The 72089-nt window shown below is 39.2% G+C and overlaps 2 protein-coding genes and 1 non-coding gene across 3 annotated transcripts; 2 read left to right on the forward strand and 1 right to left on the reverse strand.

Moving 5' to 3' along the window:
* Positions 1-24861: 24861 nt before the first annotated feature.
* On the reverse strand, positions 24862-24968 carry LOC133787710 (small nucleolar RNA R71). The gene has a single exon (XR_009872713.1). It is a non-coding gene; the product is annotated as a small nucleolar RNA R71 (small nucleolar RNA).
* Positions 24969-25631: 663 nt separating this feature from the next.
* LOC133785147 (uncharacterized) lies at positions 25632-26378 on the forward strand. The gene is made up of 2 exons (XM_062224403.1): positions 25632-25934; positions 26082-26378. The coding sequence occupies exons 1-2, from the start codon at positions 25632-25634 to the stop codon at positions 26376-26378; spliced, it is 600 nt and encodes a 199-aa protein (XP_062080387.1).
* Positions 26379-41649: 15271 nt separating this feature from the next.
* Positions 41650-42324, forward strand: LOC133785148 (uncharacterized). The gene is made up of 2 exons (XM_062224405.1): positions 41650-41857; positions 42020-42324. The coding sequence occupies exons 1-2, from the start codon at positions 41650-41652 to the stop codon at positions 42322-42324; spliced, it is 513 nt and encodes a 170-aa protein (XP_062080389.1).
* The last annotated feature ends 29765 nt before the right edge of the window (positions 42325-72089 follow it).

Below are 72089 nucleotides of genomic sequence, written 5' to 3' on the forward strand. Positions count from 1 at the left end.
TGTCGGTACTCATCAGTTGTTTGTCTGATATCTTTGTGGAATCTATAGTATTTATTGGAGTCCATTTTTGCCTTATGATTCCTCATTGGGTCAGGTTGCCTGAATGGGACCTGATTCTCATTGGCAAGAAATATATTTTCCCAAATCTCATTAAGCTCGGTATACATTGTGTAGACGGAGAAATACTTGTCTCCCTTCTTCTTTTTCCCACCATCAGCCTTGAGGTTATTCCCTTCATTTTTCTTCCTTTTAGAAGGGTTATCCCCAGAGGGTTTTGACGTTGATGGGGCCGCCGAGGTCGAGGCTGAGTTAACGTGTGTCGTGTAGTTACTGGCTGGGAGGTCAGCTTTAATGCTGACCTCGCCTCTTCTACATTGACAAACCTCTGGGCCCTCCGGTTGAACTCTGTTAATGACCTTATGGGTTTTCTTTGCAAATCTTCCCAAATGGGACTCCCTGGTAGTATACCAGCTTTGACAGCCATTAAGTGGCCACCATCATCGACATTACGGGATTGAGCCACTTTTATATTAAACCTCGTAAGGTAACTTTTCAGTGACTCCCCTTGCTGTTGTCAGACATTAGTCAAGGCCGAGGCTTCGGGCCTGACGCCAACTATAGCTTTGAATTGTTTCTTAAACTCCTTTACTAACTGATCTCAAGATGAGATCGAATGTCTTCTAAATTTCTCGAACCAATTTTTGCTAGTCCTGTAAGAGTAGCTGGAAACAACATGCATCAGAGCTCATAGCCAACATTACTGGCTCGCATGATGTTATTGAAGGTGCTTAGATAATTGTATGGGTCTGAGTTCCCATCAAATGGTGCTGCGTGGGGTATCCTAAACCCTTGTTGAAATGGGGTATTTGAGATATGTGGGGACAAAAGGCTCGAGCTCTTCGTTGGACTCTTCAGCCTTATCTCTGTTTCACTCATCTTGCAAGAGCTTGAACGCCTTTTCCAACTGGTCAATTCTCTCCTGGACCTGATCTACCGGGGGTTGAGCTTGAACTTGAGGTGGGTGGTTATTGTTTATGAAAACTCCAGCTCCTTGTCACGGCATAGGGTTATTTTGATTTCCTTACGCCGACTGTTTTCGACCATTCAAATGGTCTCGCGAATCCGGGTTCGTGGGATTAGCTTGCCCCTGGTTATGGTTCAGGTGATCCCGAAGGTCAGAATGATTCCCCTGACTCCCAGTATTTCTAGGCTCAGTATTATTAATACTTACAGACCAGGTGTAATCTGAGCTCCCACTTACGAAGCTTACAATCCTTTTTGGCTGTGAGGCCCAGTGATTACGAGGTGGGTCCCCCGCTGGCCTCCTCGCCCCAGCCGCTTGTGATATTGAAACCTGGCTTCCCGAAGGTTAGGGAGATATGTGTTCTAGGGTAGCCTCCCTCTGATTCCTCTGTCCGGGTCGGGTCTGACGGTTTCCGTCCCGACTGCCACTACGAGACAAACTTTGTGGTGTAGGTCGTGGGGCCTCTCAGACTGGGGATGTGTGTCTTATTGGAGATGGTGGATGTCTTATGGGGGACGGTGGCTCTGAGTTGTTTCGTACTGTCCCAAGATTCAGATTCCAAGCTACTAGAGGAGCTCGGTTATTCCCGGTCCCTGTTGATAGCTCCGCAGTCGGGTTATCAGTAGGTTCAGCCCGAGTGATTCTCTGGGGCCTCGACTGAGCTGTTGAGTCCCTTGTTTAGCTCTCCTAGTAGACGTGCTCCCTTAGGGATGTACTCTAGGTCTCTGAGGTGGTGCCTGGGCCTCAGCAGCCTGTTTGTCCAGCTCTTCGTTGCACCTAGTTGCTTCTGCCAATAGTTTGTGCAGTTTGCAATTCTCCAGTTCCACAATAGGAACATATCTTTCTAGATTATAGTAGAGATCCTCATCAGACCTCGGAGCAGGCGACCCCTGGGAATCGGATGAATCACTTTTTTCTTCAAGGCACGGGTTAGCCATGGGCTGCTTTCCAGGTTGACGTGGGTAGTCTTCCGTGCGAGGAGTTTTCTCCTCTGGTATTTGAGGCAATGGTCGCCCACTAGTGCTGGGGTTGTTCGCGGCGACCCTTGATGATTCAGGAGGTTTTTGATTAAACAGTCTAACGTGTAGCTTAATGCTCTCAATGAAAGTACCAAACAGTTGACGCCATTTTTCGTCAACTTACAATAGAAGAGCACTAAACACAAAATTAGGAAAATCAATAAAACACACGATATTTTACGTGGTTCAGCAGTTAAAATCTGCCTAATCCTCAAGTCAATATTATTGAATGGTGGAATTCTCTCAAAGCTTTTAGAAAGCAATTTTTGCCGAGTATTCCCAGTACCAAAATCTAGCATCCTTACAAATGAATTTCTCCAGTCTATTTATAGACTGTTTTACAAAATATCTTCCCTCTTATTTCGGGAAGTTATAATCTAAATTTCAAATAAATACAAATAAATGCATTAATTACATAATATCCCGTGATAATCGGGATTCATTATCAGATTACAACAAATTCCCAAGAAATTGGGATTTTCAAACAGTAACCGTATTTAAACTAGATTATCGACCTCGCGATTACCGATCTCGAACATTTAACTTACATACTTTCGAGGTCGACCAACATCACAAGCTCATCATTTTTATTAGCCTCATCCTTAGCAAATAACTTTATCGAGATCATCATCTTCGAGCTCACAATGCCTAGGCTCGAACCTTCTTGACTGATACTCAATCAACAATACAAACAAATCATGAATTTATACAAGTGTTGAACCATTGTAGTTGTAGCCTCGAGCTTGATTTGTAACCTCGAAACATCTTCGAGACCGCACGTAGTTCTGAGCTTACCAACTCAATCATCGTCGTCTTAATACCGAGCGAGACTATCAAATCCAATCTGCATAAATGCTGATGACGTGGCACACTTGCTTATTTTGAGCTTACATTTTACGAGCCTGTCTTTCGAGACCATAATTTCTATTCTCGAAATTTGGGTGTAATAACAAGTGGAACCACCCACAAGAAATGAATTTAAACTTTGCATGTTCAATTGGGCCCAAATAAAACCTACTATTTTATGAAAGTTTTATTTGAGTTTCCCACATTTTTCATAACAAAAAGTGGGCCATCATTATACTTATATATAAAGCCTAAATGCAAAAAATAACTTAATAATGATGCATGACATATTAACAATTGGATGGGCCGACCATATCAATCTATATGACATGTTACTCATTTATGACATTTATTTCCAAAATAAAATTTTTTGCCAAAAAAGAAATCATAACTAACCAACAATAATTAGGCAGTCATCAATTTTAAAATAATTAATTAAATACAAGAATTTATCAGAAAAAATTCAATTAATTAATTAATTTTAAACTTGATTGTTAAGTTTAGAAAATGTCCCAAAAAATAAGGAAACTAAAAAATATAATAATTAATTTATTAATAATAAATCATTTTAAATAAGAAAATACCAGTTTGGCCCTTGTGTTTTGTTAAATGACAATTTGGACCTAGTGTGTTACGGAATGGATCAAAATAGTACCTTATACCAAATTTTGGTCAAAAAAATTTCAAATATAGTATTTTATTTTGAGCTCCACGATCACTTTCTTCGCTTCTCTAAACCCATTGCATCACTAACGACCAGAGAATTGATCTTATAATTGAAAATATTTTAACTAAAATCGGGACTAGGGTATTATTTTGATCTATTTTGTAAAACACAGTGTTCGAATTGTCATTTAACGAAACATAGGGGCTGATCGCATATTGAGAAAAAACACAGAGACAAAAATGTTATTTTTCAAAATTTAAAAAAAAAAAGTTTCCAAAAAAATATCAATTTTCAAAATTTATATTTTCCCAGAAATTAATTAATTTTTTTCCCTTAGAGAAACACGGGTGTGCGTGCCAAATCGCCCAAAACACTCATAAACGTAAAATTTTGACTTTTTATGCCAAAAATCATTCCAAACTTGTTTCAAATAACTTTTAGGGGGTTTTATACAATTAATAAAACACACTTAAAAATTAAAAAACACCTAAACAATCATATTTTAGGAAAAACACATAAAACCTAAACAAGCTTCTAGAACACGCAACCATCCAATTTTCTAAACATGTCAAAGTTCATAAACATAATCATGCATTCATAATATCTAGAATTAGGCAACATGGCTCTGAGGCCAATTGTAGGATCTTGGAATTTAAATCTAGATGCAGGCTCCATATTATTTTTCCAAAAACATAATAGAAACATAGAATAACATGACATACATATGAACATCAGATTTGTATATTATAAACAAACACAAAGATGTAGAAACTTACAAATATGCAACAGAATAATGACTCTTTCCTTTAGATTCTCTAACCTTTGATTCTTGGAGGTAGCAAGGAAATGTCAAGAATCTAAACCGCTCGATTGTGCCAAAGTCTTCCAAGCCTATCTCTAAATCAAGTCTAACAAAGAGTGGACAAATTCTCAACACATGAGATAGAACTGGAGGGAGAAGAACAAGAGAATGAGCAGCTAAGAAGGGAATTAGACTGTCTAGGTTTTCACTTACCCAAATAAATTAATTCAGACTAACTTATCACATTCCTTATATAGGCAACTAAACGAGCTTTATTTAAATTTATATTAATTAAAATAATAAACAAAAAATCAAAGCCTTGGGCTCCTACAAATGGACTTGGGCCCAATCTCTTTGTTTTGAATTTAAATCCCAATTTGGCCTAAATTCAAAATCTTTCAATTTATTTTTCTTTCATTTAATTAATCAAATAAATAATTAAATCCTTATTCAAATTAACTAATTATAATTTGAAACTTGATTTAATATTATTTATTTATATTGACACCAATTTATCAATATTAATAAATTTTTCCAAAAGATTATCTTTTATTCCTAAATTCCTTTTACATGTAAATATCACTAAATTAACCTAGTCAATTTGATATTTCTAATTGATAATTAAATCAATTGTTTCAGACTATTAAACTTGAGTTGATAAGAGACGACATGGGGACCATAGATCCATGAATACAAGCTTTAAATTTCCGTGAGTTTATTTATTAAATGAATTATCTCACAATTTATTAATTCCTCATGACTCCACTATAGATTTAGAATTGAACTCTTGAATTCATAGAACGTATTTTTAAAATCACAAATATGTTATCCATTGTTATAACCATTACAATCAGTTAATACTCAATCGATGACTTACGAATGACCTGGGTGCAAATTATTGTTTTACCCCTCATTTGTATTTTATCCTTAACTCCCACTAAGTCCCTTGTAAATGATAAATCCATGAACTTAATCACAGATATGAGCACTCAATCATTTACCCTTTTAGACTAAGCACATTGCAATATAACCTTTAACTTTAACATAGAAATACATCTCATTTAAATCACATAGTCACTAGTATTGCAAAAATATGGCATCAAACCATCTTTTGTGTCATCGGGCTTTACTATGAGGTGATCAGCCTCGAGACCTCCACGGTCCATAGAATACCACTTATCGTCCCCAAGTAGAAAACTCCACTTTCCACAATGACAAACCCTGTAATGGCTGTTTCAAAGTATGGCTATAATGTGACCCACATCTACAAAATTCCTTAGTAAGCATAATACAAAAACATATTGCACTTACTTACTTTAACTTGGCTATTGCAATCAACCCTAAACAGTTGTTTGCTTTAGAGCCAACCCTGGGGCCAATATGCCCTAGCAACGTCACCATAGAGTCACCTCAGGCCCCCACCCTTAGCTATGAATCACTAGTCGTAGAGCTAGCCCAACCCCTTGGTTTACCATCCACCTTAGAGTTGACCAACGTAATAGTACGTTGCTAGTTTAGGCCTAAGCCTTTGGACCAGTGCATAGCATGCTATTGCCGTCCTTGACTAATAAGTAAAGCCCTGATCCAAGATTACAGACCTCAATACAGAAACAGATATGGATAGGCATATCCCAACAGAATACGCACATATGCATGTTAATAACATAACACCATCGAATAATCATTCTCACAATGCTAATCATACCTATTTAATGGGGCCTCGTGCCCTAACCAAAGAATTCATACAACAGTCATAAAGCACTTAAGCATATATCAACCAACATGTGAAGCAAAAGCTTAAATATAAATGTCCTTGGGGCCCAAACCCTAGTCAAGATAATTGATAACAGTCGGGCCAAGCCCTAATCACATATAACACGTATTGGGTGTAGTTTTCTTACCTCAGGTCCGAGTAAGCATAAATAAGAACGACCCTCAAACACAATCCTGATTCCGAGCCCCTAGCGATACCCTAGTCACAACCATAATATAGGATTCCATCAACAACGAACAAATAAAGCCTTTTGGACTGAGTCCTAGCCTCTAGGGCCTCGAGTTCCACTAAACTGGGTAGTGGAATCGATCCCGGGCCCTAAGGGAAAATTTCCCGTTTAAAAAACATTCCCAATGTCAAAACGCCCAGGCGGGCCGTGGCATGGTCCTGAGGGTCGCGGTGTGCCTCTCCTAACAGAGAGCCTCCTTCCCTCTGAAAAGAGGCATGGGTCGCGACTTTCCCTTGAGAGTCACGACGCCCCCCCCAGATAGAGGCCTCCCAAGGCCCTGGCATCAGGCTGAGTCACGGCCCCTCAAGAACAAGGTCGCGACTTGGCCCTTCGAACCCAAATTTTCTACCATTTTCAAAAGCCAACTTTAATCCAAACTAACCCAAATTTACCCATAAACCATAATTCAATTACCACAATAGTTCTAACACCTTCCCAGCAACAAAACCCAACATAAATCACGTCTTAAACCTCATCCACAACACTAGGCCAATTGTCAAGCTTAAAGGTTCAAGAACACTCTAAAACAGCCAAACAAACTCAAAGTTTCAATGTCAAAACCATAGTCTAGAGTTTACCTTAACTAAAGATTAATTCCACAAGCTGCAACAGAGCTAAGTCCCCAAGTTTAGGCTTCAATTCTTGTGTTTTTACCCCAAATTCCTCCTTAGTTCTTCAAAGATTAACTAGAGGATTCTTAGAGAATAAGAGAGTGAGGTGAGAGAGAAAGAGTCGATTTGGGAGAAGTGTTTTGTGTTTCTATCTTTAGTTTCCTAAGCTTAAGTGACTTAAGTCAATCTTGAGGCTCGGGGTACCAAAAACGTCCCTGAGGGAAAAATGGTCAAATTCCCAAATATTCCCTCCTAAACTCACTAACTTCAAATACATCTCCAATTATTCATTTCCATAACCCGATAACCCAATTAAATGTCTAATACCTAGATTACTCCTTGACTCACCCCGAGCCAGGTGTTTTGTCCCATTGTGAGTTTCCTGCTAACTTGCTCCCTAGGATCGCCTTGTGCCGAGCAACCCAAATTAACCCACATAATAATGTGGTCTCTCACATATATCACATATATGCCGTGGCGCGCAGTGCTGGGGCTCGTGAGGCTGCTACTGAGTGCCGTGGCGTGCGAGGAGCTGGAGCTCGCGAGGCTGCTGCTGAGTGCCGTGGCGCGTGAGGCGCTGGGGAGGTGCGCACGCGAGGCGGTCCACACGGGGGTGCTGGGCGCGCCGAGGGGTGGCGCGAGGCTAGGGGTCTCACGAGATACCATACGCATGCGAGGCGCTGGGGAGGTACGCACGCGAGGCCGTTGCAAGAGGACGGTGGCCCGAGCGTCTCGCGGCTCAGACATGTATTTAGGCCTTTATGGGACCTTAGCACGCACCTTGAATCTTTTACAGGCATGGAATATTGAGCATCCACACTTGCCCCCCAGTCTAGGAGAGGACCTTTAGGTGCTCTTGTAGACTATTCTCCTTGATTCTTATAAATAGGCCCTCATGTAAGGCTTATTATTTTTTACCTTACTTCATTGGCTTAGTGGTTTTGAGAATCCTTCCTCTTTCAAGAGGTAAGGGGTTCAATCCCCCACATCCTCATTTTTGCCATAGTTTCCTTCATTTTATTTAGTTTTTTACATATGAGCAAATTTTTTGATATGTCTATTTGGAGGCTAACACATCCTTTTTGTCTATTTTTGCAGATGCGTATTTTTGACCATTTGGTGCTTTTGGTCCTCGACCTCATTTTGACCTTGACAGCGCTCCATTTCACCTACTTGAGGTATATTTTCCTTTTCCCTCACGTTCATTGGGTCCAAATTAGCATTACTCGGGATGGGGTACCTTGGCCTGAGCTTGCAGTGAGTTTTCCCATTTGCATGCCCCTCTTTTTTATACCCCGTAGTGAATCATCTAGGGCATTTGCATCTAGAGGTTTTAAGCCCATTCCTTTGTGTTTTGTAGCCATCCCCTCATTTACACGCGAACCCCTTTTTGCTTTCGGGACGAGGCCTCATGGCTAGTGATAGTCCGTTCGACACACCTCCGGGGGTTGAGTTTATTGACCTGTCCTCAGACTCAGAGTCCCCTAAGGAAAACCCTTACCAGAACTATGACTCCTTAAGGCAGGCCCATATCTGCCATCTTGAGCACATGGCTGAACTTAGGCGTAAAATTTGGGTGGTGGAGAGCGAAATTGACTCGGTGTCGAGAGGAGACGGAGCACCTTTCCCCCCAGACCTTAGTGACCATGTAGCGAGCCTTAGGGTGACCCTTTTAGAGTTGCAGAGGGAGTTGGAGTTTATGGAGGGACACCTTTCGCCTGAGCCCTCCAGCCCATCCTTGCTTGATGACTGTCATGGGGCTGCTTCCGCTTCTCCTCAGCCCTTAGTCTCGGTATTTCCTAGCCTAGCGCTTCCGCAGTCGCTCCCCCAATGGAAGACTCTTGGTAGGAAGAAAAAATGGAGGGTCAAGTGTTCTGTCTCTTTCTTACCTTTTTCTTTTGGTTTTGCAGATATGCTGAGGGCACGACGACAGGTAGCCTCCAATGAACCGGACGATGTTCCTTTATTGGCATCCGAATTGGTGTCGCATGTGTCCAAGAACAGACTGAGGGAAATTGTGCATCACTATCGCTTTCCCCCGGAGTACGCTCTATACACTCCTTTGGAGACATGTCGAGCCAACTGCCCTAAGACTGGTTATGTGGCCCTTAGCGAGCACATCCTGAAAGCGGGTGGTACCATCGCTACACCCGTTCTTTGTTGCGGTCCTCAACTACTTCGACCTGGAACCGCTTCAGCTGGCACCCAATGGCAGGCTGACTTTGAGCTGCCTTTTCGTTGCGCTTATGAAACTGTTTAAACGCGCTCCTACGGCGACGAAGGTGCATTTCCTCTAAAAACTCATGCCTACTCCCAAGTCAAAGGGCTTTTACTATTTGCAAAAATCTAAAAGCGAGGCCTCTTTGATAGAGGGCTCGGTGTGCAACCTGGGGTCCTAGAAGAAGGACTTTTTCTTCGTGGAAGGCCCCCTCTCTGTCCGCGAGGACTTCCGGGCCACTCCCAGTAAGTACCCTAAGCATCACTTTCTCTCTTCAACTTTCTTGCAACTTATTGTTTCATGACTTACGTTCAAATCGACCATGGCATGTATTATGCAGAGCAATTTGCCGAACCCACAGTCGTCGAGCCGGAAGCGAGAGATCTGGGGAAGTTCCTCAACGCTGACCCTGATATGAAAAAGGCGGTGTACTTATTCAACGTGAAGAATCTGAACCTCCATAAATTGTCCCCTGTCTCGGACCCCAAGTTGCTGTGGACCATCTCTGGGTCCAGGAAGATGAAGGGGGTATTGGCCGAGCCTTGCCCAGACGACGATGAGGCTGAGGAAGAGCTGGAGGAAGTCCCCCTTGACCGCAGGGGACCTCACTAGCTGCCTCCTGGGGGATGCCCTCCATGTGCCTCTTATGATCCGGACATAGCCCCTCATTCTCAAGACCAGCAGGCCATTCCGAGGTGTTTTGTTTGCCTTGATCCTGAGGGCTATGATGCTTTCACTCAAGGTCCCCTCGACCCTGGTCCATCGGGGGCTTACTTCGCCGATCTTCTAGAACCCCCCTCTGATCCACCAGAAACTCATTTTTCCACTTTTTCTGCGCCCCCTCTAAGCTCAGCGAGCAGGTCGTCTATACTTATCTAGCCAGGTGACCCTGGCCTGGATGAGGCACCCTGGGTGAATCGTATGTCGACCACCTACGGGCGGCGGTTCACCCAACTCGCCTCGGGCCTCCTTGAACCTGACTGGAGTAGTCTTGGGAGTTGTGCTTTGTCAGATCTTGGGGAAACCTTAAGGCGCTCCACTGCTTGGGTTAGTTCATGCATTTTGTGTCGGTCCTATTATATATAGATGTACATACACACTTTTTTTTTGTTACTTATTGTTTCTGTTGTTAACTTTCTTGTGCAGGCCCATATTGTGGCTCAACGGTTTGCCGACTCAACCAACATTCTCTCCTCGACAACAGCTGAGAGGGACAGTCTCATGGCCCAGGTCGGGGAGCTCGAGAAGGAGCTTGAGAACACCCAGACTGAACTAAAAAGGGTTCGAACCAAGCTTGCTGCCTCATCAGAAAGGAAGCTGAAGGTGGTTGCCAAAGCCGCAAAGCTGCAGGGCCAAGTTACCAGCTTGAAGAGCGAACTCCAGGGGACCAAGGCCATCGCGAAGGCATCACAGGAGAGAGTTACTTATTTAGAGGCCGAAGTCAAGGCTACCAGGTTCGAACTCCAGGCTGCAAGGGCCGAAGTCGAGGCTACCAGAGCCGAACTCCAGGCTGCTAGGGCCAATGTCGCCACGTTGCAGGAGATAAATGCTTCCTTGGAGGCGGAGAAGACTGCCATTGAGTACAGGTCCATAGTCCGTGCCCTTTACAGCGTGTGGAGGCAGGATCACAATTTTGATTTCTCTTCTTTTGGTGAGCACGCCGTCACTCGAGCGGCCATGTGGAGCGCCCGTGGCAGGAGGCCCTGAAGTTGTTATTTCATAACTTTTGTCCGCTAGCCCGCCATGGGTGTACACTCTTTTTCGAGACTTTTTAATATCATTATCATTACTATTTTTCTTTTGGTAAATCTTGTCATGTCCTCAAGACTCCCTTTTTTTTAATGTATATATACATGTGTGGTTATTTATCTCTTATTCCACTGCATTTGAGGCCCTTTTGAGCGTGTATGATGGGATTTGGCGGGTTCCCCTCTTTTATTTACTAGGCTGGAGGTCCTTCAGAGCCCATGTGGAAGGGTTCAATGGAACCTCTTTTGTTGCCTCTTGATTACTTTTATAAGGATATTTTGATCCCTTGGATCCTAGTTATTCTATTATATATTCTTGCGCGCGCTTATTATTTTTTGCGAGAAGTGTCCTTCTCGTCATTATTCATAGTACTATTTTTGCAAGGGTCTCTTTTAGGACCCTTTTTGGCTAGACGGCTTGGTGGCCACTCTAGACTTATTATTGTTGTTGCTATACCTTTTTTTTTGTTGTAAGACCCTTTGGCCTCCTTGATGTTCACAAGGGTAGCTAATCCTTGTGAACCCAAGGGATGCCTTGTAAGGTCCTCTCCCTGTTTTATACATATAAGGACTTCGCTTAAGGCCCTGATACAAGGGGTCCTTTTGGGATCATGGTCCCTTTTAAGGTCCTCCTGATAATGGGTCCTTTATAGGATTCTCCTGGTGCATAGGGTCCTTTTTAGGATCCTCCTGATAGAGGGTCCTTTTTAGGATCCTGGTGCAAGGGGTCCTTTTTTGGATCCTCCTATTTGCTGGGTGGGTCCTTTTTAGGCTCCTCTTGTTATAGGGTCCGTTTTTTTTTTGCTTGCTATATGACGTTACCTCCTGTCCTGCCCCCCAAGTGTTTGGTGAAATTTATTTCGGCAGGCACTTTGGTTGATGCTCGCATAGAGAAGAAAAATAACACGCGAAGTTGTAAACAGTTTCATTCATAGCGTGTGGTTTACAACGGCATATTTAAAGAAGGGTTATATCTAACTGGGAGGTTACCTAGGTAGCCTCATTGGTTCTTACTTACTATGCTAACATAATAAGGAACAAACTAAACATAGGTCCTCTTTGCACCAGGGGCCGAAGCCCCACTGGTAACATTTCTCGAGGTGCTCCGTAACTCGTGGGTCCAACTCGTGTGGGTCGCGCCTTCATACACAATCATTTCCATCGGCACCGATGGTTTTGTGGCTGTGCGGAGGGACATGCTATAGCATTCCCTTGCTTCCTTCTACTATCCTTTCATGCATGCTACTCCCCCAGGGGTTGGGAATTTCATGGTTAGGTGATACACAGAAGTTATCGCCTTCAATTCTCTCAAAGAGGGTCTCCCCAATACTGCGTTGAAGGCTGAGGCGCAATCCACCACGACAAAGTTTGCCATTATGGTGGTTTGCTTGGGTTGCTCCCCCATGGTGAGGGCTAATTCAATTGTACCTAGGGGCTGTATCGAGTCCTCTGTGAACCCGTAAAGGGAGGAATTGCAGGGTTTCAAGTGTCGGATGCTTAGTCCCATCTTCTCCAAAGCGGGAAGATGCAAGATGTCCACAGAGCTTCCATTATCCACTAGGACTTGATGTACTTTCATGTTCGCAAGCTGGACAGTTAGCACCAGGGGGTCATTACGAGGGAAATGCACCCCCTGCGCGTCTTCTTCAGTGAAAGTTATTGTATCATTCTTGCCCTTGAAACTCTTCGGGGAGCGTTGCTCCAAACTTAAAACGCACGGTGGTGGACTTCGTCTGGCCTCCTTGGCATATTTGTCTCGTCCCTTCCTTGAATCGCCTCCGAATCCTAGTCCTCCACATATGGTCCTGACCTATTTCTATACTTCTGGGGCCACCTCTCGTGCCCGCGGCGGGGACGCTCCTTCTGGCCTCTGGTTCTCCTTGCGTACATACCTGCCCAAATGTCCCCTGCGAATGAGCTCCTTGATTTCCACCTTCAAATGGTTGCATTCCACGGTGGTGTGGGCGACATTCTTGTGATATTGGCAATACCTGCTGGGGTCTCTTTTGGACCGGTTTTTTTTCATTGGCGGGGGCCTTTTGAAAGGGACCTGGTTTTCGTTCGCAACGAAAATATGCTCCCTCGCATGGGTGAGGTCAGTGTAAAAGGTGTAGGGGCCCTGTAGGCGCTCCTCAGAGCGTTAATGCTTCCGGGGTCGATCATTTCTTGTTCCCTCATAAACCCCCTTCTTCTTTGCACCGCTTGGGTTTTCTCGGGCTGAAGGTTTCGGGGGCGACGGGCCTTTTCTAGCTTTGAGGTTCTCATGACCATCCTCCACACGAATGTATTTTTGTGCCCGCTCGTAGAAATCATCCAAGTCTGTGACCTCCCTCTTGAGCATGTTATCCCATAACTCGCTTCCTGGGCGAACTCCAGCTGTGATGGCCATTTTCAGCTCTCAGCGGGTCAGGCTCCCTACTTTGGCTGCCTCCATATTGAACCTGTGAATATAGCTCTTCAGGCTCTCATTTTTTCCTTGCTTCACATTTGCAAGGCTGGTGCCTGGCATCGTGTAGTCGCGCACGACATGGTGTTGCTGGAGGAACTCATCAGAAAGCTGTTGCCAAGATCTGATGGACCCCGGTCTAAGTCTTTTGAACCACTTGTACGCATGTCCTTTTAAGGTGACCGCGATGCAATGACATCTTGCCCCGCTGCCAATTCCCCTCAGCTTCATCAGGTCGTTAAATGTATCTAGATGGTATTTTGGATCTGTGCTTCCTTCGTAGGGGGTCATATGGGGCTCCTTAAAATTGGTAGGGAACTGGATGGCTTGGATCTCCCTAACAAAGGGTGACTCATGGTCAAACTCTTCCTCAGCAGCTTGACCTCCAGAGACGGTGACAATCTTGCTTCACAGGCTCCTCATTTCTATGTCTAGGTCTTGTCTCCTCTTGCTTAGGGAGTCCCTTAAAGCGGACGGGTTAAGATCCCCCTTTCCTTTTCCCTCTCGAGGCGCCATAGGTGACGTGGTCCCTTTACCCACCCTCTTTTTGTTGAGCTCCTACCGTAAATCTGAGGGTGCTCTCTTAGAGGTGACCTCGTCCTCGTTGCGATGGGCCGCGTTGGTCTTCGGATTTGGTTTCTGGGCCTGGTTTGGTGGCTCAGGATGTTCGCGTTGCTTCATTCGGGGGGTGTTACTGGTGGAGTGTCGGGTCCTCCCATTGTCTACTGGAACGGTGGTCTCTGCCCCCTCATGACCTTTTTCTTTTCTCTTGGGCAAGGTCACGTTTAACTTACCTTGCAATAGGCTATTCAACACTTCTTGCATATTCTCCAGGGTAGTCTCCAACCTTTGGTTCTTACGATGCAGCTCACGTATTTCTTCTTCTTAGAATCGAGATTTAGAACTCGAGCTCATGGAATGGACCCGGGGATGCTTATCATGTCTATGCGTTGAGGGGCCCAAGTCCTGCCGGCCGGAGTTCGGTACTTGTGGTGGTTTAGGAGGCAAAAACTCATTGGCATTTCCTGATGGTGCCCTTGGAAGACTCTCTCCGGGCGGGACAGCCGGTGACGTGACCTCTCTATCACCCTTGTGAACTTTAGGGTCCCTTAGGGGCTCCACATCTCTGGGTGGAGGAGGATCCTTCATGGAGGCCTTCAGCTGGACTCCGTTAAGGTGGACCTCCACCTCTCGTGGCTCCCTGAGTTGCTTTGAACGTCTCGACATTTCTTCTTGCCGGAAGTAATGGTAGAACAGTAGCTTGGTACTTACCTTCCCACAGACGGCGCCAAATTGTTGACGGTGAGAACTCGTCAACTAAGTTAAGTTGAAAAAATTGCAAAGTAAAGATTATCAATAGAAAAGCCTCAGAAATTTAAGTATCAACTCCAAGAACAATTGCAGAAGAATAATGGTGAAATCAGTTTTCATTCACTGTGGTGCACTTGCTATAGTAAATTTTCCAACCCCTTTTCAGGTGGAGTTAGAGTTCATTTTATAGTAGGCTCTAATGGCCCTGGGTACATGGTGGTCCAGGGGACCAGATGGTACACGAGTACACTAACAGGAGAGTGGTTCCAGGGGTAGTAGTGTCGGCTCTGGTACATGGTCAGAGTTCGTGGGAGCACCTCAGCTTTTGTACCTGGTCATGACTCCACTATTTGCCTTGTACAGGTGTCAGAGACGTGGTGGTGGTGTCGACTTTGACATCTGGTTGGGTGCATGCAGGCCAGGCCCTCTCTCCTAGTGCTCCAACTACTTGTCTTGCATGAGTGCCATGGTCAGGCGTACGGGGTCTTAAAAGCCGTACATCGTACAAGATTGTACTAACATGACCTTTCTGAATCATACTTGGGCTTTAACTTCTAGATGGTGGGGTTTCCATAGGTCTCCATAGGGAATGCATCTCAGAGTCCTTGTGGCGCAGCCGTGGCGAAGCTAGGCGAGGCCGTTCGCCGAGGGCCGTGGCGCGAGGCGCTGGGGCTCGCGAGGCTGCTACTAAGTGTCGTGGCACGTGAGGCGCTGGGCTCACGAGGCTGCTGCTGAGTGTCGTGGGGAGGTGCGCACGTAAGGCGGTCCACGCGGGGGCACTGGGCGCGCCGAGGGGTGGTGCGAGGCTGGGGCCTCGCGAGACGCCATGCGCGTGCGAGGCACTGGGGAGGTGCACACGCGAGGCGGTCCACGCGGGGGCATTGGGTGCGCCGAGGGGTGTCGCGAGGCTAGGGGCCTTGCGAGACGCCATACGCATGCGAGGCGCCGGGGAGGTGCACACGCGAGGCCGTTGCAAGAGGATGGTGGCCCGAGCGTCCCGCGGCTCAGACATGTATTTAGGCCTTTATGGGACCTTAGCACGCGCCTTGGATATTTTATAGGCATGGAATATTGAGCATCCACATATATATATAAATATAATTATGCCCGCAACGGGCCAAATTATCAGAATTGCCCTTCTAATAAAAAGCGGGCCCACATGCATATTTAATATTTCTAAACATGCTCAACTAACTATATAATCATGTAATCCACATAATTACAATTAAATACAACAAATAAGCACATAAGTACATATATTGCCATCCTGGCCCCTATTCAAGGCCCTAAGCCTTATTAGGTAATTTCGGGACGTTACAACTATCCCCTCCTTACAAAAATTTCGTCCTAAAAAGCTCGGGATACTTAGTTTGCATATCCGCCTCTAGGTCCCAGATCACCTCCTTGACCTTGCTGTTCCTCCATAGTACCTTAACTAAAGGTATAATCTTGTTGCTCAAGACCTTGTCCTTCCTGTCTAGAATTTGAACTGGTTCTTCTTCATAGGACAAGTCTGCCTCCAGTTCCAAACCCTCATAACTCAGTACGTGATTTCCATATGACACATACTTCCTCAACATGGAAATATGGAATACATGATGCACACTAGACAATGCAGGGGGTAAGGCCAACCTGTAGGCCACCTGCCCGATGCTCTCCTGGATCTCAAACGATCCCACGAACCTAGGGCTCAGCTTGCCCTTCTTCCCGATCCTCTTCACCTCTTTTAGAGGTGAAATCCTAAGGAAGACAGTCTCCCACGTGGAACTTGTTATATTATTTCATATAATATAATATTATATTAAATAATGTGACAAAATGTGATTTGTCATACCTTGTAACATATTATTGAGAGTCACAAAATTGGACACATGTGCGTGCCTAAATGTGACATATTTTGGAGTTACAAAATAAGTTACAAATTTGTAACTCCCAAATATTACCCAATAATGCGTATATTATATGTTACACATTTGAGATTGGATTTCATAAAGCCATATGAGAAATGGCTGATAGAGATGTGATTTTAAGTCCCATATTGTGTATGGAAGTTACAAAATCAAGTGGGAATAAATTGGAACGTTTTGAAAAAAAACTAAAAAGAATTGGTTGCTGAAAATGACCAAGCGCCGCGGCCCTAGTGGCTGACAGCTTCATACAAATTCGGTTTTTATCCAATTTTGAACGTTTCCAACAGCCAAGTAGCTCCCAAATCTCTATTTTAATTCCATAAAACATCCAATTAATCATTGGTAACAGCCATGGGGGTTGGTGGAATTTGAAATTCAAAGGGTGTCTCAAAACTCTATAAATAGGAGCCTAATGCTCACTTGTAAGACACACCATTTTTCATCCACAAAGCACTTGGCTGAAAAATACACCTTGAGGCTTGATTATTCCAGAGAGCTATTTCCTTGAGAGATCCCTTAGTGCTTAGAGAATAGGAGGAAATAAGCTTTTGGAAAAAGGTTTTGAACCTTGTTCAAGTTGGTGATCCCCATTACTCTACACTTTGGTTGAGTGTGAGTTTGTGTTTTTCATTGATCTTTTCATTAAGTTGCTCTTCTTGTATTATTATTGTTTTGAGTTTGTAATCCTTTTCTTCTATTTCTATTTACATATTTATTGGTATCTCTTGTTTTAGAGTTTTGTTATAATAATTCTCTTCTTTCTCTCTTTTCTACATTTACTTATATTGTTGGTTATTTAGTTGTAAACCTATTTATCTATCATCTTGTCCATTGTATTCTTTGCATAGAGTTATATTTTTGGTTTTTCCACTTTTCCATTGAGCAATAAAATATATTATATAACAATCAAAACCTTATTCCTCTTTGTTTCAATGGAAAGGGAGACCATCAAGATCATGAACCAAGGCCTAGTGAGGTTGGATAGGTTTGATGGATCCAATTTTTCTAGGTGGCAAGACAAGGTGAAATTCCTTTTGACAACACTCAAGATAGCATACATCCTTGAGTCATCCTTGGAACCTCTAGCCGAGCCATCCGACAAAGACACTCCAGAGGAGGTGGAGAAAAGAAGGAAGAGAGAAGAGGATAACCTTCTTTGTAGGGGTCATATCCTTAATGCTCTATCCGATAGGCTATATGACCTCTATACCAATACCAAATTCGCGAAGGAGATTTAGGATGCCTTGGAGAGTAAGTACAAGGTTGAGGAAGAAGGTACAAGAAAGTTCTTAATTTCTCAATATTTTGAATTTTCTTTCATTGATGGGAAAACTCTTTTACCTCAAATTCATGAGTTAAAAGTGATTGTGAACAAGTTGAAATTTCTCAAGATTGAGCTTTCCGAGGCCTTCCAAGTTGGTGCAATAGTGGCAAAATTACCAGCAACTTGGAGGAGCTATAGGAAAAGAATCCTCCATAAGAATGAGGATTACACTTTGGAAGAGATCCAAAAACACATTAGAATTGAAGAGGAATCGAGGATAAAAGACAAGGGTGTGAATGAGTATAAAGATGAGACTTCCAAGGCCAATGCAGTTTCACACAAGCATCCAAAGGGCAACAACAACAACAAAAAGGGTAGTGGGAACCCTTTAGGTCCAAAGAAAGATCATGGAAAATTCAAAGACGTGAGAGGTCATTGTTTTGTTTGTGGAAAACCCGATTACTATGCTAGAGTACGTAGGTACCAAAAGGACCCGATTACTATGCTATAGAAAATGAAGAAGAGATCCTAGCATGATTACCATGTTTATGTGCCTTGTTGGGAAAATTGTTAATTTGTAATAAAGCTTGTACTCTTGAAAGCTATCAATAAAATTAAAGTATTATTCTATGATAATTCTTTATTTTGCTATGAGACATTTGTGTGAGACATTAACAAAGTTTCAAAATGAACTTGTTAAAATAATAGGTAAGTGTGTAGAACTATTATTTCATAATGTGATTATTTGTTTGAGAAATTCTCACATTACACTTGTGTTCACATTTTATTTTGTGAAATATATAAAAGAAAGCAACCAAGTGAAAGTTACTTTCAAATAAGCGTGCTTTGCTTTAGCAAGTAAATGAATCAAGATAAACATTGAAGTTTTTTTATCTTGATCTATTGAGTGTTTATCATGAAGCTTAAGGACTCATGATGAACTTTGAGAATCATAGGTCTAGATTTATCTTGGAGGATAAATGACTTATTAGAAATGAAGAGATTTCTATTTTAAAGTGATATTTTATTATCACTATGTGAGAAATGTGGGGGTGATGCTCCAAAGTTAATCAATTTATTTTGTTGTTAATCAATTGATTAATTTGGTCATCCTATCAAATAGGTGATTTGGAATTCCACATTTTAAATCACATTGGCTACATGTGTATAGAATGGATAAATCTAGACATGCTTGGTGTCTAAAGTTACTGTTTGTAATATTTTGATTCAAGAAGGAATCAATTTAAAACATAAAGGAGAATTTTAGAAACAAAGAGATTTCTAGAATTAATATTCAAATGTTTATCTTGGATATTAAACTATAAAATAGTGGGGGTGTTGACTATGGTCAAAATCACTATTTTAAAGGGGTAACTATTTTAATCAAACTATGGATAGCAACAAAGTTTGAATAAATAATGAGAGTGTCTAAGTATGCATACATGAGAAAAGAAATGATTCAAATGAAATCAATTTTACATCTCAAGAGATGGGACTTAGACTCCCTAAAGAGATTCACGGTTGATGGTAACCTTTCTTAATACTAGTAACCAAACTAGTATTAGGTTCAATAGGTAATAACAAGTCAATCAAGTGAATAGATAGTAGTACTCAAATTTTGTCACATCTGTTACCAAAATGAGGGTTAAAACCGAAAGGTTTTTTTAATAGAACTCAGTCTTGAAAAGACAAGTATTTTAGGGTAACAAAATACTGTAAGAGTTCTACCTATATAGACCGAGGGATGGTGCTACCCCTCATGAGAATTGGGAGTCATTCTGAAGAAAAGTTTATGAATGGAATGTGTACATGGACATTAACGGTGCAAAAGCGAGACATTGAGTTCTCAAGTGAACATAGCAAAGGTGTGTGTGTTATCAAGGGATAGTGGTTCAATGCTTCGGCAACCAAAATTTCAACAAACTTTGTGATAATTACACTAAGTTAAAATTCAAGTCGAAAGACATTTTAATTTATGCACCAATGCAAAGGATTCTATAGAGAGTGATTATTTAATCAAGTGGGGGGAATATTATATTTTAATATAATGTTTGATTGATTAAATAAGTGTTACAAAAGTGATTATTTAATCTAGTGGGGGAATGTTATATTATTTCATATAATATAATATTAGATTGAATAATGTGACAAAATGTGATTTGTCACACCTTGGAACATATTATTGAGAGTCACAAAATTGGACACATGTGTGTGCCTAAATATGACATATTTTGGAGTTACAAAATAAGTTACAAATTTGTAGCTCCCAAATATTACCCAATAATGTGTATATTATATGTTACACATTTGAGATTGGATTTCATAAAGCCATATGAGAAATGGCTGATAGAGATGTGATTTTAAGTCCCATATTGTGTATGGAAGTTACAAAATCAAATGGGAATAAATTGGAACGTTTTGAAAAAAAACTAAAAAAATTGGTTGCTGAAAATGACCAAGGGCCGCGGTGCTTGAACAAGCGCCACGGCCCTAGTGGCTGACAACTTCATACAAATTCAGTTTTTTTTATCTAATTTTGAACGTTTCTAACAGCCAAGTAACTCCCAAATCTCTATTTTAATTCCATAAAACATCCAATTAATCATTGGTAACAGCCATGGGGGTTGGTGGAATTTGAAATTCAAAGGGTGTCTCAAAACTCTATAAATAAGAGCCTAATGCTCACTTGTAAGACACACCATTTTTCATCCACAAAGCACTTGGCTGAAAAATACACCTTGAGGCTTGATTATTCCAGAGAGCTATTTCCTTGAGAGATCTCTTAATGCTTAGAGAATAGGGGGAAATAAGCTTTTGGACAAAGGTTTTGAACCTTGTTCAAGTTGGTGATCCCCATTACTCTACACTTTGGTTGAGTGTGAGTTTGTGTTTTTCATTGATCTTTTCATTCAGTTGTTCTTCTTGTATTATTATTATTTTGAGCTTGTAATCCTCTTCTTCTATTTCTATTTACATATTTATTGGTATCTCTTGTTTTAGAGTTTTGTTCTAATGATTCTCTTCTTTCTCTCTTTTCTACATTTACTTGTATTGTTGGTTATTGAGTTATAAACCTATTTATCTATCATCTTGTCCATTGTATTCTTTGCATAGAGTTGTATTTTTGGTTTTTCCACTTTTCCATTGAGCAATAACATATATTCTCTAACAGAACTCTATGTTCCTCTGCCTCGGGTCTGAATAGTTCTTCTGCCTACTCTGAGATTCGAGCATCCGAGCTTTAATCTTCTCGATAGCCTAGGTGAATCTCTGAACTGCATCAGGACCTAAATATTTCCGCTCACCCATCTCATCCCAGTGAATGGGCGATCTGCACTTCCTACCATACAACATCTCATAAGGTGCCACCCCAATGGTAGACTGGTAGTTGTTGATATAAGAAAATTCTATCAGAGGAAAATATTTACTCAAGGATCCTTCAAAGTCCAACACACATGCTCCCAGCATGTCCTCCAATATTTGGATAGTCCTATCGGATTGACCACCAGTCTGAGGATGATAAGATGTGCTGAACTTCAACTGTGTACCCATCGCCCACTGCAAACTTTCCCAAAACTTGGAAGTAAAGATGGGGTCTCTATCAGACATGATAGACCTTGGAGTCCCATGAAGGCGAACTACCTCTGTCACATAGAGATCTGCATACTGGACAACAATGTAATTCATCCTCACTGGTAGAAAATGAGCTGATTTCGTATATCGATCCACGATGACCCAAATAGAGTCATGCTGGCCCATTGTCCTGGGCAATCCCATCACGAAATCCATCGTAGTATCCTCCCACTTCCACTCTAAGATATCCAGAGGCTGTAAAAGCCCTGCTGGCCTCTGATGCTTAGCCTTGAACTACTGACAGGTTAGGCACCTTGTCACATACTCAGTCACATCCCTCTTCATCCCAAGCCACCAATATAAAGATTTTAGATCCCGGTACATCTTCGTGGTGCCCGAATAATGAGAATATGGGGTAGTATTGGATTCATCCAGAATCTCCCATCTGATCCCGGTGTCCATCATAAGCAAACCCAATCCTTATACCTCAATAAGCCTATACTTGACACAATATAGTCCTTAGCTACTCCAACTAGGACGTCTCCTCTAATCTGCCCCAACCGTGGATCATCTAACTGTTTCTCCTTGATTCTCTCTGAGAGAGTAGACTGTAAAGTGATATTGGCTAACCGACTCACTACTAACTCAATCCCTGCTCTAATCATGTCATCATCCAATCGCCTCGATATCTGTCTGACACTATATAATTGTCCCGGACCCTTCCTACTTAAGGCATCTGCTACCACGTTGGCTTTCCCAGGGTGATAGATGATCTCACATTCATAATTCTTTACCAAATCTAACCAACGTCTCTGCCACATGTTCAGATCCATCTAGGTGAAGAAGTATTTTAAACATTTGTGGTAAGGGTATATCTCACACTTCTCACCATACAAGTAATGCCGCCACAGCTTCAGTGCAAAAACTACCGCTGCAAGCTCTAAGTCATGTGTGGGGTATCTCTGCTCATATTCCTTCAACTGATGTGATGCATAGGCAATCACCTTCCCTGGCTGCATAAGTACACAACCTAGACCCTGCCTCGAAGCATCACAATAATCTACACACTTATCTCGATCTGTAGGAAGGCTCAAAACCGGGGCCGTAATCAAACTCTTCTTAAGCTTCTGGAAGCTGTCTTTGCACTTGTCTAACCAAACAAACTTCTAATTTTAGCAGATTAACTCTATCAATGATGACACAACCTTGGAGAAACCTTCCACAAAGCGCCTGTAATACCCTGCCAATCCCAAGAAACTCCTAATCTTTGAAGCGTTCCTCGGTCTTGGCCAATCTCTGACCGTTTCAATCTTCACCAGATATACCTTAATTCCATCCCTACTAACTGATAAACTAGTTTTAGGCTCGTTTATGGTATATTTTTTAGGTTGGTTTTCGTTAGTTTAGGATTATTATATTGCAGAATTATGCTCGTTTGTTCATGTTTCAAGTTTTCCTTGCTAAGTTGGTGAAAAGAGTGAAATAAAGTGAAAGTGGAAGAAAATATAATTTGGAGAAAATCGTGTTTTTAGAGGTCAATATGTATGAGTTATGTTACTGTCAATAGCGCTATAGCGTTATCAAAGTAGCACCATAGCGATAGGGAGGAGATGATGAAGTCTGAATGAATCTATAAGTAGTACCCCAGCGCTACAAAGCCAGCGCTACAACGCTATCAAGAACAGCAAAGCAGTGCCCCAGTGCTACATCAAGGGCGCTACAGTGCCAGTGAAATAATATTTAGGGTATTTTGGCTCTGACTATAGCGTTACAATGCTCAATACACAGCGCTGTCAACATATTTTTTCATATTTTGAACCACTTTTTGAAGGGAAAAACAATCTTTTCACTTGAGAATCTCGGAAGACTATTTAAGCAACATTATTATGCGATTTTGATAGGAACTTATGATTTTGTAAAACCCTAGATCTAGAAAAGACTGGTGATTTAGATTGTTTTTCTGGTTTTAACTTTCTGGAATTTTTTTCATCTGAATTCATTAGATTATTTTCTATGAGTAATTATTTGAATGTTATTTCCATCATGTTATCTATGGACTAATTTCATTTATCTAGGGATTATTGTAGTCATTGGGATTTCTATTTAATTTTATTATGATATTCTATTGATACTTCTTCTCTATTCTAATTTATATGATGTTTGTTTGATGCTGGTAAATATTTGATCACTATTTACTTGATTTAATGGTTTTGATTCAAAATTCGAAAGATGAGAATTGAATATGCTATCATTATATAGACACAGGTTGCATATTGGACGAAAGTACCTGTATGACTTGTGTAGTAAATAGGTTTCTTTGCTTAATGCCTTTTATATGTCAAGTTTATCACAGAAATGTAGAAAACCTGCATATAGACTGAGATCTTATATCTTGAAAAAGAATAGGAATCGATTATATTAACCTGCTATTAGAATAGGAAGAAGAGATTTAGAATTGATTAGTAAAATTAATTGAATGAAAAGTTGATAAAATTAATTCCTAGGCTTTTTATTATTGTTTAGTTGATTCATTGCTTTGTTTTAAGTTATTTAAATTCTGTTCGTAGTTTAGAGTATTCATTTCAGTTTTAATTATTCATCTAAATTTTAAATCACCAAATAGAATTTGAAAATCAATTAGTGGTATTTGGAAAGCAGTCTTCGTGGGATCGACACTCTACTTACTATATATTACTTGATTTGACCACGTATACTTGCTTGTAAATTTTCATAGATCATGCTTTTGGCGCCGTTGCCGGGGACTTAAATTCCAATATCACAGTTAATTGTTATTTGTTCTAATTTGATAATTTTATTTTATTTTATTTCTGTTTAACATTTATTTGGGTCAAGGTTCTGTTGTGTTTTAGGAATTGTTGGTATATGCGAAGCAATAGACGAAAAGAGATTATACCAATAGATCTAGAAATTGAAAGAACGCGCAGACAGAACTGGAAAACAAAGAGGAGATTGGAGTTTACCATGGATGAAAATTTGGGAAATAGTGCTAATAATGGTCAAGGGGCTGCAGAGGTTCCAAGGGAGCAAGGACGAAGAACATTGAGAGATTATGTACTTCCTACTGTAACATGAGTGCACTCATGCATCAGACCACCAACAATTGCTGCAAACAATTTTGAGAATAAGCCAGCAATCCTTCAAATGGTCCAATCAATTGTTTAGTTTGGAGGTATGCCAACGGAGGACCCCAATATACACATAGCTAATTTTCTGGAGTTATGTGCTACGTTCAAGATGAATGGGGTGAGCAATGATGCTATAAGATTGAGGCTATTCCCATTTTCACTGAGGGATAGGGCGAAGAGTTGGTTGATATATTTACAGGCAAATTCTATCACTGCATGGGAGGAGTTAGCTCAGAAGTTCCTTGCAAGTTCTTTCGTCCAGCGAAGGCTGCAAAACTAAGGGGAGAGACTAATAATTTTTATCAGATGGAAGGAGAGTCACTGTATGATTCTTGGGAATGATTTAAGGAGTTGTTAAGGAAGTGTCCACACCATGGTATAGAAAAATGGATGTTGGTGCATAATTTTTACAATGGGTTGAATGGAACAACTAGGAAAATTAGAGATGCTGCGGCGGGAGGTGCTTTTATGAGTAAGAGTGCTAATGAGGCGTATGAGCTATTAGAAGAGATGACGATGAATAATTATCAATGGCCAACTGAAAGGGGACGACCAAAGAAGGTGGCTGGAATGATGGAATTGGATGCTATATGAATGCTTACAGCTCAAGTAGCAGCCTTGACAAAGCAACTACAAAAGACTACACTCCCATCTCAAGCAATGCAAGTTCAAAACTTGTGTGTAAATTGTGAAGTACAACACATCCACCCAACCAATGCCCTGCTCTAGATATGAATAACATGCCCATGGTAGAAGTACAAGCTATAGGGAAGTACCAGAGACAACCCAATAATCCAAATTCCATGTCCTACAACCCAGGTTGGAAGAACCATCCTAATTTTTCCTTGTCCAATACTCAAAACACTCAACAACCTTACTCTCCACCTTAGCCACACTATCAACCTTCCCAAAATAAACAACCATATCAACAACAACATTTACACCAACAACCTCCACCTGGATATTATCAACCACAAAATAGACTACCACACCTAATGCCAATGAAATCAGCTAAACCCTAACCTGATGTACTTAACCAATTTATGACTGAAACCAGGGCGTCCATAAGGAGTTTAGAGACTCAAATAGGGAAGTTGGCTACTTTAATGTTTAAAAGTGCTCAAGGAAATTTGCTGAGCACTACAGAATTTAATCCTAAGGAACAATGTCAAGCTATTACTTTGAGGAGTGGAATAAGGTATGAAGGGCCAAAGAAGAATCTGTCAGAAGAAGAAGTTCAGAAGGGGAATACACAAGGCATAGACAAAGAGAAGTCTAATGAAGAAAAGGTTACCGAAGACCTTAGCAAGGAAGAAGAGGTACCACCTGTGAGTATTGAGCATCATGTTAGAATTCCATATCCACAAAGGCTGCGCAAGCATAATTTGGATAAGCAGTTTGCAAAGTTTTTAGAGGTGTTCAAGAAGCTACATATTAATATACCGTTCGCAAAAGCATTAGAATAAATGCCCAGCTATGTGAAGTTTATGAAGGAGATTCTGTCTAACAAGAGAAAGATGGGTGATTATGAAACCGTAGCGTTAACAGAAGAGTGTAGTGTGATTTTGCAAAGGAAACTTCCTCAAAAGTTACGAAATCCTGGTAGTTTTACTATTCCATGTACGATTGGGGAGTTTGAATGTAAGCATGCACTTTGCGATTTGGGGGCAAGTATTAATATAATGCCTTTGTCAGTATTTCGTAGACTTGGTTTGGGTGAAGCTAGGACAACCACAGTAACATTGCAGCTGGCTGATAGATCTGTGAAGCATCCACGTGGTATTATATAAGATGTATTGGTGAAGGTGGATAAGTTTATATTTCCAGCTGATTTTATAGTTCTTGATATGGAGGAGGATGAGAATATTCCTATTATCTTGGGGAGGCCATTTTTAGCAGTTGGGCAAGCATTGATAGATGTGCAAAAGGGAGAGTCAAGGATAAGAGTACAAGGGGAAGAAGTAGTATTTAATGTGTTCAAGGCTATGACTTATCCTAAAGTAAGTGACAATTGTTTCTCAATTGATGTGGTAGAAGAAGTAGCAGGGAGAAGAAAATTAATTGAAGATCCTCTCGAAATAAGTCTTATAGTTGATGATGTAGATAGTGAGGATAATGAAGAGGCGTTAAATTATTTGAAGTGGATAAAATCATATGAGCTGTGGAAGCATAAAAAGTTTGAAGAATTGGGAGAGGTACCGAAAAGACCATTACCATTGATTTTAAAGCCACCTGTGTTAAAACTGAAGGCTTTACCAGAACATCTACGCTATGCTTATCTTGGAGAGAAAGAGACTCTTCCGGTCATAGTTTCATCATTTCTTTCGGAAGTAGAGGAGGAGAAGTTGTTAAGGGTGTTAAGGGCTCATAAAACTGCTATAGGGTGGACTCTTGCTGATATAAGGGGAATATGCCCATCGATAGTTATGCATAGCATTCTTATGGAAGACGATGCTAAACTGACTATTGATGATCAACGAAGACTTAATCCGACAATGAAAGAAGTGGTGAGGAAAGAGATCTTGAAATGGTTAGATGCTGGAGTTATTTACCCTATTTCTGATAGTTCTTGGGTAAGTCCAGTACAAGTAGTACCTAAAAAGGGTGGCATGACCGTAGTGAAGAATGAGAGTAGTGAACTGATTCCAACAAGGACTGTGACGAGTTGGAGGATATGTATAGATTACCGGAAGTTGAATAAGGCAACTAGGAAAGATCATTTTCCTTTGCCTTTTATTGATCAAATGTTGGATAGGTTGGTGGCACTACACCAAATACCCAGTTCCATAACACATGAATATAATACTGATAAAAAAGTGTTATGCTAGAGTATTATATTGGGCATGAAAAAAGGGCGGTAATATACACCATCCCGCCACTTAGCCTTTGTTATTCATTCATGAGACCTGAAAATTTGTGAGACCCGCCACTTAGCCTTTTTTTTCATTCCTGAGACCTGAAAATTTGTGAGGCCTGAGAGACCCATTTCCTCTCCTTCAACATTTCCTCAATTCCAGTCGAGAGACCCGAGAGACCCATTTCCTCTCCTTCAACATTTCCTCAATTCCATTCGAGAGACCCGAGAGACATGAAAATTCCTTTCATTCAATTCCTTCAACATTTCTGAGACCCGAGACCTTCAACATATCTCAGGGGCTATCGATTTACTCTTGACCATCTACAAAATAGAATTTGCAACAATGCGTGGTTACCTGACTAATTCCTTTGAGGTGAGTACCTTTAGTTTATGGTGTATTTATAGTTTTTGCTGTCATTGTGATACCTGACTAATTCCCAGCCCCCCCGACCGACCGCCCAGTCAGTAGCCACCACCGGTCACCAAGCACCAAGTTTCAAGTCACCTCCCAGTCACAGCGGAAACCCAAAGTCCGTGCAGTTCTAACCATCTCCAGTTTACTCAACCCAAAACTTTGAGGCGCTGATCTTCTATCTCTGGCAAGCTCCAAAATCTAAGGTTCTGCCCTCCTCCATTCATTTATCTATCTTCCCTTTTCTTGCTAAAGCCAAATGCATTTGAATTTTTAAGTATTATTTGCATAAACGAGGACGAGAAATTGCGATTGGAATGGTTCGAATATTACTACTCTGGTTTTAAGTTGGGGCAGCACCCACTCGTGTTGGTTGGTCAATCTGTGAGAAGCAATTTGGTATTTGTAACTTTGTCTAAAAATGAAGTGCCAGATTAGTATATTCATTTCACCATTTGAGCATCTAGGTTATAGTATTGCTTATCGGTGAGACTACGAATTAAAGAGGTGGAATTAAAGAGGTGGAGCGATCACTTGGTGAGCGTACAAAGGATTTCGAGTTGTCCAGGAGGTATATAATTTTGTTTTATTTCTTAATTGTTTTCTGTAATAGTGAGTTCCAGAGATTCATTTCAATCTAAAACCCGTGATATTGCAATGCTTTGCAGAAAATGAGACACATGGAAACTTCATTGTCTAAAGCCAGTGCGGTGTTCCTTGATTGCTCTGCCATGGCTGCTAAGCTCTGTGCTATGGCTCACACAACCGATCGTAAAAGAAGCAAGCAGCATATCTTGTCCATATTGCTTCATGAACTACCTCGAAATGGCTCCATTGTCTTGCTATGCGCCTTACTGCCGAATGCTTTGCTTTAGAGCCAGAAGAGAGGCAGTTTCCCAAGCAACAGAAGCTAAAATTTTTGCATGATCAGAACCTTCATCATTATGTTGTCTTCTCTGATAATATTCTGGCATGTGCAGTGGTTGTTAGCTCCACTATTTCTGCAGCGTCGGTAATTTGAATTCCTACTATTCTTCTATGTTTCCTTTCCCAATAATGCATATTTTAAGCAATGGTAAAAAAATGTTGCAGTGGCTTCTTGGCTTTTATTTCATTCTACACTTGTAACTACTTATTCTGGATTCCATGATATTGTTGGTATGAAATAGATATATTAGACCTTGATCGTTGTTTCTTGTCATAAAATTGTGAAGGAACCAAAGAAAATTATGTTTTCATGTGGTGACTGATTCACTCAATTTCCCTGAAATCTCAATGTGGTTCATATTGAACCCTCTAGGAAAAGCCACAATCTAAAGGGCTGGTAGGATTTTTAAAGATGTTTGGAGTGCTGGAGTGATTCTTTACATTCTGTTAAGTGGAGTGCCTCCATTTTGGGCTGGTAGGATTTTTAAAGATGCTTCTTGTTAGTCATTGTTGTATTTAGTATCTGTGTTTGTTAGAGTTAGTTTGGTCAAGCTTAATTATTGTATATAAACTATCTTGTATCTGTAATTATTTATTCAATACATAAATCACTTTTCACACTCCCAAATCTCTCAATTTGTCTATCGTTTACAGAGATGACCTTTGAATTTAGCTCATGGGGGTGCTTTTGTATTTTCAAATTTTCATTGGAGCTTTGTCATATTTTTAGCTATTAAAAGAAAATTTAAAAAAGGAAAGAAAAAAAACTGCCAATGAGCTGGCTCTGTGCTTGGCCACGTGTTGTTTTTATTACTTAAACGGAAACTAAAATTTTTCATTATTAGTAGTATAATTGATATTGTTATTGTTGCCATATTATTATCTTTTGTCTATTTCCCAAGTTGGGCATGTACCACACCAAGTCTCCATTTAGATAATGCACAAACATTTAGATATTGATACACAGTTGTTTGTTCATTCATATTTCTGTTAGATAAAGCACAAACACTGCCAGTAGATTCATTTGAATGTAAAGTATAATTATATAAATCTTGAAATGACGTACTCGGTGAGAAAGGTAAATATATGTATATAAAATACACAAATATTTTAGATTTGAGGAAAAAATCTATAGTAATTTTTCTTTCCCCTATTGCCTCTTTAACTCTTCAAGACTCAGCTGATTGATCTTGATATAATGTACAGGCACATGGCTTCTGTTGCTGTAGGAAACCATGGGGTTCCAATTGTGGTATCAGAGCATTGCTTTGAGTATATCAGCAAGGGAGAACACAGAAATTTAAGTATACCTAATTACAAGCTGGAGTGTAATGAGATAGAATTGAGTAAGGACTAGTTCTTCTATTTGGAAAATTGCCAAAAGTTTTATAGTCATGACTACCCTTAATCATGGGAAATGAAAGTGGATTGTTTGAAAACCAAAATTTGGTACTGCATTAGTTTTTCTTAATATGACATTGAATGATTTATTTGGGTTGTGTTATATATACATATATATATTTCTATATTGTTATTAAATTGAAAGTACTCTTGCTACAAAAAAAAATTCAAAGTACTCTGATCGAAACATATGTAAAAGACTTAAGCCTTTGTGTCATGTTGAATTTGATATGGTAGTTAAGGTTATTGATGATAAAAAATTTACATTATTATTGAACTTTGATATTGTTGTAGTTAAATGAGGAAAGGTGCTAGTTCTTTGCCATGGCGTGAAGGAGAATAGTCAATTGATTAAGATGAAGCATAATTATAATTCTTTTTGTGGGATTTTATTATTATATGACCACTGATTTTGAATCTCGGTACTACGACAGAGGTATCTTGGTACCTTCCTTTTTCTCGTCTTTCTCTTGCTCACCCTCTCTTTATCTTCTGTAGGTGGCGACGACGACGGGCTCTCGATGAAGAGGCTTGGGGTGTTGGCAAAGGGATCTCACTACCCTGCCTTCTGTTTCGATACTGGAAGTCTCTTTTTCAATCTCTAAAGTCTTTTGTCAACTATGTCCCATAGTCTAATTGAAAGGGTAAGTGCTCCATTCTTTTTGTCCTCTGCTATACTTTAATTCCCTAAATGTTGATATTTTTGTATTGTGCAAATGAGGTTCACCATTGTTTTCAGTTTACTTTTGGTAACAGTGCTAGCTAAATTATTTTTATTTTTCTTCTGAAATTATTTTTTGAGAAAGTGTTTCACAGTACAGATTGAAGATAAAAACTGAAAGCTTTTGTGATAGTTTACCATGTATAGATTTAGGATCTATTAGTTTAAGTTTTCGGGTCTTTGTCTCTTGTGAGCTGTGATTTGCTACTAATTGCTTGTTGTATCTCTGTTGGGTGTCATATAACTAGCTGCATATCTCTTCATTCATTGAGCGAAGTCTCATCTTATTTATCTCATGATAAAACTCTATATGCAGGTTCTTAAAAACTTGAGAAACTGGTCTATCTGTGTTGTCTTCTTATGGTAATTATAAGATTTACTTCAATTATTTATCTTTTCTTGTTTTTTCTACTCCACATTTGGCCTAATGTTTCTATTATATTTTTATTCTTATATATTGCCAAGGGAGCCTAGATTTAAGATGCTTGCAAGTTGAAAGTTCTTGTCATATATTAGACCATATTTTTCCTCATTTATTGTGTTTAGTTTTAATATTTGATTATAGATGCTTGCCATATATTTAGTTCTAATTTCAGAAAACAAGAGAACTTCACTAGTTCTATAGCAGGATTTTACATGACCTTTCTGCATCTTCTTTGCCGTGCCACTTAGTCTCAAATTTGGGTTTGTTGAATTGGTTGTAGTGTCTTTTATAGGGTTATGTATATTCTTCCCCGTGCCATATATGATATCATGGTTTGTTTGGATTGAGTCATGTTTCTTTCTTGTTCATTTTATTTGGTTGCTAGTTGTATTATTGTTTTGCATTAGTGACCCAGATTCACATTTCTTTCAAAAATAGCTTTAAAAATATATGTTATATCAGCTCCAAAAATTAATGGGTTATATTTATATATATTTTCTTGTTTATCTATTTATCTTTAACGTATATTAAATAACATATAACAATTTCTCATGGTTGCCACAACTACTATATTGCATTGTACTTTAACTTTATGTTTTGGCTTATTTATCTGATTGTCTTTGTTTTATGATTATTGTTTTTGTTCTATTATATGTTTTGCTTTTCTTTTTTTTAGTTTGAGTTTCTATCAACATTTTATATAGCATCATAAAAGTAACCCCTTGTTGCTACACTCTTAATAAATCTATAGTTTCATCTTACTGAACAAATGTCTCCTTGAAATTACTCCTCATATATTAAGTACAATTAAGGTATCATGAACTTTCTTTATTTATGTTCTTTATTAAAAGCAGGGGTCGTTGTGTTGCAGTTATACTGCAGGAGGCTAGAGGAGTTTGGCTAGATCTAGTATTAACTTTGACATAAATGGATAAAATGCAAAAGAGTTAGTTACTTTTAAGTGATATTTTCGTGTGATTTGTTAAATATTCTGAGCAGCCACAGTTCATTGCCAGCGCTGGAAATCGAAGCTTTTCATCTAATGCCCCACTGATTGAGAACTCTGAGGATCAGATTGTTGTTCCAGATGTGAGTCTTTTTTCCTTTTTATTTTTGCCTTGTATAAATGTAGTTTATTCATTAATTGGGTGCTTATCATGAATGGATACAAAATATTAGATTAAACCCTGAAACTATTTGTAATAAGTCTTTAAAGAGAATTAGATGAACTAACTTTTTTCCTTCTTTCTTCTTTACATTCTTTTATGATATAGGATTAATTTATCTTTGACTTCTATCACTTTGCTTAGTTTATGATTGGTCTATTTTTCAAAATAAAATAATTTACCAAGTAAACAATAGACTTTATAGCATGTAATTCTTGAGACTAGTATGAATAGAACTGATTTTTTATTAGAGAGCAAGCCTTAATTTTTTAATTTGTAAATATGATTTTGTTTTTCAGCATTTGGGTTAGCATTTATAACTTGAATTTCAAATTTGTGTCCTTTTTCATTTCCCTTTATACCATATTTTTACTTTCTATCTGTTTTCCATTTTGGTGATTTGCCATAAAAAAAAATTAGCTTGGTAGATCTGTTAGCAAAAAAATTAGCTTGGTAGATCTGTTCATATCTGTTCTCTTATTGTGATTACATAGGTTTTCAGACCTGAAACAGTAGAGAACCTCTCTTTCTTGTTCTGTTGCATCCATACCCACCACTTCAAGTTCACATTCTTTCTGATTAAGCACAAAACTCATAACACAATAAATATGGTTACTAAAACAGATATGAAAAATCAAACATATAACATCGATATTGCTATGGTAAACCTTAATAGATTACATTTCTTGATTGTAAAAATAAATTTGGTGATTCGTTGATAAACTTCTAGCTAATTTTACAAAAAAATGTATTATTTTATCATTCACAATCATGAGCATAGTTGCCACTTGAGTAGCTCTGGTTTATGTTTAGAAGCTCTTTCTGTCTAGGGCAATAATAATCATTATTCTAAGAAAAAAAAATTGTGTTAGTTGAACAACAATTTGTTATAAATATGATTAATAGATAGGTGCTACCCTCTATATCTGTACGAACCTTAGATAAGATGGTTTGCTATAAAATGCTACAATTTATCTTCAACGCTCATCTTTGCTGTATGTGACATTTTCTATTAATAATATAGAACCATTCCAATTGTAAGAATGTGGCATAGTTATTATCCCCTTATATTTTCTAAAGTTGGACCATATATGGGTAGTTAAATATTTAGTGTAAATTTTCTGTGACCCTAGCATATATTTTTTCTTCTTCTTTTCTCTATTGCAGTAGAGAAAGAACACACATAAGACATTACCATAATTCTATTAGATCATAGCACTATTTAGGCACTTGTTATGGAAAAAAACACAGACTGATCAACCAAGTTTGCCATTCTTTCTAGTTAAGATCAGCTCATTCATTTGCCCCACTTGAATAGAAAGTCTCATGATTATTAATTGGACTTTTATAGCCTTTACATACTCTTTACAGACTACAATGATACACATATCTGATTGGCTTTCAGTAATTTCAATGGCTTCAGTTTTATGATTATGTTGATATATTTAATGGTTAGAACTGTTAAATTAATGTACCAGGAAACTTTTGCTCATTTCTGTTTTTCTATTCTTTGTATTTATGCACAAACTTATGAATGCCTTGGTGTCTAATGTAGGTTGTTAATTGTGTGCTTTTGTTTGATCGATTAGAACTCTTGCATGATATTCACTTGAGTACTTTACAAATTTTAGTATTTTCCTTTTTTTTTTTTAGTATCTATTCATTTCTTAAAAAAATGTGTGCTTTGACCTTTGAGCTGTACGAAAGCTGATGGTCAGCATGATTTGATGGGGGACGTACATCTCATTCATTTGCTTTGCATTTTGACAAACGTTTGTAATGTTCCTTGCTTTTTTTGGCAATGGCTTCGAACATAAAGCACTGTCTGAAGCTGGTTTTTGTAGCTTAGTTTATTGTGGTATTCAGACTAATGAATTAGCACAACCATTTATACTCTTTATTACTTCTTTTTAAGTAAGCCTAATCAAAACCATCTAATTTTGGATGTCCAGTTCCTAGTGTCACCTCTAGCTATCAAACTTTGAACAGCCAACAGCTGCCACCTCCACCTCCACCTCCACCTCCACCTCCAGTTATGCCCCAAGGTCCACCTCCAGGTCCACTGCGATAAGCTTCATCTTGGAGGCCTGAGTCTAGTTCGTCTGAATTCCCTCCTGTGCAGTTTTGGATTTTCTATTTTAGAGTTTAGGAGGAAAATTACACGCTATTATGTGTGAGCTTATGTCTTGTATATGAAGTTATTTTCTTCTTATACATATCAGCTCTCTAATATTGACATCTTATGAGCTGTCATAACGATTGTGATGAGAGCTTTAAACATATCATTGAACCTTAAATAGTTTTGCAAAAATTACAAACACTTTCTGGCATTTTATTTTGAATACTTTTTTACTTGATTGGGGTTGGAGGAGCTTTATGTCAAGCTGACATAGTCATGTCTTGTCTTATCTAAATGCAATTTTCTGATTTTTTTAATTTATAAAATATGTGCTGAATCCCACTAATAGAAGAACTAGAAGTGCTTATTTTTCATCTGTCAGAGTAGCCAAACATGATGCATACAGTTGGTGGTGGGAATTGTGTAAAGCTGAATCCCACTAATTAATGCTCTACTATTTATTTAATTTATATATCAATTGGTGGTGGGAATTGTGTAAAGCTGAACCCAAATTTCCCAGCATGATGCATACAGTTCACTATATAATTAACTTGAATCTCTCTCTCTCTCCAGTGGTACATATATACACTTTAACACTATTATTTGGTAATTAAACTTTGATCACATGATTCATTATCAACTTGCAAGGTAGGAACTAAATTTTAATATAATAGTACAGCAACACTCCATATTGGTTAATTTATGATTTTAAATTTTGAAAAGGAAAAAGAGAAAAGAATGTGGTATAACCTGTAAGTGATTTTGTAAACATTTTTCTTGAAAGTTAGTTTACAAATAAATATTTCATCAAAGTCATTATACATGGTTAGTGAGTGGTGATGATAGTTGTAGGGAATTATTTTTTTGAAAGTTGCATGGATTAGATTGAAACATACAAGTTTGATTAGAAATATGAATCCATATTAATGAACGTTAACAATGCATATAAAATTTTGATCCTAATTGATGTTTTGAAAGAATATCAGCTCCCAATTTTTATAGTTTGGGTTCTTACAATCTTTATATCTGTACTTTGCCTAGAAAGAATATCACTTCTAAGCTCTTTTTTTTACTACTTATATTCTGCTGGTTATTTCTCATTTTTAGCTATGCTTGATGAATTTATGTCTCATTTACTTTGCCTTGAAAGAATATCACTTCTAAGTTCTTTTTTTTACTGCTTATATTCTGTTGGTTATTTCTCATTTTCACTCATTAGCTACGCTTGATGAACTCATTTTCCTTGCTGGTCATTTCTCATTTACTTTGCCTAGATTTTGGTTATCACTTCTAAATTTTAGTTCAGCCTTTACCCTTTCAATTTCTCTCTGTAATTTCAGCCAGAGTATATTCAATATATAATCTGTAATTTCTATTAGAGTAGAAATGTCCCTTAGAAAAAAAATTATTGGATAATAACATCTCAATCATCCCCGGAAAGAAACAATTCAATTATGGAAAAATTACCATTTAATCCCATATATTTAGGAAACGATCAAAACTTATTGTTGTATTGTGTGAAATAGGTACACTCTCCTATCCATTTTGTCAAAATTTACTAAGTCATACTTAAAATGCCTTTAAAGTAAATGTGTGTATATATTTTAACCCCAAATTTTAAGATCGAATTAGATAAAATTTTGATTTCAAAGGCTGTTTTAATATCTATTCACAAATTTTAATTTTGTATTAATCTTTTAGGTATTGATTATATTCTTTAGGTTGGGGATCGAATTGGCAAGGAGCATTACAAAGTTAATTTGCAAGAGGTACGGAATTTGTTCTTTTAACTCTTATTATTAATATCTTTAAAATGTTAGAGGAGTTTGAATATCTTAAATATTCATCCATAGAGAAGTAGGTTCTGAGATTAAAATTGTGTGCTGCGGTGATAACGGAAGGTTGAAAACTTGTGTGTATTAGTGAAGTAGGTTCTAGAAAATTTGTTTGTGTGCTGCGGTGATATAAGGAAGAAAATTATTGTGTGTTGTTTGAATTTTTTGACTTGGTATTGATAGATGGTTAGGTAAGCTTTTATATGAATAGATTAGATTTTTCATTATATGTATAGATTAGATTTTTCATTTAGTCATATTGTTTTCATTATTTCCATATGTATAGATTAGATTTAATTGCCACAACCCAAGCTAAAATCTTGTCTTTGATCAAAACCCAATTAGTTAGTGGCTACTATTTTAGAATCTAATTTTTAAATTAAACACAACACTAGAATCTCTTGAACTAGGGACTAGTAAATGGATAGAAAATAAACCAGCAGAATTAACAAAAAATGGTGGTCAAGACTTGTGTTTAGATAAGCCTCCAATAAGAAAGACTTGTGTTAGAAGTTGTCTGGGCTGTTAGGTTGGGAAGATATTGTAGATAGAGAGTGAGATTTACTTAGACAAGAATTTGGCAATCTTTGGGAAAGGGGAGCCTCTCAATCTAACTCAACCTTGTAATGTTTAGGGTTTTGGTCTATACCAGCACTGTCTATTAATTAATAATGAGGAATTTCAGTAGTTCTCTCTAGTTTTTGGTTCCTCAAAAATTACTATAAGGTTTTCAATCAAAGGAAAATCTATCTAAAATAAGTGAAACTCACTCTGCCTTACTGATTTCAACATAAATCTCCATAATAAAATGCAAACAAGCTTTTCAAGCCACAAAAACAAAAGTAATTTACACATTCATAAATTGTACACAATATTTTACTATTTATTATCTTTAATATTGATTTCAAAATGAATCCTTCTCTAATTCTGTAGTGCAGCTGAAGGAGAGCATTAACTAAACTATTTGTATAGTTTTTAGTTAAAAGAAACTGAATACAAAACTAAGACTTAGAGCAGGATTCATTCTGAGATCAATACTACAAAACTTACATAATAAGACCAAAATCATCAGCAATCCCTTACAATCGTGTACAGACAGAGAATATAATATACAATCTGACTCAAAATTACAAATCTATGAAACAAGTATTAGATAGTGTACCCCATGGAACCCCTTTGCTAGCTTGAAAATCTTACCCTTGTTCGTTGTTGAAACTTCATTTTACTGCAAAATCAAACACACATGCACTTCCTACAAATTAAAATCAGTCAAAAAGTCTGAAGTTCCTTAAGTAAGAACTTTGAGGCAGTTTCGCAATAGATTGCCAAACCAAACCAAAATGTATTCTGATGATCTATATAGCCTATAAGTAGGTCCAAACAAAGTGAGTACAATAGATTGAATTTATAATGTATACTAATAGAAAATGGTCACACTAACAAACAGATGGCTAGGTACGCTTCTTAAATTGGCCCTGAATTGTGAGATATATGACACTTGTTTTGTTAAAAATGATGTTTAAATGCATGCTCATTCCATAAGAAACAGTGGCTGATATGATTAGTATAACAAAAAATAGAAAGCCATAATTTAAAAGAAAACCAAGAAATGAAATATAATAATAAAAATAATAATCTTGAGCAAAAATATAATAACAAAAAAAACAAAAGAGATCAATGTCTTTTCCTTTTTCTTTCCTTTTGGTTGGTTACCACCATTTGGATCATATAACCAATTGTTTTTACAGATTGAAAAGACTGAATTAATCATATTGTACTCTCAAGAGGAACAAGTTCTTAAGAGCACATGATGTAGAGTCTGCTGCCCACTAGACATAATATCCCTTTTTTTCTTAATCAAATTAAAAGGGCCAGTGCCCACTAGGCCTTTTCATTGATATATTTACAACCCACAAAACAATTGAGGTCGAAAATAACAATATGGTCAACTTCTCTATTAAACAACATTGACTTAATGGCCTTTCTTTTCTTCTTCTTCTTCTACAACTAACCCCAAAACAATAAAGGAATTCTTCCATTTTTAATCATTCATAGGATAAATAGCAAATATAGGATATTTAACTGAAGAAAATGATCTTTTTAACTGGTATGACCTGAAATTCTTTTTTAAGATGACCTAAAATTCAACCAAGGCATGTTTTCTTTTAAAAGCATGTGTGTTAATCACCTTGTCATGACCTTGAAATTACAACCGCAAATAATGTGATTGTCTTGTCTAACAGTTGTTAAACCCAGACAAAAAACAAGATTTTATTAAGAGAACAACATCAAATTCAAATTCGTTGGAGATGGGTAAAAGTTGGATCCATCTTAACAGGTTAGTAACCAAAATCATATATTTTATTTTGGGTATAAGTTTAAGTGTCAGTGCTTGATTATTAGCGTATGCTCTAAAATTGTAGAGCAACGGTGGAATATGAGCAAAAAGCTAGGGAGTTTGTACCAGAACCTTACTTATTTCGTCCTAATAATGCGATGCTTACAATACAAGAAGCAGTTGGTTCCACAGTTGCATGGCCTTTTAAAAAAGTTATTCCAAGAGGTACATTTTCATACTAAAAAAATAACCAATGTCTTATAATTTAGTGTTTGGTTTCTTTGTTTGCTTTGGTGTAGTTGTGAATTCATTATTTTGTATGTGGTGTCCTTTCTTGGATATAATTTCCATAGCATTTTTCTTGAAGTAATTTGTGATGCTAGATAATAACAATAAAATATTTCTTTGTTTATTTTGCAGATGTGACAAGCGAAGTAGAAAAGGATACTTAAGACTCCTTGAAAGTAATAACTTTGTTTATTTATTTGTGTTGAAAGTAGTAACTTTTAACTATGTTGAATATTTAAGACTCCTTGAATACTTAAAGAACATTTTGTTGTTGATGACATTGTTGAATGTTTTAAACTAATTTGTGGATTGTTAATACAATGTTGAATGTTCTTACTTTTTGTTATTTGAAAATCAAGTTCAGTTGATGATGCTAGTATATATTAGAAAGCTAATTTTAATTATATAAAAAAATTAAAATATAATAGAATAAATTAGTGTTATATAAATAATATATATAATGAGAATTTAAACATATCTAAATATAACAATAATACGAAAATTGTGTTATAATATCTATTACAATAACACTTTTTATGCAAAGAATTGTGTTATGCAAACTTCATTATATAACACAAATAATGTGTTATACTAAAGTGTCGTATAACACAAAAAATGTGTTATACTAAAGTGTAGTATAACACAAAAAAAATGTTATATAATCGACTATAAATAACATAATTCAACACTTATCTATATATTAAAATAACACAGAAATTGTGTTATCGTTGACAGTACAATAACACATCTGTATAACACTGATAAAGTGTTATGTAAAGTACCCTGACCTACGATAACATAGTCGGTCTTAACACATCCGAAAGTGTTATCGTATGTTTTGATAACACATTTTGATAACACATTTTTGGTGTTATTAAAATAATTTTTTCTTGTAGTGTGGGGCATAATTACTATTGTTTTCTAGATGGGTACTCAGGTTATCATCCGATTGTAATTGCACAGGAGGATCAAGAGCAAACAACTTTTACATGTCATTCGGTCTATGCAATGCACCTGCCACATTTCAACAGTGTATGATGGCAATATTCTCTGACATGGTTGAGAAAGGGATTGCGATTTTTATGGATGATTTTTCAGTTTATGGGTCTTCTTTTGACAAGTGTTTGACTAATTTGGAGTTGGTTTTGAGGAGATGTGAAGAGTTGCATTTAGTACTTAATTGGGAGAAGTGCCACTTTATGGTGAATGAAGGAATTGTATTGGGGCACAAGATTTCTAAGAAAGGCATTGAAGTGGGTCGGGCCAAGATTTCTACGATAGAGAATTTGCCACCTCCAGTTTCAGTTAAAGGAGTGAGGAGTTTCTTGGGCCATGTGGGATTTTATCAGAGATTTATCAAAGATTTCTCCAAGGTCTCGAAGCTGCTGTCCACCTTGATATTGAATGGGGTTTCGTTGGATTTTGATGAGAAGTGTCACAAAGCTTTTAAGATACTTTAGGATAAATTGATTTCGACACCTATAGTTGTAGCACCTCAATGGGATTTTCCATTTGAATTGATGTGTGACGCCAGTGATTTTGCAGTTGGGGCAGTGTTGGGACAAAGAGTTGACAAGGTATTTAGAACGATTTATTATGCAAGTCATACCTTGAATGATTCTCAAATTAATTATGCAACTACGGAGAAGGAGCTGTTGGCCATAGTGTTTGCCTTTGATAAGTTTAGGCTGTACTTGATTGGGAATAAAGTGGTTGTTTACACAGATCATTCCGCGATAAAATATCTTATGACCAAGAAAGATTCCAAGCCTCGTCTTATTCGATGGATTTTGTTGTTACAAGAATTTGATGTGGAAATTAAGGATAATAAGGGCACACAAAATTTGGTGGCTGATCACTTGTCTAGATTGGAGGTTGATGAGGATTATTTTGATAAAAAACATCATATTAATGATTCTTTTCCTGATGAGTAGTTGTTTGAAGTAAGTGTTTGTAAAGATGTTCCATGGTTTGCAGACTATGTAAATTTTTTGGCTGCAAAGGTTATACCTCCTGAGATGTCAAGGCAATAATTGAAGAAATTCTATTCGGAGATGAAGCACTATTACTGGGAGGAGCCTATTCTGTATAAACATTATCCTGATCAAGTTATTAGAAGATGTGTGCCCGAAGAGGAGATGTTGTTAATCTTGACTCACTGTCATACGTTGCATTGTGGCGGTCATTTCAGAGGAACAAGGACAGCAGGGAAAGTTTTGCAGAGTGGGTTTTACTGGCCTACATTATTTAAAGATGCTAATGCTTTTGTCAAAAGTTGTGATCGTTGTCAACGTACTGGGAATATATCAAGAAGAGATCAAATGCATATGACTGGTATTTTGGAAGTCGAGTTTTTTGACGTTTGGGGAGTAGACTTTATGGGACCTTTCCCGTCATCGTATAATAACAAGTACATTTTGCTTGCGGTGGACTATGTTTCTAAATGGGTAGAAGCTGCAACAACTCCTACTTGTGATGGGAAAGAGGTACTTAGATTCCTTCACAAAAATATCTTCACTCAGTTCGGCACCCCCAGAGAAATTATTAGTGATAGGGGAAGTCATTTTTGCAACATGTCGTTCACTGCTCTTTGTGCTCGCTACGATGTTCATCATCGAAAAGCATTGTTTTATCATCCAATTGCGAATGGCCAAGCCGAGGTGTCAAATAGGGAGATTAAATGTATTTTGGAAAAGACTGTAAATACGTCAAGGAAAGATTGGTCAAAGAATCTTGATGATTCACTTTGGGCTGATCACACTACATCTAAAACTCCGATTGGTATGTCACCATATCGATTGGTGTTTGGTAAGGCATGTCACTTATTTGTAGAACTTGAGCACAAAGCTTACTAGGCTGGGAAAAAGTTAAACATTGATCTCTTTATGGCAGGACAAAATAAGCTTATGAAGTTAAACGAGTTTGATGAATTCTGAAATGAAGCTTATGAGAATGCGATAATTTTTAAAAACAAGTCGAAGGCCTTTCATGATAAGCAGATATTGAGGAAGGATTTTCAACCAGGAGATAAAGTTCTGCTATTTAATTCAAGACTTAAGCTTTTTCCTGGTAAATTGAAGTCGAGATGGCCAGGACCGTACACGGTAGGTTCTTCTCTTTGTTATGGAGCAGTGCAAGTTCATAGTGGGAAGACAAGACACTTTAAGGTGAATGGTCAGAGATTGAAGCATTATTTGGAAGGCCCAGTGGAAAAATGCAAGTCCGTGGGGATTTTGGAACCAATTTGATTTGAATACAAACAAGAGTTTGGCAAAAAGACATTAAAGACAACACTCTTAGGAGGCATTCCTAAGTTTATTTTTTTATTTCTTTTGTATTTTAAATTTATGATTTTTGTTTTTATTTGGTTTGGAACAATGTTTAGGGAATTTGTTTTAGTGATTATTTTTAGTTTTAATTAGAAAAAATTTGATGTATTGAATGAACCGTGAAAAAGGTGAAAAAAACGTAAGAGTTTACAAGAAAAAGGTTAGAAAAATGTTAATTTGTCAGGAAGTAGCGCTATAACGCTTGGAAGGAGGTGCTATGGCGCTAGTTACAAAGAAGATTGGAGAATTTTTTTTCGAGCCCCAGCGCTACAGTGCTATGAATAGGGTGTTATGGCACTTATCTCAGACCCTCAGGGATATTTTTTATTTGGTCCTTAGCACTACAGCGCTGGTTTAGTAGCGCTATGGCGCTATACTCAGAACCGAAGGGCCCAGAAACTCAGTAGTAGCACTATAGCGCTGCATGTGTAGTGCTACAATGCTCTAGTATAGATTTTTTTTTAAAAAGAAAGGGTTTCAAATTTCCTTTCCCCAAACCCTCATTTTTTCTTCTCCTTTCTGTGTTCTCTCCATCCCAACACCCCAAAGCCTCCATAGATCCTCCATTACACCCTCCTTCCAGAAAATCTAATCATATCTTCCATTTATCTTCTTCATTTTCTCTTCCCTCTCAGCCCTTTTGTCAATTTCTCACTTTACCTTTAAAATTCTTACCTTTAACATCACTTTCAATTTCCAAATTCCATTTTGGAACCATAAAAATTCAAAGTTTTAATTTCTTAAAGAAGATTTAAATTTTCAAGGGGCTTTACTCAATCAAGCATAAGGGAAACCATTTCAAGGGTTAGCAAGTGGTTTCAATCCCTTTTATTCTAAGATTTTTTGCTGCATTTGGGATTGGGTAAATTTGTTGCTTGCTTTTGGAAAAGTTTAGTTTTGTTGCTGTTATTTGGGGAACTTGGATGTTGTGTTTTGTGAAATTGAATTTATAGGGTGGTTGTGAAGAAGGAAACTAGTTAATTTCAGGGGAGGTGCTGTCAAATTTTTCTGGGTTGGTGTTATTGAGAGTGTAGATAATGGCTCCTAAAAGTAGAGTGGGAAGGAATAAGGATAAGGGGAAAGGCCAAGTTTCTGCTTCCCAACAAAGGGGTGATAGCTCGGAGCAAGAGTATGATGAAACTAGGTTTATAAATTTTCAAGCTCAAGAGCGTTATGAAAAGTTTGTTAGAAAAACATTGATTCTTGAACGTGTGGTGGAATATCAATCTGACCCTTTTGATCATCAGATTTTCGAATTAGGTAGAGCTAATCTCGCAGCTCGAAAGTGGGACAATTTTGTGACAAAATTGGCGCAGGCAAATGTATCATTAGTGTATGAGTTTTATGCCAATTTACGAAATAAACACAATGATAAAGTTTTTGTTAGAGGTAAGTGAATCCCTTTTACGGCTGAAGTCATTAATAAGGTTTTCAACGTCCCACATATAAAAGAGCAAGAAGAGGAATAAACAAGATTTTTGAAGGGCTATATCGATTATAATACTGTGGCTGAAAAATTATGTTTTAAAGGTGCTCCTTGGAATTTATCTGGCACTTTACCTAAAATTATAGCGTCTTGTCAACTGAATATTGAGGCTAGATTTTGGGCTTTCTTTGTTTGTGCTCAGTTTATGTCACTAAGTCATGTGTCTGATATGACTAAAGATCGAGTATTACTGATGTATGCGCTCAAGACAGGAATGACTATTAATGAGGGTTCATGGATTAAGGAAAACATTGAGTTCATTGAAAAGGGCCATACCAGTGGAGGTTTGGGCCATGGATCTGTCATCACAATGTTATGTTATAAGGCTGGAGTTCCAGAGTTTGTTACTGATATTTATCAATCGTTGCAGCAACCTTTTTCGATTACTTTGATGAAGGATTATCACGAGCCTGCTCTATATGTGTCACAAACGAGAAAAAAGGGTAAACGTCGTGTGGAAACGGAGGTGGAAGAAGAGGTTGATCCGGTGATGCAGGGAGGTAGTAGTGACTAGAGCATGAAGAATGTCAGTAATAAGTTGAATTATCTTATCCAACAAAAGAAAAATATATGGTTCAGTAGCAGCACATGATGAATCAATACATGGGCCAACGGTACGAATACAAGGTGAACCATGTGGTTCGCTTAAACAACCTGGTGAGTCGGTGGTCTTTAAATGAATTGAATCAAACTTATTTTTCTCCACCACCACCGTATCCACCATATTCTCCATTCTACTCTCTGCCTCAATCATTTGTGGGATTTCGAGAACCACAGCTTCCACAATCTCGACCTTTAGAGAGACCTTCGTCGGTGGTCTTTAAATGAATTGAATCAAACTTATTTTGCTCCACCACCACCGTATCCACCATATTCTCCATTCTACTCTCTGCCTCAATCATTTGTGGGAATTCGAGAACCACAGCTTCCACAATCTCGACCTTTAGAGGGACCATCGTCTCAGCCGCCACAACCGCCATACTGAGGTGGCTAACAGGTAAGTCTCTGTTCTCATTCTTTCTGTACTTAACATTGGGGACAATGTTTAGTTTTATGTTTGGGGGAGAGATTTATTTCTATTATTTTTTTTGATGCGTTTGCGTTTTACGATTTGCTTGTTTTTAATTTTCATTAGTTGTTTGTTTTGAGTCATGTTTTAGAGTATAAATTAAGTATATAATAATTGCCATTTAAATATGATTGACAGTTTTGTAGTATAATAATCCAAAGAAAAAGTTGATGTGCTTATGAAACAATCTGTGTGCTCGGTTAGATTACTTTTTCTTTTCACTGTGATGTGTTGACATTACAGATCTATTACTCATAAATTGCAATTGTTATAATTGAGTTATTTTATGCATGTCGAATTTGGATTGTGGATTGAAATAAATTATAGAACCTGTTTGCTTACTATTTGAGATGAAATTTGAAACAATGCACATTTAGGAAAATGATATAGGAAATTTTTTTGGACTGGTTGTACCTTTCAAGCTAACCCTATAAAATTTTATCCTTATAACCATTTTATTGATTAACACATTCTTTTGAGCCTAACTCTGAAATGAAATACCATTTACTCTTTTTGACCCATACCATGAGAAGGAAAATTATTATATGAGGGGAGTGAATGTGTAATGGGATGTTTGTATTATGTGTTATTAAGAAAATTAATTGTGATTGAGAAAAAAAATTAAAGAAAGAAAAGGAAAACAAAGTGAAAAATGATTATGCTCCCAAACAATTATCTATTGAAAAATCAAAGTTTGGGGGAGTGTATTGAAAAAAAAGAACAAAAAAATATTCTCAATCATTGCACAGAAAAAAGGGGTAATAAGGGATGAGAGGTGTGAAATTTTAGGGAAAGTCTATTGAGTTGGATTGCTTGTAGTATGATTAAGCCTAAAAATGTCTCTTTATTTACCTATACCTAAGCCTTCTATTACAACCTTTGTAAAGTCTTATTGATTCTTATTTGTGCATTTGTTTATATTAATGGAGAATAGTAAGTAGTGCAGGCATATGGAATAACTTGGTTATGTGGTTAGTTGGTGAGAATTTGATGTGCATATAATGGTTCAATTATTTTATTTGTGATTTATGAGTAAATGAGCTTTGGTGTTGATAGATTGCAGTGAAAGGGTGATGCAATTGAGATTGAAAATCTAGATTAATATTTTAAATAGCATGATTGTTTTTCCTGAAGAATTGTATATGCATAGCAGTCTTAGTGTTTAAATTGGTTAGTTATGTCAACTTGGTTTGTTTAGATTTGAGTCTAGTTAGATTTTTTACTCGAGGGCGAGTAAAGGCTTAGTTTAGGGGAGTTTGCTAAACGAGTTTTAGGCTCGTTTATGGTCTAGCTTTTAGGTTGGTTTTCATTAGTTTAGGATTATTTTATTGCAGAATTATGCTCGTTTGTTCATGTTTCAGGTTTTCCATGCTAAGTTGTTGAAAAGAGTGGAATGAAGTGAAAGTGGAAGAAAATATAGTTAATTTGGAGAAAATCATGTTTTTCGGGGTCGATATGTACGAGTTATGTTACTGTCAATAGCGCTACAACACTATCAAAGTAGCGCCACATCGCTAGGGAGGAGATGATGAAGTTTGAATGAATCTGTAAGTAGCGCCCCAGCGCTACAAAGCCAGCACTACATCGCTATCAAGAACAGCAAAGCAGCGCCCCAGTGCTACATCAAGGGAGCTACAATGCCAGTGAAATAATTTTTAGGGTATCTTGGCTCTGACTATAGCGCTACAGTGGTCAATACTCAACGCTACAACGCTGTCAATGCATTTTTCAGATTTTGAACCACTTTTTGAAGGGCAAAACGGTCTTTTCACTTAGGAATCTTGGGAGACTATTTAAGCAACATTATTCTGCGATTTTGATAGGCAGTTCTGATTTTGTAAAACCCTAGATCTAGAAAAACTGCTGCTTTAGATTGTTTTTCTGGTTTTAACTTTCTGGATTTTTTTTCATCTGAATTCCTTAGATTATTTTCTATGAGTAATTATTTGAATGTTATTTCGATCATGTTATCTATGAACTAATTTCATTTATCTAGGGATTAATGTAGTCACTAGGATTTCTATTTAATTTTATTATGATATTCTATTGATGCTTCTTCTCTATTCTAATCAATATGATGTTTATTTAATGTTGGTAAATATTTTATCACTATTTACTTGATTTAATGGTTTTGATTCAAAATTTGAAAGATGAGAATTGATTATGCTATCATTATATAGATATGGGTTGCATATTAATTGAATGAAAAGTTGATAAAATTAGTTCCTAGGCTTTTTATTATTGATTAGTTGATTCATTGTTTTGTTTTAAGTTAATTAAATTTTGTTCGTAGTTTAGAGTATTCATTTCAGTTTAATTATTCATCTAAATTTTAAATCACCAAATAGAATTTGAAAATCAATTAGTGGTATTTGGAAAGTAGTCTTTGTGGGATTGACACTCTACTTATTATATATTACTTGATTCGACCACGTATACTTGCATATAAATTTTCATAGATCACTAACTATGTGACCTAAGAAGGTCTTATGTGGCAACCAAAACTCGCATTTCTTGAACTTCACATACAGCATGTGTTCTCTTAACCTCTGTAGTACCAATCTGAGGTGTTGCTCGTGCTCTGTCTCTGTCCGAGAATATATCAATATATAGTCAATAAAGACAATCACAAACTGGTCTAGGTAGTCTTTGAACACTATGTTCATCAAATCCATAAATGCTACTGGGGCATTAGTCAATCCAAATGACATCACCAAAAACTCATAATGCCCGTACCTGGTGCAAAAAGTTGTCTTCAGTATATCCTCCTCTCTGATCCTCAACTGGAGATAACCAGATCGAAGATCTATCTTAGAGAACACCGTTCTACCCTGCAACTGATTAAGCATATCATCAATCCTTGGCAGAGGATATCTGTTCTTGATAGTCAACTTATTCAGTTTTTTGTAATTGATACACATCCTCAGAGAACCGTCATTTTTCTTCAAAAAGAGGACCGGTGCGCCCCATGGACAAAAGCTGGGTCTGATAAATCCCAAGTCTAGTAACTCTTGTAGTTGAACCTTTAGTTCCCTCAGCTCAGCTGGAGCCATTCTGTAAGGTGCCCTAGACACTGGCTCTGTCCCTGGTGCCAATTCAATTGCAAACTCAGTCTCCCTGTGTGGAGGTAACCTTGGCCGATCTTCTGGAAACATGTCCAGAAATTCACAGACTAATCGTTTCCGTTCTGGTTCTACTGGCACGACCTAAGTGGTATCATGTTAATAACAAGTTTCCTAATACGCAGCGAAATTGTGTGATGGGTTGGCTCAGTGTACAACAAAATTTTTGTAACATATTTAAACTACTTTTAAATATTCAGATCCATTAATATACATACATTAATCATAAATAAGAAAAGAATAAAGAACATATCTGTTGATGCCTATCAAGTGTCCTCACTATATTTTCGTAAAATAAACGATCTTCCTATCCAAGCTGTTCCCAAGTACTCACACCGAGATCTTCCACATCGTTCTCTACACCTCAAGAAGTGTGTGGGCACTTAGAGAATGAAGGATGGTATATTTATGATTCAACTTGATGTACTAAACACATGAGATCAAGAGAATAGGTCTGAGATTGGTTCTGTATCTTTTTCAGGGAGAGATGGAAAGTATCGTTTTTTTCTTAGAGCGAATAATTGAGTATTGAGTATATTTTTTTTTTCTGATAAGTCTAACTTATACATAAAATATTTAAGTTTAAAAAATAAATATGTAACCAACTACAATTTATCTTTTAATTAATTAATTATCTCATTAATGAAAATATCAAAATTATCTTTTTGAATTTTTCATTAATTAATTAATTAAATAAATAAAAGTGAAAAATTCATTCCCCGATTTCTATAAATGCATGCCACACATAGTTCAGGGATTGTGTGTGTCATACAACACCCTATAAAATAGGGGAATATGATTTTTCTACAATTATTTAATTATTTATTCAAACTACCTTATCAGATAAAATCCAACAACTTGATAATTAATTCAAATTTGAATCTATTATCTTTTTAACTAATTATCACATATAATTAATTATTTGAAAAAAATATTAGTCTTTTAAATTTAAATCCAATTTGAACTTGTCAGATTATTATCTCCCACTCAAATAAAGATATTTAATTAATTCTACTAACTAATTAAAACCAATTTTAATAAAATATTAATTTCAAAATTTAATATTCATTTTATTATAATTTTCAAAATTATAATAAATTAATTATTTATATAATTTCGAAAATTATACAATAATTAATTACTAATTAATTTCGATAATTACAACTAATTTGTAATTAATTAATTTATTGACCACGATTTTGGCCAACTGCGAGTAGACGCAAAAACGACAATAAACCTTGAATAGAAAGTAAATAACACAAGTAATTTTTATAGTGGTTCAGCCCCAATTTGTTGGTAATAGCCTAATCCACTTAAAGTTGTGATATATCTAGCCTATACTTAAGATCAGATGAACCTTATTCAACTAAGTTTCTCAAGTATAAGTAGGAAAATACAGTGTTTCTCTCTCTGAACTCTCAGAAAATGCTCCTAGAATGCCCCAAGTAATGGTCCCAAAGTCTCCAAACTAGAGAGTTTACTTTCAATCCCCAGATCCCTCTAAATGATCCAATGAGCCCTTTATTTATAGGCTCATGGATCGTACTTGAGAAATATCCCGTTTGATGGGGTCCTTGATTGTTCCAACCAACTTTAATTAATAAAATATAAATAAATTAAAATTACAACAATATAGCTATTACTTCGGGATATTTAAGAGATTCCTGCGGAAGATACGAGTGATTCAGGTTGAAGCTGTTACCGAGTCTTTACTGAAGAGTCATTGGACGATTAACTCCTGAGATTCTGATCGATCCGGTCGACCAAATCCATTCCCCGAAGTGAGTGGTCGTCCAAGGCATATCACTGGTCAGGCAAAGCGAATCACTGATCAACCATGGCATATGACTGGTCGGGCAAATCACACCATGTAAATTTATTTCTTGATCATCAATATCACACATTGACTATTAATGTGTCATCTATTGACCATGCATTGCCATTTTTCTATCCAATTGCCACGTCATTGAACAAAATTTTTTGGGATAACATTTGCTCCCCAAGTTTATTATCTGATTTCATCAAAGAATACAAAGGGGTCCTCACCCTCGGGCTCAAAGGTTACCATCTTCTTCTTCTAGTCTATCATTGCCCCATACTTCTCTAGCCAATCCACACCCAGAATTATGTCAAAATTTGTCATCTCTAGTTCTACAAAGTCAACTAATAAATCCTTGCCATCCACTGTAAATGGTCGTGATCTAACCCATCTCTTGGAAACCACTAACTCCCTAGTAGGAAACATCGTACAAAACCCCACAGGATAAAAGTCACATGGTCTACACAACCCATCTATAATCCTACTAGCAACAAAAGAGTGCATAGCACTCGAATCAATAAGAACAGTATAGAAGGTTCTAGCATTAGAAAGCTAACCTATAACCACCGAGGGACAAGCCTCGGCCTCTGCCTGGGTCAAGGTGAACACTCGAGCTGGCATCAGGCTATCCACCTTCTTTGGCTCCTTCTTTCTAGCTCTCAGGAATTCTTTCTTCAAGTGCCTCGTACTACAACAAACAAAACAAGCATTCGCCTGATATTCCCCAAAATGGTGCCTCCTGCACCTATCACACTCTGGAACTGCCCTCCATGTCTCACTGCCACTTTGGCGGCCCATCTGTATGCCCCGTGGCTTCCTATCTGGCCCTGGAGCTGAAACTATGTCCGAAGTCTTTCTTTTCTGATCACTGGGGCCTCCGCCCCTACCAAAACCTGGAAATGGAGGTCCCGACCTCCTAGAATCCCTTTTAGCTGCATTGTCATGCCAGATCTTGTTCTTTTCGCTCTCAACTATAAGCCCCTTCTCCACAGCCTATGTATAGGTAGTCACTCCTGTGACAGTAGTGATATGAACATCCCGGGCTATCATAGGTTGTAGCCCCAGAAGAAACCTCTCTCTTTAGGTCCCATCAGTGGGCTCCAGATCCCCAGCAAACTTTTCCAACTTGTCGAACTTCAGGGCGTAATCAGTCACTATCATGTTACCCTGAAGTAACCTGCTGAATTCCTCAGCCTTCCCAGCTTTAACCGCGTCATTATAGTACTTCTCATTGAATAGAATTCTGAACTCTTCCCATTCCATGGTGGTAACTGATCTAGTCTAGGATACCACCTCCCACAATATCCAGGCATCCTCCGAAAACATATAAGTGGTGCAGGCCACTCTCTCATTACCACCTACCATCATAAAATCCAAGATAGTGGTTATCATAGTCATCCATTGATCAGCCTTCAGTGGATCTGAGCCGCCCTCAAAGACTGGAGGGTGTTTCTTCCTAAACCTCTCGTACAGGGGTTCCCACCTATCTCCCCCAGCCTGGGGCATTACAACAGCTGGTACCTCTGGCTGTACCACTGTCGGTATCGCGGCCTATAGGTTCCCTGTTGGAACCTATTGCTATCTCCAGAGGTGTATCTCTTCCTCCTGCCTCTCCAATTTGGCTTGCATATCAGCAAGAACCTATTGCTAGTTTTCTGGAGCTGGCAGTGGGGCCTGGCCTTGGTCATTCCCTTCACTGGACTGTAACTCCTGGCCAGCCAATCTCCCCGACCTTCGAGGATTCATACTGTTGCCCAGTCCACCCTACAGAGATCAAACCAACCATTAGGTAAGTAATAACTATACCTTTTGCCACCTGACGGTCCAAGATCAACAGATAAAAAACAAGTGCAATGCTAATAAGCATGCCATCACGTAATATATTCATTCATAGTGCTAATAAGCTCTTCTTGATATCCATCAGCAATTAACAATACACATAGACATATCCAAGTATTAACACAAGTCTAACATAGCTAATAAGCATGTTCTTTCTTTCCTAGCCAGTGGTAACAGTGCTAATAATAATTTCCTAGCCTATATACAAATAATAACGCTAATAAGAGGTTCCCTTGCATCCACAAGCACTAACAATGCTAATAAGCATGTTCTTTATCATTCATGCAGCAGTCAAGGGCTAGGCCCTATCAGATTATCTCATGCTTCCTAAATAGACAAGCAAATAAGGCATTCATATCATGTTTAAGCATTTAAACATATAAACACACAATAGTTACTGAATCCTGAGTTGAACTTGTCTTTAGTGGGGAGTGTACATGCCCAACTAGTCTTCAGGAACCCTTAAACCTTGGCAGTTCTGATACCAAGTTGTAACGTCCTCCTAAACCAGGACCGTTACATTGTGTACTTTAAATTGTGTCAGACTTGCTAACCAAGTCATTTAGTTTAAAATGTGTAACTAAAGTTTGTGTCAAGGGTTAGGGTTAAAATTTTTGGTGAAAAGAACTATTGACTTTTATTTAAAAAGTTTCATACAGACATGGGATCCCAAAATATTACAACTAAAATTTTAAAAAGAGATATATACATCAAAAGTTACATTCAGCCGACCTAAGCGAAAACATAAGGCTACAACCTTAGTTTCTCTGAGATATTCCCGGCCATGGTGGTCGAGCACTCGCATATGTACACACCTTCACCGAAGCTCTCCAACACATGGCTGGTCAAGCTTTACCTTCCCCTTACATGCACCACAAGGCACTTGTGAGCAAAGGCTCAGCAAGAAAACTCAACATGTGAATAAATAAAGAATATAAACTTCCAGATACCATCTAACATGACCAGCAATATCAACCTACAATTACCATCATTCAGTTGCGAACAAGTTGTCATTGGACCAACTTAGGGCCGCTGCCCTAAATAGTTGGCTTTAGATCCAACCCCGAGCCTATGCCCTAGCTACATGATCATAGATTCACCTGGGGCCCTCACCCTTAGCTATGAAACACTAGCCGTAGAACAAGCCCAACCCCTTGGTTTACCATCGACCTTAGAGTCGACCAACGTAATAGTACGTTGCTGGTTTTGGCCTAAGCCTTTCAACCAACGCGCAACGCACCATTGCTGTCCTTGACTAATAAGTCAAGCCCTGATCCAGGATTACAAACCTCAATACAAAAACAGATATGGTTAGGCATATCCCAACATAATATGCATGTTGATCACAGAACACCATCGAATAATCATTCTCTCAATGCTAATCATATCTATATAACGAGGCTACCTATATAACGGGGCTTCATGCCCTAATTCAAGAATTCATACAACATTCATAAATCACCTAAGCAGATATCAACCAACATGTGAAGCAAAAGCTTAAATATAAATGTCCTTGGGGCCCAAGCCCTAGTCAAGATAATTGATAATAGTCGAGCCAAGCCTTAATCACATATAGCAGGTATTGGGTGTAGTTTTCTTACCTCAGGTTTAAGTAAGCGTAAATAAGAACTACCCTCAAGCACAATCCTCATTATGAGCCCCTAGCGATACCCTAGTCACAACCATAATATAGGATTCCATCAATAATGAGAAAATAAAGTCTTCTGGATCGAGTCCTAGCATCCAGGGCCTCGAGTTTCACTAATCCGGGTAGTGGAATTGATCCCGAGCCCTAAGGAAAAAGTTCCCGTTTAAAAACACATTCCCAAGGCCAAAATGCCCAAGCGGGTCGCGGCCTGGCCCTGAGGGTCGTGGCGTACCTCTCCTACCATAGAGCCTCCTTCCCTCCAGCAAGGGGCATGGGCCGTGACTTGCCCTTGAGAGTCACGATGCGCCCCATAGACAGAGGCCTCCCAAGGCCCTAGGTTCAGGTTGAATCGCGGCCCCTCAAGAACAAGGTCGCGACTTGGCCCCTCGAACCCAGATTTTCTTCCATTTTTAGCAGGCAAATTCAATCCAAACTAACCCAAATTCACCCCTAAACCATAATTCATTTACCACAATAGTTCTAACACCTTCCCAGCAACAAAACCCAACAGAAATCCAGCCTTAAATCTCATCCCAGCACTAGGCTAATTTTGAAGCTTAAAGGTTAAAGAACACTCTAATACAACCAAACAAACTCAGAATTTCAATGTCAAAATCACACTCTAGATTTTACCTCCACTGAAGATTAATTCTGCAAGCTGCAACAGAGCTAAGTCCCCAAGTTTAGGCTTCAATTCTTGTGTTTCTAGCCCAAATTCCTCCTTAGTTCTTCAATGGTTAACTAGAGGATGCTTAGAGAAGAAGAGAGTAAGGTGAGAGAGAAATAGTCAGCTTGGGAGAAGTATTTTGTGTTTCCGTCTTTAGTATCCTAAGCTTAAGTGACTTAAGTCAATCCCGAGGCTCGGGGTACCAAAAACGTCCCAAGAGGGAAACATGATCAAATTCCTCAATATTCCCTCCTAAACTCACTAACTTCAAATACATCTCCAATTATTCATTTCCATAACCTGATAACCTAATGAAATATCTAATACCCAAAATACCCCTTGATTCGCCCCGATTCAGGTATTGGGTCCCGTTGTGACTTTCCTGCTAACTTTCTCCCCAGGATCGCCTCATGCCGAGTAACCCAAATTAACCCACATAATAATGTGGTCTCTCACATATATCACATATATGAACATAGATATATAATTATGCCCGCAATAGGCCAAATTATCAGAGTTGCCTTTCTAAGAAGAAGCGGGCCCGCATGCATAGTCAATATTTCTAAACATGCTCAACTAACTATATAATCATATAATCCACATAATTACAATTAAATAAACCAAATTAGCACATAATTCCATATATTTCCATCTTGACCCCCTAATCAAGGCCCTAAGCCTTATTAAGTAATTTAGGGACGTTACAGGACTCTCAACCCAAACTCGAGTTCTCGGGGTAAAATTACCAAAACACTTATCTTAGAAACCCAAACCAGACTTAGAAAATTATTATTCTCAATAATAATTTATTCTTAATCTATGTCTGAAATTTCATGTCTAAACTCCAAATATTTCTTAAGAGACAAATTGTCGAGCATTTAATCTAATTCCCGAGCCCCTAGGCATACATCTAGAGCCCTGACATAAAACCAAGCCCCAAGCATAAATTATATCTTAACTTAATCATTAAAGTATTTTCTAGTCGTTCAAAATACTTTCTGGATTCTTGAATCCAACTATAAATCTCAATTATCATTTTTTGAGCACTGAGCCTATAACATCCTAATTTATGGATATATTATTTAATAGTTTGTTTTAATGAAATAAACTGTTAAGACATTCAAACTTGTTTAAACAATTGAAACCATGCATGAGATCTCATCATTTAAAAACAAAATAGATTAGTATTTTAAAACAATAACAAAACTAATGTGGACAAAATATTACTTAAGTTCATAACCAACATTTTAAAATAAAAATATGTGACATTACCCCAAATGCCTTATTAAAAAGTAATAAATATCAAATCACTGCAGCCTGATCCCTAGTCATGTAAAGCCATCGCCTTGAGCCATCATCTAACTGCTTTGACTTTCCTTTACCTGCAACACAGAGTATCCGTGCGTTAACACCTAGTAAGAAGAGCTGTGATGGACACAACCTTCCCAACAAACGTAAAACAATAATCTCAATCTCATATTACAATCATAAACATATATACATGCATGCTATGCTCACATACATCACAACAGTCACCAACATGCACATTATTCTCACATGCAATCAAATGACTCACATTCATGTTGATCAGACCTGTAATGTAGCTTGCCTTGCCACATGCTATTTGCACACATGACATTCACACGGGGAATAACTTACCATGAATTATTCTCACCCATGATAACAACAAAATCCATGCAAGTATTATTCGCACACAGATAGCCACGACCAAAACTCATGCACTAAACATAGGCATCATACAAAACACATTCAATCCATACATAAGCAAACAATCACCTAGCATCTAATTATGCTAACAATTCCTAACAAAATTAACAATTAACCGAGTGTAAACCCTATGCACAAGTGTCCACTCTTCTTACCTTATTTGCAATAAAGTAACATTTCACCTCCCGAACCTTCTTGTTAATTTCCTTGTCAAAATAGACCCTAAACACTCTCAAGACAATATCGAATCTCAAAATTCATTTAAGTATCGAAAACAAAGTTTCAAAACACAAGCAAGACCCAAATTTGATATTAGGTCTACAAACGCAATACAAATCACCAAAATCACCTTGCGTGGTTTTCAAGAACTAAATTAGTCCATAAGAAATCATTCCAACATAACAAATGTATTTATGCAATAACTTTTTACGTGAAATTTTACGAAAATACCTTTATAGTCCAAAATTAGCTATTTATATCAAACTAATTTCTAAAAATCCATATAATAATCAAAATGAGCCTTATATACCTTAAAGTGATTTTAAAATAAGTTTAACCCATTACATAATATTGAAATATTAATCATGCATAATATTCAATATTTCATGCCAAAAATCACATCTTAAAGCATTAAAATTATAGACTAATTACCCAATTAAAAACAAAACTCAAGTATGTCCCTAAAATCATTCTCCACATTCAATATTATTTTACAACCCCTAAAATAACATCGAAATAGTGAGTACATCCATTTAGATAATTAATTCCTTTAAATCATATTTAAGAACTAATTATCACAATTTACTTGAAAATTAGTAAATTAACAACCTATAACCTCAAAACCAGATTCAATATGATTTTTAACATTTAAAAATTAGATTATACAGCCCCCAAATTTTACAAAATTTTTAGATACTTCAAACCTATTTCATTAATTATATATCCGTATCACTAACAAGAAAATTTTAACCAAAAATTAAATCATTTAAAATAAAAATATGAAATAACTATCAACAGTGGCTGGGGTGATGACATTACCACATAAGAATTATCAACATATTTACTTGATCAAAACCCTCTAAAACAATTATTTTATCTAATTATTTTCACTTATAATTCATAGAAAATCACACACATAAGAAAAAATTCCAAAAAAAGTTCAAGAGCATCACACAATCATTGGATATTAAAAAACCGAAGAAAAAACCCACGAAAATGGGATTTTAGTGAGCTCATAAGAATCTTCTTCTTCTCCATCACTGGCGAGATTCTAGCTCCTCTTTCAGCATGTTTTTGACATGCCAAACCGGTTCAAAGTTGTTCCAAAGAGTCCCAACACCTCAACTAACCCCTGAAGCATCGGAAATTCGTAGCACAGTGGTTGGACCATGCTATTCTTCCCCGTTGCAACTGTACTGCCAAAAATGGTGGTTGCAATGCAAAATCTTGTTTCAGAGCTTTTCAAGCGGTTTCTTCATGTCCAAAACACTTCTTGGGGCCCCTCTAATCTTTCTAAACATCTGAAATCCTCCAAGAACATCATTTTTCAAGAAGAAAAATGGTGTTCTTTGAATTCGACCCTCTAAATCCATTTTGTCACGTTAAATGTTGTTTTTAGACCCTAAAGAATGATTCTAAAACACTCAAAGCAGCCCAAAATTTTCCCAAGTGTATCGAAACAAAAATCCCCACTTTCTCTCTCTCGGGTTTAAAGAAAACTCAGCAAAACCTCTCTCTGCTCTTCCCACGACTTATGCTGATAAAAGAGGCAACCCTAGTTGTGATTTAAATAAAACAAAAGAAACATACTTGCTTGGTTGAATACCTCCCTACAAATCAAAAGAAAAAGGAAAATATTAAAAAAATAGAAGAAAATAACAACATTCCCTTTAATTTCAAAATTTGAGAAGTAGTCAAATTATCTCACATTTTATATTCCCTAATTGGCCTCAGAACATTTTAAAAGGGTATAGTGGTCTATACAAATATTCCATATTATTATATAATAAAATAAAAAATCAATCCATAATAATAATATTCATATAATAATCATTTAATCACCACACCATATTATAATTATTGTTATTATGCTCACAACAACAACAACAACAACAATAATAATAATAATAGTAAAATAAATAAAATTAAATTTATTGGAAAATAGGCAATATACTCATGTCTAAGAGTTCATGAATTTTATTGTCAAATGACGTTTCTTAAATATCGAAACTTAAATATGTAAAGTGACTAAAATATCCTTAATGGGAAAATAACTTTTTTTACAAAACTATCCTTTTGAGAAAGCGGATATTACAAAGCCCACTTCTTGAGCCTCGTCTTAAATCTTGAGCATTAGGCCCTTCTTGGGTATTGTACTTAGCCCTAATTATTTTCTGTCCCTTTATAACATTATCTCGAGACTCAATCTTGAAATCCCAAGCCTTAAATAAAATCCTGAGCCCTTAGCCAACCAAGAACTTCAAGCCTATCATGCATCCCACGTGCACGACCTTTGCATGGCCCATGCATGTCTTGGCCACAAAGCCTCCCTAAAGCTCACCCGAGCCTCTCTCTCTTTTTCTTAGCATCATCAACATAATCATGATCTCGCCATCATCATCATCATCATCATCATCAACAACAACCACGGCTACCACCAATCATGGCCATGGTTATAGTCCACCACCACCATAACCACCACCACATGGTGGTTTGTAATCGCCTCTTTACACACCAAAGACCCAATGGGTTGGTGCTCTCTCTCTTAGCCTGATCACACACTTATCTGCGTGCCATGCTTTGGGTGTTAGCAACCCAGCCTCTTGCACCATCTTAGCGCTGATAACCCTCCATTAAAGCTAGTGGTGATGCTTTCAAGAATGGTAACAACCAGACTAAATGTTAACTACCCCAAAAAACTTCTAGATCCATCATCAAATCAGATCCAAATCCATCAAAATTCTAAGATCACAAACTCTTATGCATTTATCATAGTCAAAACTCAAAATCACATGTTTAAAATCATTCAAAAAATTGAAGAGAGAAACCAAGAACGTCATCTCACCTTCCATGGCAAGTGTTCTTCCCCCTTTTGGTCTCTTAAACTCAACAATCACAATCAAGGCTTATAAGAACTCATCCATGGGTGAAACTATAAAGGGAAAAGAATCAAACTTACTATTTGTATTTTATCTTCCCTTGGCAGAAACTATAGTTGTATTTCTCTCCTTCTTGCTTTCCAACTTCTACACATGCACAATAAATATTTAGAACGCCATTCTAGATTATAATTAACAGGAGAAGATGATCAAAATCCTTATCCTTTAGATGAACTAGCCCACCTAGAACCTTAAAGAACCCTTAGGTTCTTTTTCTCCAGTTCTCATTTTCTCTCTAGCATTCCTTCACTCATTTCTCTCTAAATTTAAAAAATTCTTGGCATATTATGGATATGGTAGCTGCCCATATCAGCTTATATCTCTTGGAAAAAACCCATTTAATTTAAAATAAAGTAAATAAATAATTATCTCCTAACTAGGGTTGGCCAAACCTATGGTGCCATTTCATGGAATTTTATGTGCTCAATTTCCCATAATAATTTAATACAACTTTAGGCATCCATGATCATCATGCAACCACTCATTATCGCTTATAATGAATTAATATTCCATTTAAATAATTATACGCTTACACCATAATCTATACCTCAATGATGCTTCAATATTTTGACTCAAGGATAAACCATTGTCTAAAAATGTTTTAATGATTAATGTGTTTCTAACACATATGCTCATAGTCTAAAACTCCAAAAAAATATTCTACGATAGCCCAATAATTTTCTTTGATTATTCTAAAGCTATATTAATGAGTTACACGCCAAAACTATATCTAAAGATAAATATTTCATTTATATTTATCTTTAGTCTAAAGTCCTCAAAGACTGTCTAAGCGATCCACTCAGTTATCCTTTAATTAAGATAATATACCCAATATTATTTTAAATATCATAACAAAATTTATTCACATTATCAAATAAAATAAAATAAATATTATCCGGGTTATTACAAAAATAATTTCTTAGTGCCCAAAAATTTAGTTTTTTGCTAATTTTAGGATTAGGGCTCAGGGAGTTAGGGAATCCATTTGGTGGCCCACTTGGGCGGAGGACGTTTCCAACATCTAAACAATTGGGAATTGTAATCTTAATAATAGAGTCTGGCGTGAGGCTTGGGATTTGAAGTTAATCCGTAATAAGAGTATGCTTGTGTTGTGACTAGATTATCGCAAGGCTCGGACTCAGGATCATACTTGAGTCTGTATCGTCTATTGCATGGAACTCGAGGTAAGAAAACTGCACCCGGGTTGTCTTCAGGCCTCGAACCCCTGTTAATGAATATTGTGGATGCAAAAAATCCACCCACAGGTCTCTGCCTCGTTGAGGAAAATGAAAATGGGCTCACGACACTCATAGTGGCAACGCAGGATCCCACCTCAATGGAGGTTCAAGTGCCTCGGGCCAAAGCACTATGCACCCGGAGGTCTAAGCGCCTCATGCAAAGGCACCAAGTACCCAGGCACCTCGCGAGACCCACCGTCTCGCGAGCCTATCACCCACGTCTCGTGAATGGCACCTGGGATGCTTCGGGCGTCTCGTGCTGAGGAGGTCATAGGGGCGTGTAGGAGGCATCGCATGGTCACGTCTCGTCAGGCCACATCTCACGAAGTGGCACCTGAGGTGCTGTAGGTGTCTCGCGCCAACGACCCAAGAGCCCCGTCTCGTGCCTCACCACGCCTCGCCCTGCACCTCGCGAGACCCATCGTCTCGCGCGCCCATCACCCACGTCTCGTGGGTGGCATTGGGGTGCTTCGGGCATCTCGTGCCGAGGAGGTCATAGGGGAGCGTCAGAGGTGTCGCAGGGTCACGTCTCGCGAGGCCACATCTTATGAAGTGGCACTTGGGGTGTTGTGGGCGTCTCGCGCCTCACCACGCCTCGCCATGCACCTCGCCCACAAGCGCCTCGTGCAAACTACCCAAGGGCCTCGTCTCGTACCAAGGGCCTAAGAGCCCCATCTCGCACCTCACCACCCCTCGCCCAAAAACTGCCTCGCGCCAATGACCCAAGGGCCCCGTTTCACGCTGCGGCCCCTGCATGCACCAGGTGTCTCGCACCCTCCACCTCAAGATCGTGTCTCCTATGAGGACCTACGGAGATTTCAACATTTAAAGACAAGTAGTGGAAGTACGAGGAGTGGTGACATGACCTACATGTCTCTGACCATACATCAGAGCCGACATGACAACCACATGCACCACTAAGTCTGGTACCATTTCTCTGACACTCGTACTAAATAAGTAGTGGTGGCATCCCCACATACTCAGACCATGTACTGGAGCCAACACCACTACACCTGATACCACTCCCCTGACAATGTACTTATGTACGATCTGGTCCCCTGAACCACAATGTATCAGGGGCCATTAGAGCCCACTATAAAGGGATCCTAGCTTCAACATTGAAGGGGGTTGAAAAAACACTATAGCTTTATACCAAGAGAAATACAAGTTCTTTTCTCCATTTTTCTTTCTGCAACTATTTTCTAAATTTCTTATTTGATCCGTGAAGTTTTTCATTTTAAAGATATATACTTTGATTTTTTGTAACTTAACTTCATTGACGAGTTCTCACCGTCAATAGTTTGGCGCCGTCTGTGGGAAGAATAAGTGCAAAGCCACTATTCTTCCATTGATTTCGGCAAGGAAAAAAATGCCAAGATGTTCTAAACGACTGAGAGAGCCACGAGAGGTGGAGGTCCACCTTGATGGAGATCAGCTGAAAGTCTCCATGAAGAATCCTCCTCCACCCAAAATTGTGGAGGCCCTAAAGGAGCCCGAGGTTCATGAAGATGAAAGGGAGGCCTCATCCTTGGCCATCCCACCTGATGAGAATCGTCCAAGGTCAACAGTTGCCCCTGCAAGAGATGCCGATGAGTTCCCGCCCCAAGGCCACCGCAGGTGCCAAACTCTGGTCGGCAAGATCCGGGCCCATCAACGTGCAGACCTGACAAGCATCCCTGGGTCCATTCTGTGAGCTCAATTTCTAGATCTCGATTTTACAAAGAGGAGATACGTGAACTGCACCGTAAGAATTAAAGGCTAGAAACCACCTTAGATAACATGCAAGATGTGTTGAATGGCCTGCTACAAGGAAAATAAAAAATATCTCTCCCTAGGCGAAAAGAGAGAGGTCAAGAGGGAGCAGAAACCACAGTCCCAGTGGATGATGGGAGGACTCAACTCTCCACCAGTAATACCCCCTGGACAAAGCAGCATGAACATCTCGGACCACCGAAGCAGCCCCAGAGGCCAGAGCAGAAGAACAACGCTGGCCCTTGTAATGAAGTCGAAGTCACCTCAAGGAAAGCACCCTCGTATTTATGAGAGGAACTCAATAAGAAAAGGGCGGATAAAAGGACTACGCCTCCTATGGCACCCCGGGAGGGCAAAGGAAAGGGAGATTCTAACCCGTCCACATTGAGAGACTCCTTGAACAAGTGGAGACAAGACCTAGACATAGAATGAGGAGCCTACGGAGCAAGATCATCACTGCATCTGGAGGACAAACCATTGAGGACGAGTTCGACCATGAATCACCCTTCATTAAGGAAATCCAAGCCATCCGGCTCCCAGCCAACTTAGAGGAGCCTCATATGACCCCATATGAAGGAAACGCAGATCTCAAGTACCATCTGGACGCATTTAAGGATCTGATGAAGTTAAGGGGGATTAGTAGCGGAGCCAGGTGCCACTTCTTTGCTGTCACATTGAAAGGACTTGCGTACAAATGGTTCAAAAGACTTCGACCAGGGTCCACCAGGTCTTGGCAACAATTTTCTGATGAATTTCTCTAGAAACTTCATGCCGTGCATGATTACAAAATGCCGGGCACCAGCCTCGCTAACGTTAAACAAGGACAAAATGAGAGTCTGAAGTGTTACATCCACAGGTTCAATATGGAGGCAGCCAAGGTATGGAGCTTGACCCATAGAGGACTAAAAATGGCCATCACAGCCGGAGTATGCCCAGGAAGTAAGTTATGGGATAACATTCTCAAGAAAGAGGTCACAGATTTGGACAATTTCTATGAGCAGGCACATAAATATATTCGCGTAGAGGATGGCCAAGAAAGCCTTAAGGTTGGAAAAGGCCAGTCCCCACCAAAACCCTCAATTCGGGAAGCCAAAGCGATGCAAAGAAGAAGAGGGTCTATGAAAGAACAAGAGATGATCGACCTCTGAAGCCCCAACACACTAATGAGCGCAGGCAAGGCTCCTAAAAGCTTTTATGCTGACCTCACCCATGCTAGGGAACATATTTTCATCACAAATTAAAACCAGGTCCCTTTTAGAAGACCCCCGCCATTGAAAAAGGACCGGTAAAAAAGAGACCCCAGTAAATATTGCCAGAATCATAAAGATATCGGCCATACCACCGCAGAATGCAACCATTTGAAAATAGAAATCGAAGAGCTTATACGCAGGGGACATTTGGGCAGATACATCCGCAAAGAGAACCAAAGACTAGAAGAAGGGTATCCTCGCCACGGGCATGAGAGGTGGCCCCGGATGTACAAGGAGAAGTTAGGACCATTTTTTGAGGGCCAGGATTTGGAGGCGAATCAAGAAGGGGGCGAGATAAATATGCTAGAGAGGCCAGACGAATCCACCACCATGCATCTTAAGTTTGGAGCAATGCCCCCCGAAGAGTTTCAAGGTTGATAATGACTTGATAACCTTCAATGAAGAAGATGCACGGGGTGTACATTTCCCTCATAATGACCCCTTGGTGTTGACTGTCCAGCTTGCAAACATAAGTGTGCATTGGGTCTTGGTGGATAATGGAAGCTCTATGGACATCCTATATCACCCAGCTTTAGAGAAAATGAAACTAAACATCCGCCACCTAAAGCCTTGCAATACCTCCCTATATGGATTTACATGAGATTTAATACAACCCCTAGGGGCAATTGAGTTAACCCTCACCATGGGAGAACAACCCAGAAAAACCACCATAATGGCAAACTTTGTCGTGGTAGATTGCGCCTCGGCCTTCAATGCTGTATTAGGGAGACCCTGTCTAAGAGAATTGAAGGCGATAACTTCGGTGTACCACTTAGCTATGAAATTCCCAACTCTCGAGGGAATAGAAAGCGTGAAAGGAGAGTAGAAGGAAGCGAGGGAATGTTATAACACATCCCTCCGCACGGTCACAAAGCCATCAGTGCCTATGGAAATGGTTGTGCATGAAGGCGCGAACCCGCACGAGTTGGACCCGCGAGTCGCAGAAGAACCTATAGCCGAGCCGGTAGAGGAGTTTGAAAAAGTCACAGTCATGAATAAGCCATTGAGAAAGTTGAAGGAGAAGCTAGTAGAATTTCTGAAAGCCAACCTCAACGTATTCTCCTGGAGTCACGAGGACATGGTAGGAATAGACCCATCAGTCATGTGTCATCACGTAAACATTGACCCAAAAGCAAGGCCTGTGAGGCAGAAAAGGAGAGCACTAGACCCGGAAAGATACGCTGCCTTAAAAGAAGAGGTTGACAAGTTGAAGGAAAATGGGTTTATCCGAGAGGCATTCTACCCAATATGGGTATCAAACCCAATGTTAGTCCTAAAGCCCAACGGAAAGTGGAGGACTTGTGTGGACTGTAGTAACCTCAATAAAGCCTGTCCTAAGGACATCTTCTTGCTTCCAAGGATAGACCAGTTAGTAGATGCCACATCGGGGCACGAGCTACTTAGCTTCGTGGATGCATATTCTGGGTACAACCAAATATCCATGAACTCGGTCGATGAAGAGCACACTTCGTTCATAAAAGACAAGGGGCTTTATTGCTACAGAGTGATGCCTTTTGGTTTAGTGAACGCAGGAGCCACTTATCAAAGGCTGGTGAACCAAATGTTTGCAAATCAAATAGGAAGGAATATGGAAGTATACGTGGACGATATGCTGGTAAGGACAGAGAAGGCAGAAGAGCTCATAAACGATCTCAGTGAGATGTTCAACACCCTCCGAAAGTTCATAATGAAGCTGAACCCGCTCAAGTGCACCTTCAGAGTTTCATCAGGGAAGTTCCTGGGTTTTATGGTGAATTCCTGAGGTATCGAGGCCAACCCTGAAAAAATCAAGGCATTGCTGGAAATGAGCCCACCACGAAGCAAGAAGGAGGTGCAGTGCTTAACAGGGACAGTAGCAGCCCTCAATAGGTTCATCTCCAGGTCCAGTGATAAATGCCTCCCTTTCTTCAACATCCTAAAAAGGAGCAAAAAGTTTGCTTGGGATGGTGATTGTCAGGAAGCCTTCACTAAGCTAAAGGAACAACTTGGAAAACCAGCCCTTTTGGCCAAGCCAACAAAAGGGGAAAAGTTGTACTTGTATATAGCCGTATCAGAGCATGCTATAAGTGCCGCCTTGGTCAAAGGAGAAAAGAAACATCAGTAGCTCATGTACTATGTGAGCAAGCAGTTGGTAGACGCAGAAACCCGGTACCAAGAAATAGAAAAGTTGGCATATGCCTTGATAGTGGCTTCTCGAAAGCTGAGGCCCTATTTTCATGCTCATTCTATCGAGGTGCTCACCAACACCCCTTTGTATCATGTCTTGCACAAACCAGAAACTTTGGGAAGGTTGTTAAAGTGGTCGATTGAATTAAGTCAATTTGACATCACTTACACCCCAATCACCTCAATCAACGGGTAGGTACTTGCAGACTTTATAGTCGAGTTTGCACACCGACCCCATGAGGAGGGAGAAGTAGAAGAGGATGAACCGGTGGGTGAAAGGGAAAAGCACCCTGAAGAATGGAGCCTCCATGTAGACGGGCATCTAACGAAGGAGGAGCCGGTGTTGGCATAGTGATGATGGGACATGAGAGGCATAGGATGTATTGCGCCTTAAGATTCAGATTCGAAGCTTCCAACAACATAGCAGAGTATGAGGCACTGTTGGCTGTCCTGCAGCTAGCTAAGGAATTAAAGGTAACCCATTTGCATGTCTTTAGTGACTCACAGCTGGTAGTGTTTCAAATGAAGGGTGAATATCAAGCTAGAGGCCCAAAAATGGCTGCATATCTCACCAAGGTGAAAGGGTATTTGCATCAGTTCAAAAAATACACCATAGAACAGATCCTGAGGGAGAAAAACACAAACGGTGATGCTCTTACAAAACTTTCCTCTACTCGAGACGAAGACACAGTTGAGTCCATCCCAGCTGAATACCTTTCCAAGCCGAGCATAGCAGAAGAAAAGATCCATATGGTCAATAGCCCTGAGGAGTCATGATTTGCACCCATCGTGAAGTAATTAAATGACGGAACCTTGACTTTGGACAAAAGAGATGCCCGTAAGTTGACTTACAAAGTAGCCCAATACACCCTAGTAGATGGAGTCTTATATAAGAGATGCTTCTCTACCCCGCTCCTACAGTGCGTAGATAAGGGTGAGGCTTTAAACATTCTGCGAGAGATACACGAAGGGGAATGTGGAAATCATGCTAGGGGCAGTCCACGACAAAAATGGCAATCCGCCAGGGTATTATTGACCTACCATGGAGAAGAACGCGAGCAATTTTGTGAAAAGGTGTGACAAGTCCCAAAGGCGTGCAAATTACCCCAGATAGTCACCAAATGAGCTGGTGAGCATGACCAGTCCGTGGCCCTTCGTTGTGTGGGGGATCGACTTGATTGGAGCATTGCCAGCAGGAAGAGGAGGAGCAATATACGCAGTGGTAGCAATCGATTATTTTACTAAATGGGTGGAAGCAGAGCCTCTGGTCAACATAACGGCTAAGCAAATCACCACCTTCATCAACAAATATATCATCTGCAGGTTTGGAGTACCCTACAAGATAATATCTGACAATGGGACGCAATTTGAAGGGGGAATGTTCGAGGAATATTGCAAGGAAAAGGGAATCAAGAGGAGTTTCTTCACTGTAGTACACCGACAAGCCAATGGACAAGTGGAGGCCATCAACAAGATCCTAAAAAGGAATTTGAAAACAAAGTTGGGAAATTTGAAAGGAGCTTGGGTCGAAGAACATCCCAATGTGCTTTGGGCCTACAGGACCGCGCCTTGTTCCACCACTGGAGAGATGCCTTTTGCCTTAGCCTATGGCTACGAGGCTGTCCTTCCAATAGAAATGAAGATTAACTCCATCCGCACACAAGCATATGATGACCAGGCTAATATCGCAACATTAGCCGGGAATTTGGACTTGTTGGAAGCTAGGAGAGAAAGAGCACAACTGAAGTTGGCAACGTACCAGCAACGAGCCGCAAGATACTGAAATTCAAGGGTGCGAGAGAGGGTGTTCAAGGTCGGAGACCTTGTGTTAAGGAAAGTCCTGCCCAACACTCGAGACCCGAGCGCAGGTGTATTAGGGGAAAACTGGGAAGGGCCCTACCAAGTTGCCCAGGTGGTGCCCCTATAACCTACAAGCTGGCACACTTGGATGATATCATGGTACCTAGAGCATGGAACGCAGAGCATCTAAAAAAATATTATTAGTAAGACATCCAAGTCTGAGGCAAGAATGTTATTTTTCTATCTAAACGTGCAAGTCTAATGTAATAGCTATAAGGTAGAAGGCGGATTTAAACTCCTTGATATGTAGTAAGAACGAAGTCACCATAGGTTACCATGTGCTTCACTCATTTCCAATGAATATGTTGTGGCATTAAATGAATATGTAGTAAGAACTCTTGTTTGAGCAAAATGATCGCACTATCTAAACCTCATTTACAATGATTATCAAAATGCGAGAATGAAATGATCAAAGTGCCTATCGAGATAAATCTCGCCAACAACTTGGGGGCAGAGTATATAGCCAAAAAAGGGTCCTAAATGAGACCCTTACATATAAAAAAGGGGGCCCTAAACGAGACCCTTATATATAAAAAAAAAACCCTTATAAATAAAGAAGAAGACCTTCCAAGGCATCACTTGAGTTCACAAAGATTAGCTACCCTTATGAACATCAAGGAGGTCAAAAGGTCCTACAAGAAAAGCCTCCAAATAAGGGTAAATGCTTCCACAAGAGGAAGTGCCTCAGGAGAAGCACCCACTAATAAGCCTAGAGCGGCCACCAAGTCGTCCAGCCAAAAAGGGTCCTAAAAAAGACCCTTGCAAAAATAGTACTATATATAATGACGAGAACGATGCTTCTCTCAAAGAATAATAAGCGCGCGCAAAAATATATAAAAGAATAACTAGAACCCAAAGGTTCAATATATCCTTATAGATACAATCAAGAGGCACCAAAGAGAGTCCTATCGAACCCCTTTGTATGGGATCCAAAGGACCTCAAGCTTGATAAACAATAAAGTATATGCAAAAAAAAAAAAGAACCTATCGAACCCCACTGTGCGAGTTCAAAAGGATCTCAAAAATAGAGGAACAAAAGCAAATGATCAAATATGCATATATATATATATAAAAGATAGTTCTGATAATGTGACAGGACTCAGAGAAATTAAAAACAAAATAAGGCTCAAATGAGCATAGAACCACATTTAACTGAACGGTAAAAATTGCAAAAGCAAGATCTTAAGGCCTTTTGCCGTAGGCATTCCACTCGGCCACCATGGCAACGACCTGCTCACCAAAGGAGGAGAAATTGAAGTTAGGATTTTGCCTCCATACTTCGTAGAGGGCGCGCTCTATGGATTTATACTCGATATCGGCCAAATTTGCTTCTAAGGAAGTGACCCTCTTCTGCACCTTTGGGATTTTGGCCTCTGCTCCCTTAAGATCGGCCTCTAAGCGAGTAACCTTATCTTGCAGCATCACTGCCTTGGCAGTCGCCCTCTTCTACTTTTTTGATGATGAAGAGGCTTTCGTCAGGGCCTTCTCAAGCTTAAGGTTGGTTTCAATAAGTTCCCTCTCGAGCCCTTGAACCTTGACCGTTAGACGGTCCCTTTCAGCATTCGACGAGGAGAGGTCCTGTGCCGAGTCGGAAAATCCTTGGGCCATTGTATAAGTTTGCACAAGAAAAATAACAATAATGACGATGAGAAAAAAAAAAGGGGTAAGGCAGGCCGATGTAAGATACATGAAATCACCCAAGTAGCAGAGCGCACAAGAGTCTCCCTAAGCTCTGACATGGTGGAACTCCCGATACCTCTCCAATCAGCCTTAGGAAGATCCCCGGCGAACCGGGTATACCGTTGGCCAAAAGAGGTCACCACGCTGCCTACCCAGGGTGCCCCCTCCAATTCAGGGGTGCCTAGCTGGGTAGGGACAGATGACCCGCTCACTGAAGGAGGAGGGGGCGCAGGAATATCAGGAAAATGAGCCCCTGACGAACCAGGATTAAGGGAAGCATGAAGGAAAGCATCGTAGTCCTCAGAAAAGGGACAGACAAAGCCCCTCGTCATGGATGATGATCGTGGGAGTGAGAGGCCATGTCATGGTCCTTAGGGGCTAAAGGAGGGAACCCCCTAGGAGACAGAGATGATCTGCGAGGTCGCCTGTGTTCTGGGGAAACCTCCTTGGGCACACACTCAGCATCACCCCCATCCAAGAAAGGATCAGCTAAAATCACCTTTTTCCTCTTGTCAGAAATATGCCACAACAACTCAGGCTCCGAAACTATGGATAGCTTGCAATGGTTGAGGTTGGTCACGGTGAAAAGACGGGCAAACATTTTCTTGACAGGGTCAGCATCGAGAAAACTGTCGACTGCATCCGCCTGCGACTCGGAAATGTCAAAAATGATGAAGTTCTCTGCAAAATCAACACAATGGCCAATATGAACATTAGTTCCAAAACAGTAAGTTCAAAAAAAAAACTTGAAGTACTTACTAGGAGATGAGCGAAAGTGCTCACGAACAGAAAGGGGACCTTTCACGAAGAAGAAGTCTTGCTTCCAGGTCCCTGGGTTGGACACAGAACCCTCTATCAAGGAGACCTGAGAATTGGATTTCTGCAGGAAATAAAAGCCTTTGCATTTAGGAGTGGACATGAGGTTGTACATGTAATGCACCTCTTGAGTCGTGGGAGCACACCTGTTAAGCTCCATAAAAACCATGTAGAGGCAGCTCAAAGTCAGCCAGCTGTTGGGTGCCACATGGAGCGGAGCAAGGTCGAAATGTTTGAGAACCATGACAAAAAATAGCTGTAATGGAATTGTGCCACCCGCCTTCAAGATGTGCTCACTCATGGCCACATAGCCTTGAGAAGGGTTATCAGCCCGACACTTGTTCAAAGGAGCGTATAACTTGTACTCCTTGCCAACACGGTATTTCTCTGCTAATTCTAGCAATTTGTTTTCAGACATGTGGGACACTATGGTAGATGCCAATAGGGGACTAGGATCTGGCTTCTCAGGGGCCACCTATCACTGTACTCTCTTTGACATATCTGCAAAACCAAAAGAAAAAGGTGAGGTAGAAACAGGGCACTTTACCCTCCATTTTTTCTTCCTAGAAGGGGTCTTCCACCGTGGCACTGAGTCTGAAAGCCCTAAGAAAGGGTAGACCGAGAACAAGGGTTGAGGAGAAACCGAGATGACCCCATGACAATCATATGGGTAAAACAGGATAGGGGGTTCAGGCGGGAGATTTCCCTCCATAAACTCCAACTCCATCTACAGATCTAAAAGGGTCACCCTAAGGTTCGCTATATGTTCGTTAAGGTCAAGGGGGAAAGATACTCCGCTGCCCCTTAGAACTAAGTCTTTTTCACTCTCCACCATCCATATTTTACATCTAAGTTCAGCCATATGCTCAAGATGACGTATACGGGCCTGCCTCAAAGTGTCATAGTCTTGGTGAAGGTTGTCTTCGGGGGACTCCAAGTCTGAAGATAAGTCTACAAACTCAACCCCCGGAGGAGCACCAGATGATCCTTCACATGTCATGGGACCTCATCTCATATGTAATTAGGGTTCACGTGTAAATGAGAGGATTGCTACAAAACCCAAAGGAGTGGACTCAAAACCTCTAGGCACAAGCGCTCTAAGTGACCAACTACAGGGTATGAACGAGAGCATGCAACTGGGTTAATTCAAGACGAGCTCTAACCAAAGCAACCCATCCCAAGTTGTGCTAATTTAGACCCAGTAGACATAAAGGAGAAAGAAAGTATACCTCAAGTAAGAAAAATTGAGCGCTGTCGTGGTTAAAAGGAGGTTGAGGGTCAAAAGCACCGTAACGGTCAAAGAGAAGCAAAGGGTCGAAAGTATGCGTCTGGAAAAACAAAGGAAGAGGATCTTTTAGTCCCCAAGTACCTGCATGAATATGGGCATAAAATAAATAAACAAAAATAATAAAAGAAAAGGATAACCAAAATGAGGTGGTGAGGAATCAAACCCCTGACCTCTTGAAAGGAGTAAGGGTTCCAAAGCCACTAAGCTAAAGAGATAAAGTGTGAATGTTGGGCTAGAAATGAAGGCCTATTTATAAGAATCATGGGCTCCTCTTAGCCATCAAGTCCAATGCTTGATATATGGTCAAATATGGGGCCAAACACCTACATTGGGATCCGCGAAGCTAAATAATAGGATCACATTCAATCTCAAGTAATAAGAAGGATCATCACAAACACAACCTATGCTTTGGAGGCCTACTTATAAGAACCAAAGAGAGGAGTCTACCAAAGCACCTAAAGGCCCTCTCCTAGACTGGGGGGCAAGTGTGGATGCAAAAAATATACCCGCAGGTCTCTGCCTCATTGAGGAAAATGAAAATGGGCTCACGACACTCTTAGTGGGAACGTAAGATCCCACCTCACTAGAGGTTCAAGGGCCTCGGGCCGAAGAACTGTGCACTTGGAGGTCTAATCACCTCATGCAAAGGAACCAAGTACCCAGGCACCTCGCAAGACCCATCGTCTCACGAGCCTATCACCCACGTCTCGTGAATGGCACCTGGGGTACTTCGGGCATCTCATGCGGAGGAGGTCACAGGGGCATGTCGGAGGCATAGCAGGGTTACGTCTCGTGAGGCGACATCTCGTGAAGTGGCACCTAGGGTGTTGCAGGTGTCTCGCACCAACGACCCAAGAGCCCCGTCTCGCACCTCACCACGCCTCGCCCTGCACCTCGCGAGACCCATCATCTCGTGCGCCCATTACCCACGTATCGTGGGTGGCCCTAGGGCGCTTAGGGCGTCTCGGGCCTCGGAGGTCATAGGGGAGCGTCGGAGGTGTTGAGTCTAGTTTTTGTCCTGTTTAGGTGATGTTTTTAGTAGTCTTTTATTTTGTTTTTCTTTCATTTAGTGCGAGTTTATGCTTTGTTTGTTTGTCT

The sequence above is a fragment of the Humulus lupulus genome, chromosome 6 (genome assembly GCF_963169125.1).
Source record: "Humulus lupulus chromosome 6, drHumLupu1.1, whole genome shotgun sequence".
Classification (NCBI taxonomy): domain Eukaryota; kingdom Viridiplantae; phylum Streptophyta; class Magnoliopsida; order Rosales; family Cannabaceae; genus Humulus; species Humulus lupulus.

What these genes read in the sequence shown, in the direction of transcription:
- LOC133785147 (XM_062224403.1), top strand. Translation starts at nt 25,632, where the DNA reads ATGACTGAAACCAGGGCGTCCATAAGGAGTTTAGAGACTCAAATAGGG. An exon ending in CTGTGAGTATTGAGCATCAT is followed by an intron (nt 25,935 to 26,081) that starts GTTAGAATTCCA and finishes AAGTTTATGAAG; the next exon opens with GAGATTCTGTCTAACAAGAG.
- LOC133785148 (XM_062224405.1), top strand. Translation starts at nt 41,650, where the DNA reads ATGTCGTTCACTGCTCTTTGTGCTCGCTACGATGTTCATCATCGAAAA. An exon ending in TACATCTAAAACTCCGATTG is followed by an intron (nt 41,858 to 42,019) that starts GTATGTCACCAT and finishes TCTGAAATGAAG; the next exon opens with CTTATGAGAATGCGATAATT.